This window comes from Phaseolus vulgaris, chromosome 5 (genome assembly GCF_000499845.2).
Source record: "Phaseolus vulgaris cultivar G19833 chromosome 5, P. vulgaris v2.0, whole genome shotgun sequence".
Taxonomy (NCBI): Eukaryota; Viridiplantae; Streptophyta; class Magnoliopsida; order Fabales; family Fabaceae; genus Phaseolus; species Phaseolus vulgaris.
Genome location: NC_023755.2, coordinates 16,590,111 through 16,662,199, shown reverse-complemented (window position 1 = coordinate 16,662,199; position 72,089 = coordinate 16,590,111). Strand labels below are relative to the sequence as shown.

Below are 72,089 nucleotides of genomic sequence, written 5' to 3'. Positions count from 1 at the left end.
TTGCCATACTGGAGTTCAAAAATATGATTCTGAACAACTTCTATCTGTTCATCCAAGGTCATAAACCGTGTATCTATGTTGTGGAATCTGTTGTCTATACTCTGGAAGTTGCTCACACACAAATCATGAAGATTCCTTTGATTCTCGGCAAAACCATCAAGCCTATTCACCATGTATCTTTCAAAAGAAGACATGGATGGAATTTTATCTCCTTTATTTCCTGCACTGGTTCCAGCACCTAGATTGGTTTCAGGCTGTTCTTCATGGTGAAAATCCATGTCAGCAGCTTGATCTTCTTCATCAAAATCAACAGCTCCAACACTTGATGAAGCACCATGATCACCTTCTTTGCTCACCCATTTTCCATTTATTTTGGTGAATCCCATCTTGCTAAGAGAGCCATTGTTCATCTCTTGTGTTGACTTAACCAGCTCAGATGACTCATCTTCAAGATTCACTTCAAAATAGAGCAAGAATTTAGAGATTAAAACAACATAGGGATAGTGGTAATCACTTAACCTCATGGCTTTTTGCATGTGTTCTTTAATGATGTGGATCCAGTTGATCTTGATCTTCTTCATGATGCAGTAGATGTATACAAGGTCTTCTTTTGTTAAGACAGAATGGTTGCTCCCCCTTGGAGTAAGAATCCAAGTTACAATAAGAGTAAGCACCCTTTCATCTAGCTTTAAGCCTCCAACAGAACAAGTTCTCACTTGGGCATTTTGATTCTTCAAGCAACTCTTGTAGTATTGGACTTTGTTAAAATCCTCCACTACACCAAGATTTCCCTTGTTGATTCTTAGACCAGCATATTTCAGGCCAGCTACAACAGTCCACACATCATGAGTGATCTCCATGTCAACTCCCTTCACATGAGAAACAAGATTGTTTCCCTCAAACTTGAGATTGATGTAGAATACTCGAATCAAATCAGGGTATATGTTTCCCTTCATCTCCAAGAACCTTCTCAGCAGCTGGTCCTTGAGTAGCTTCCTCACATTGTCTAGCTTTTGGCTTTTCAGCCAATCAAAGGAAATAACTTTGGAGTTGTTGATCACCTTTGTGCTAGTTTCAAAACGATACTTTTCAATGAGTTCATTGTCTCCAGAAAACCAGCCCTCTAGTCTCCCTTCAGACCTCACAGCTCTGGTTTTGACCCTCTTTGATGTAGGAGGAGTTGATTCCATGATAGCAGAAAAAGAGGCAAAAAAGACTCACACAAAGAGAGCAAGAGATGTTGCAAGAGATGGCTCAATTGATTGTTATAGTGAGAGAGAACAGCTGCACCAAAATTTAAAGAGAAACAGAAACAAACTGCATTCAATTGACGTAGGTGGGTTTCAGTCTCCAAAGAGAAAAGACTTGACCAAGACCTGCACATAAAATGTCTTAAAAAGCAGAAAATCACATGGTCATCACATGTGATCTTTGACTAGTCATAAAGACTCTTAAATTTTCAAGATTTTGGAATATATTCCTTTATGACATGTTGTAACTTCCTCCAGAACAAGATCAAGCTTTCAACACAGCTTTATTGACTCAGGATTCTTTCATAATTGAGATCTGCAACAGACACATTTTAAAAAAGAATTAAATCCATTCTTTCACAATGCTGTCAGAGAGAAAAGAATCGGTTGTTTTTCTGCAGCAGTAAAAACAGATTTTGATTTATTAAGAATGAGCAGATAGGACTCAATGTAGATGAAATTGAACATTTAACAAGAGATATTTAAGCATGTATTTGAATTTAAAAAAGAAATAAGGATAGAGATAAGGAAGGTCTTATCCTTTATGAAGTTCCTTCAATGAGTCATTGGTTTGTGATCAAGAAGCCTCTTTTGACTATTTGAGAACCTTGGACTGATACATAACATTGATTCAGCTTCAATGTTAATCTTTTCCTTCCAAGAACCTGATCAGATGACTCAGTGCCTCATGTTCTTCTAGATTTCCTGCATAAACATGAATTCAAGCAACAAGGTTTTGTCTCCTTACAAATGTGGGTCCATTTGGTTTATATTTATGATTTGAAACCTCACAACCTTTGGGAATCCATTTCATAAAGCCTCTGGGAACAGAAAATTTCCTTATTTTGTAGAATCTAACATAATGACCTTTCTTCATGCAATAAAAGCATGTAACAATCGGTTGTTTCGACTTAACAATCGGTTGTTTTACTGGCTGTTTTGAAAAATTATTTGAAAACTTATCTTGCTTGTTTTGTGGATTAAAACCTAATACAGCTCTTCCAAAAACACAGTTTTGAGATGTCAAGACATTCTCAAAGTTGGATTTTCCTTTTGAAAGCTTATCCACAGTACTAACAAGATAATGCACTTTCTTTTTAAGATTTTCACAATTTTCACAAATGAGAGTATCACACTTGCAAGAAGAGTTTTTGCAATGAGTTTTCAGATTTTCAAAATCACTTTTTGATTTTTCCAGCTCTTCTTCAAGTGCCTTAACTCTCTTTTCAAGCCAGTTGTTAAGCTCTTTTAATCGGTTGTTTGAAAGAATCAATCGATTAGCTTCATCATGTGTTTCTTGAAAGGCTTCAAGCAATTCACTATAATTTTCAACATTTAGAGAAGCACATGAACTTACATCACTTGAGCTGCATGACTCATCATCTCCTTCTGCAATCAAGCATATGTTTGCCTTTTCTTCTTCACTTGATGATGAGCTTGATGAGGAGACTTCATTCTCGTCCCAAGCTATGTAGGCCCTTTTTGACTTTCCCTTCTTTTCTTTGTAGCTTGACTTCTTCTCCTTGCTTTCTTTATTTGGGCAATCTGCCTTTATGTGCCCTTGCTCACCACAACCAAAACAAGTATAGTTATTGGAATTAAAATCATTGGATTTTTTGTTTCCATACCTTTCTTTGTTGGTGTCTTTGTTGCGGTTCCTTTTCAAAAATTTGCTAAAACTTTCTAGATAGCAAACTAAGGTTCTCTTCATCACTTTCGTCACTGGATTCTTATTTGCTTTTGTGCTTGACAGCTTTTAAGGCAATACTCCTTACATGTTTGTCTTCACTTTCTTGAACATTGAGTCTATTCATCTCCAACTCATGTTCCCTAAGCTTGCCAAACAAAGAAGCCATACTCAATGATTTTAGATCTTTTGATTCAGATATAGCAGTTACCTTAGGTTGCCAAGATCTATCAAGACATTTGAGGATCTTGATGTTTAGCTATTCTTTTTCAAAGGTTTTCTCAAGGCTCATGAGGTGGTTGATGATGTGAGTGAACCTCTTCTGAACTTCAACAATAGTCTCACCCTTGAGCATTCTGAACATTTCATACTCTTGGATTAGAGTATGCTTTCTGGCTCCTTTCACCTCATTGGTACCTTCATGAGTTACCTCTAAGGTGTTCCACATGTCCTTTGCTGATTTGCATTGAGAGACCTTGAAAAATTCATCTGAATTCAAGGCAGAAGTTATTATGTTTTTAGCAATGCAATCAAATTTGGCCTTCTTGCTTTCAGAATCAGTCCATTGAGACCAAGGTTTTTCAATGGAAGATCCATCTTTTTCAAATTTTGGAACAAAGGGGCCATTTTCAATTGCATCCCAAATTCCTTTGTCAAGGGATTCAACAAAGATTTTCATTCTGACTTTCCAAAATTGGTAGTTCAAACCACAAAACAGAGGTGATCTGTTGATTGAAGCACCCTCCCCAAAGGGTAATCTATCAGCCATGTAAAAATAGTTTTAGGGATCACACTTAAATAAATTTCAAGAACCAAGCTCTTGATGCAAATTGTTAGAATGTATGGCTTTAAACTAGAGAGGGGGGGAGGGGGGGGGTGAATGGTTTAAAGAGGGTTTTCGCAAACTTTTTAGTCTAGAATGAAATTCCTTTCAAAAAACTTGATTCAAAATTCAGTTTGCCAAAAACACAAAACAATATAGCACATCACCAGAAAAACAATCGGTTGTTTATACCAGTTAACAAATATAAACTGAAATTAAAGAGTTCAAGGGATAGAGAGATTGCACACACAATTTATACTGGTTCACTCTTAAACCAAGAGCTACATCCAGTCTTCCCAGAAACCACTAGGGGAATCCACTAAGCAATCAAACCTAGATTACTTACACACACCACCAAAGAAGTGACCTTGATCCCGTCAAGACACACACTTCCTTTGGCTCAGCACATACACCACCAAGAATGCTGATCTTGACAACCTCAACAGCACACAACACTTCTCGACCTCGCACAACAAAGTTTACACAAAGTACAGAAGGATTACACTTGTTACAGAATGATCTGAAATCAATACAAGATGAAAATCCTATTCCACTATCTCTTGATCAAAGCAATCTCGAAGCAATCTTTTTCACTTCAAAAGTAAAATCAGTGAAAAACTCAAATCTGTTTTTCTATGATTAAATCTCAGTTCTTGTTTGTTACATAATCTGAACAAACTCTTTATTTCTTTCAAAGACTGGTCAAAGCATTTAAAACTAGAGCGCATTCAGTTATAAAATCATTTAAAGCTCAGTCAAAGCACAAAACATTTTTTTGTTATGGTCCCAAAACAAACAATCGGTTGAATGCTCAAATCAATCGGTTGTTTTGGTTTGACAGCAAGTCAACCATCAAAAACAGTTTTCAACCTTTCTCAAAACACCTAAGTATAAAACAATCGGTTGTTTCGACAAAACAACAGGTTGTTTTTCACTTAGTTTGAAAAACACTTTCAATTAAAAAGGTTTGAGAATGCTTAAGCTTTCGATTCAATCAAGAGTGGATTAGCACAGATAATCTATCTCAGATCCTATTCTAAAACACCTAAGCAACAGCAAGCACATCCAGCCTTCCATCAAACTCAAAGGATTTGGATTCTTCAAAGCTTGAATACACTTGATTCAACATGATCAACAATACAACCAAACTAAATTGAAATGCAACCTTAAAATACAACTTAAACATCATTCAATTACGCCGAGTCATCATATTAAACAACTTTGTCATTCTTTGTTGGGCAGGTAATCCGAATAGTTGTTTGACCTTAGCTAGGTTTGCACACAAGAAGTCGTAGCATTGGTCCAGGAGATTTTCATCACTAATGTTCATGTCAACCAACAAAGACCAGATATCAAACTTGGAGTACTGGTAGGATGCTATGCGGCGTTGATGGTGTACATGCTCACCATAATAGTCGGTGCGTCATTTGATGTCGGCAGCTACATCTTGTGTTATGGTCGCTTGTATACGAGCAATCTCAACCAAATCAGTGGCCACTTCATTACCATGCTTCATATAGGACCCAAAAATCGCAAGGTTATTGTTTAACATGGAAAATTGATTTTAAATGACATCCACCATGGGTGCTTTTCTCTTTGATCCCTTTCATGAGGAGGTCTCACTCGTTGCCTGAGAGGGCGTCGATTGAGTATTGCTTGGAATATTAGTTGATTCGACATGTGGTCTAGGTGAGCGGGGAGGATCCTCATCAGGAGCATCAGGAGCATCAAACTCCAGCGGTTCTGGTATGTAATTCATATTATTATCACTTAGATTGACATGTATATTTTCCGTTGGGCCATGTCTGGTTGCCTGTCAAGGTGTCCTCCCCCCATTTCCGGTGGCTCTGTCATTTGACCACATCTCCTCCATAAGGTCATAATTGCGGATGGAATTGACACGCCATTTACCAGTAGAAGGCTTTGCCTGTAACCAATAAAATGTCAATAAAAATATTAGTAATAATCCATTGTTTAAGGTTTAAAGAAATGTTGTCAACATTATTAATTATGGTACCTGGATCAAGCTATCCCAGACTTCGTCCTCTACCTCAAATTTTTTACTACTCTGGTTCCATGCAAAACCACTAAGACTAGAAAATAAATCGTGCACCTCCCTCCACCTGTCATTCAAACTTTTTTGACATGATTTTTTGTTATGGTATGCACTCCAACCTCGTGTAATGCCATAACGTCCAACTACCATAAACTCTTGAACCTCGTTGTGCCTCTTCCACCATTGCACTTAAAAGTGCTAAGTCCATATCTGCGGTCCACTTAGTAAACTCTCTCAAATTGTCTGATGAAACTGCAACAACATTTTTACCACGATCCATCTAAAAATTGTAATCAAAGTTAGGGCCAAATAGAGTAAGAAAAATTCAAAATACAATTTATTGCATAAAATTAATTGTTTACATAATGTTGCCACATTTCATTTGCTATATTGTCTCTAATATGTGAACCTATCCTATAATCATCCTCATGAGGTTGAGCAGCTGAAACTTGTAAATCTTGTTCTAGCAATTCACGATCAACTTCTTCAATGAAAGAATCATCATTGTCCACCATGCAAAGAAAGTTATGGATAATACAACAAGCACAAACTATATTTGTCATAATGTCCAAAGAGTAATGTGGCTCGGTCCCACTAGCTATAATTGGGAAACGCTTCTTCAAAACACTGAAAGTTCTTTCAATTACATTTCGCAGCGACGAATGCCGATGATTAAACAACTCTCGAGCATTTTGTGGACCTCTCCGAGAGTACTCTTTCAAATGGTATCTAACCCCCCGATAAGGTGTTAATATTTGTCCTTTTAACATAATACCTGCATTTCCAAGATAGTATTTCCCTACAAACATTGTGCAAACCATAATTAGTCCTGAAACGTCTTCAATAAAAATTGTCATGCAGACCCAAATACCTTCACTGACCTTCCAGAAAAATAAGAGGATCCTTTCGTATCAATGCATCCTTTAGTATTCTCTAATCCGAGGTTGTTCCTTCCCACCCGGCCAAAACTTATGTGAAATTCATGTCAAAATCACACGCTGCGAAAACATTTTGAGTTGGCCAATCTTTTCTTCCTCGAAAACGCAGTGCATCACCACATGGGACCTTCACGCGTACATGAGTGTCATCTATGGCATATTTAAGAAAAAAATTACGATAAATATAAATGAAATTTGTCGTAAATGAACCTTAAAATACAGATAGAATCGGTTGTTGTGTAAGATCTGGGGTTGCACAACACTACCATATGGTTGATTTAAGAATTCTCTCTCCAAGACCAAAATCGCATTCATTATGTTATGAAAGTGACGGGAAACTGTTTCTCCGAACCGATGAAAGAAGAATGAAACACTTTGATTCTTGACTTTATGTCCAATAATGTGGAGAAATTTAGCAAGTTGTTCTTCCACGATTGATCGATATGCATCCTTAACAAGTCCGGTTTGCCTAATTCGTTGACATGATTGAATGAATGCTTGTGGTCCCATGTGAATAATGTTATGAGAACGTTTAGTGTGCACCAAGTACTCCATCAGCTCTTGTCTGCGTCGCTCTTTTCGTGGTCCAAACTCGGTAATAGAGTCTGTTGTATTACTTAACATACGCAACAAATGTAATCCAAAAGCAACGATGCAAAGGATCATAACTGATGCAACTTTTGTGTTCTTTTGTATTTGTTCTTATAGTTGTGAAATTAATTTCATGTTTGCACTCGCAATATCGTTATAAATTACAATTTTTTCATCAAAAATTTCATTCTCGTCGTCCTCAAAATGTGGCAGCGAATTGTTGTTGTTATCCATCCCAATAATGTTGACCTCCATAATACACAACCATGTAAGAAAAATTTATTCAAATGATTGTATGTAAGATTACAAATCTTACACATTAGTCATTATTGAGTTACCATACTAGTCACAATTTTAGAGTTAGGGTTAGGCTTCTTGATGGCATTCCTATGAGCTCTTCTTGGATTTTTGTTGATGATGGTGGGAAAGCTTAATGGATGAGAGTGGAACAAGGTCCTTCTAAGAGGTGTGGTGACCTTGAAGGTGCATGAGAGGTAGTGAAGGTTGGAGTGGTTCGGCCATCTCCATTTGGGGGTGAAGTTTGAAGACTAAAAACCTAATTCTAGAGAGAATTTGGCAAGGGAGTAATTTGAATGGCACTTGGGCAGCATTTCATTACTCAAAATAGTCTTTCAAATACATGAGCCAAGCCCTCTTATTTATAGTGTTTAGAGGGCTGGAAATTCAAAAGAAAGTGGAGGCAAATTCAAATGAGAAGCATTTGAATTTGGAGCCAATTCCTAGTCACAAGGAAAGTGTGACTTGGTTTCTTTTTTTTGGCACCTCCTAAATCTACACCTACACCTTTTTATGTCACATGGAAGGTGTGGCTTAGCTTTATACATTTGCACCTCTTATATTTATATCTACACCTCCCTTTATGTTCTACTAAAAATACTCAAAAGTAATTACAAAAGAAAGACATCCAATGATGCTTAGTTGGCCCATATCTTCTATTTGTTGGGCTTGAGCTGAAGCTTGAACTTGTATTTGGGCTTGGGCTTGGGCTTTTTCTATCATGGGCTTGGGCCTCTTCCATCATCCCTTCCCTCTTGAAAAGGATTTATCCTCAAATCCAATGCTTCTTCTTCATCATCATTATGTGGATGTATGTGGCTGGATGGTTTCCATCATCCCCTCCCTCTTGAAAAGGATTTGTCCTCAAATCCAATGCTTTTCTTCAACTAGGGGGATGGATGTGGCTGGATGGTGTCCATCATCTCCTCCTTCTTGAGAAGATCTATCCTCAGATCTACAGACTTGATCTCGAATAACAGCCTCTTGCTTCGTCAAGGTTTGTCCTCCCGGATCAAATGTCCATCTATGGGAATCCTGAAACAAAGCAAAGGAGTTACTGTGAGCAATTGGAGAAAACTTAATTGTATGAAGTTGCCATTTTGTTTTTTCTTTTGTTTTTGTCAACTTTTCACAATATTTCCCTTTTGATGGTTGTACGTGTCCTCTAATCCTCTTATGTTTTATAAAATTTCCAATAGTAGTTACTTTTCCCTTAGGCATAATTCCTTTAGGAGGTGGTAACAACTTTAAAAGGGAAAGAGGACTACGTTCACATACAACTTCAAATGTAGAAATATGAGTAATCTTGTGGACTACTCCATTGTATGCATGCTCAATAGGAAAAGGATACTCATCCCAAGAATTGTGGTTGTCTCTCATGATTTCTCGAAGCATAGTAGAAAGAGCTATGTTTTCAATTTTATTTTGACCATTCTTTTGAGGATGATAAAAATTTGAAGAGAACAATTTAGTTGCAAGTTTTCCCAAGAGAATCCTCAAATCATGGTTTGCGAAATTTGGAGCTCTATCCAACACTATGCTTGAGGATAAACCATGAAGATGTATCACTTCTCTAGAGAAGAGTTTATCCATATCCATGAAAATGGAATCAAAACCTTTTGTTGTCCTAGGAAGCTCTAATATGAAATTTAGGCTTGTGTCTTCCCAAGGATCATTTGCAAAAGGTGAAGGAGTATAGAGTTCATGAGATATTGCCTTAGGTGTAGTTTTAAAACAAGAAATGTATCTAGGGTAATGTCTTTGAACCTCCTTTCTCATGGGTGACAAAAGTTTTCCTTTTAAAAGCTCTAGAGTTTTATCAACTCTAATTTGGCCCATGAGTTCTCCTTCATGAAGAATTTTTCTCTTATGTGTAAAGATAGTCTCGTTGTTACAACCATTGTTTATGAGAATTTGTACACTTTGCAATGGTTGTCTCAATAAGACATGACAAGTTTCTTTAGGCACTAGCTCACATAAAAATTTGTCTTCGTAGATGCCTATAGATAACTTGTCCTTCACTTAATGATATCTTAGCACATATGAGAAATAATCTACTTCATCTTTATCTATGCAAGCCTCTTTGAAGGATTCTTCTTTTTTGACTAGGCTTGCAAGTGTTCCTTTACAAAAGGTAAGGCTAGGTTGTTCAACAAGAAGCATATTTTCAAAGGTATTTTCAACTTTTACTTCTTGTTGAATGACCTTGTGGGAAGGAACACTCTTTTCCCACGCCTTTTGTTCTTCAAGGGTTTTCTCTTGATTTTCTATTTTTAATATGCTTGTAAGGGGTGTTATAAGATATTCCTCATTCTTTCTAGATTCACACCACCCCTCACTTGGTTTTTCTTTTTCTTTTTCTTTAGCTTCCCTTTCGTCTTCCTCTCATTTCTTTTGTATCTTTCTTTCCTTCTTTTCTTTATGGGAAGAAAACAATTTTTCTACCTTCATTTCCCAATCTAAGCAAGTTTCTACATTTTCTTTTCCATGGAAATGGGATAGGAATACCCTAGCCTCTCTCGGGCTTTCTTGTTCTCTTCTATCTCTTCTATATCTTCTAGGGGGTGCTTGATAATAATCTTTTATTCTAAGGCTTCCCTCCCCAAAAGAATCATGATCTTTAGAGATAGATGCATGAGAAGGTAATTTTTTTGAAATATGAGACTTCTCATCCTTTACTTTAGTCAATTCATTAGTTTTGGTCTCATTCTCCAATTGTTTAGATGAAATTGATTGAATATCCTTGGAAAGTTGTTTTAAAAGAGATTTCAAGGATTTCACATCACTTTTAAGAGATTTAGAGGAGTGAAAAGACATGACTAAAACTTTGTGTTTAGAAATGTTTTACGTTAAGAAATATGAGGGAAGTTAATGAAGGTAGTTTTCCAGGTAAGAGAGGTGAGTCACAATGGACTACTTAAATACTAAGTCTTTGCCTTAGCCAAAAACTATCCCTCAAGATCTTCACACAAATCTTTCTTTAGGTAAATCACTTAAAACACAATGAGGATGTAGAAATCAAATTTTTAATGCAAGAAACAATGCAAGCTATCTAGCAAATTATCAAAGCTTTAAACAAGGCTAAACAAAAGCAATTAAGCGAAACTAAACAAAAGCAAAGCAAATAAGCGTAGCTAACTAAAGGCAATTGATGTAATTAAAGCAATTAACAAATGCTAAGCTAGATAGTTTTAAGCTAGTCGGCCCTAGGTGAGGCTTCTTGGACACTTGGAGCCCTTGAAGACACACTCACCGTCTAATTGCGTAATTAACAAGTAATTAACAACAGTTAAATTGCAAAGAAATTAAATGACACTCCCTTTTGTTGTTTCTTCTTTGTTGGGCCTTCCAAGGTATATGGTGTATTTAGTATGTGTTTGTTTCTGCCCCTTGCCTTTGATCCTCTTGGGATTAGGTAATTAATTCTTCAATCCAGCACCTATTAAGCAAACTAGACTCCTCTCAAGTCAATTCCCACTCAACAAGTACCAATTGATAATTAATCCACCACCAAGCTTAGAGGTCAAAGATATAAAGCAAGAAACAAATTAATTTGAAAAATAGTACCACACAAATGGAATTAAATGTGACAATTAGAAAGAGTTCCAATGAAATTAGACAAGCAAATAAAAAGGTACTCAAGGAAAGGATGGCACACAAAAAGGAACCTATGGAATAGCACTAGATTTGATTTAAAAACCAAAAACGGCACCACTGAAACAAATTGTTGTGGTCCAGAATGCGTGATTTTCACAGATTTATGCTGAGTTGGCCTTTTAATATTTGCTTCTGAAAATTTATATTCAAACAAATCAAGATCTAAACAAAATTTTTGCGTTGGTTTCACTCCAAACGCATGCACCATTTTTTTTTAATAAATTTTCTAAAATCAATGCTCAGAACCGCCAGTTGTAGCGTCAGGATTGCACACTGTTTTTGTAATATTTTTTTTTCTATTTCTTTTTTTCAACTGATTCTTTTTTTGTCCTCTTGCTAACACCAAAATCTAGTGAAATCCAGAGGCTCAGAATTTTCTTATGTTGTATTTAATTTTCATAAGCAAAATCAGCCAAAACAAAATGGTGGAAAACAGAGGATTCTGCAAATCTGGAAATAAAAAACAGAATGATAAACGAACAAAAACACAATGGAATTAGTGTGGATCTAACACACAAATGTGAACTCAAACTAAAAAATAAATAGCACCAAAGGATCAAAATACGGCAGATTTTAGATCAAGCATTCAAACCAAAAAACAAGAAACAAAATTGATCCTGCCTGTTGACCAGAACGTTGGAACCTGCCTCGTCAAAGGATCGACGTGTGCACCGCTTCAAACCTCCGTCCTTCTTCAAGATCCACCTCAAGAACCTGCAAAAGAACAGAGCGGCGCCGCTGCGACCGATCGCACTCCAACGCCCAAGTCAGTGACCGAACCACCAAATACTAAGAGCAAGAACACTCAAGAAATCTCAAGGAACTGTGCAATGTTCTCTCTCACAGTAAGCTCTAGAACTCGCAAGCGTAAAGAGTATAATCTGAACGTGCGTACCTCAGAAAGTTCGTTGAGAACTCTTATATACCTGGTCACTTTCTCTCTCCTGGCAGTTACAGACCTGGACACGTGGCTCGCATCCAGTCGTACACGTGCCATCATCTGGAGCCTCCTTGACTTGGGCGCTGCTTCTGACTCTCTTTTTGGCTAAGTTACTTATGCATGGTACTGCCCAGTGCATAGCTAACTTGGGAGCGCGATCTCTACTGGAATTGGCGAGTTAGGGTGCTCTCGTACACCTTCCCTGTGGTCTCGCCGGCCGCCTTCATAATCTGCACCACCTTCATCTTCGGCGATGTGCTTGCTCTGGCGATCTCCAATCGCTTGGTCGCCTGAGTTTACATCTGGCGACTTCACCTTCAACTGGGCGATCGCCGGTCCTGGTATGCTGAAGATCGGAACACGCCAACTTAATAACTGGCGACTACACGAACCCCCCCGACTTCCTTCACTTCTGCGAATCTGGCGCCTTGTCAACACGCCTACACTGTAGCTTGGTGCCACGTCATCACTTTCGACTACCAGGACGGTACAAAAATAAACCAAGAAAAGTAGTACTAGGATTTGATGACAAATATGGAAACACAAGACTTGACAAAACTTATAGATTCAGAAAATAAAATGACTCAAACATATTAATATGAACCGAATAAAATTTCAATCAAGACTCAAGCAACCTAAAAAATCAAAAACAGCAACACAATGTATCAAGAATCCTACACAAAATTGAAATAAGATGCTCAAGCACAATTTGAACAAAAACTACCGATTAAAATGAATAGAGAAGCATTCAAATCATATTAAAAACAGAAAAACAGCAAGACAACTTGGAATCAAGATGAACAACTAGGAAATAAGAAGAACTCAAAAAGAAAATTGCAAAGAGATACTCATCTTTGAAGAACCATAGCTCATGATACCAAATGATGGCATTCCTATGAGCTCTTCTTGGATTTTTGTTGATGATGGTGCGGAAGCTTAATGGATGAGAGTGGAACAAGGTCCTCCTAAGAGGTGTTGTGACCTTGAAGGTGCATGACAGGTAGTGAAGGTTGGAGTGGTTCGGCCATCTCCATTTGGGGGTGAAGTTTGAAGACTAAAAACCTAATTCTAGAGAGAATTTGGCAAGGGAGTAATTTGAATGGCACTTGGGCAGCATTTCATTACTCAAAATAGTCTTTCAAATACATGAGCCAAGCCCTCTTATTTATAGTGTTTAGAGGGCTAGAAATTCAAAAGAAAGTGGAGGCAAATTCAAATGAGAAGCATTTGAATTTGGAGCCAATTCCTAGTCACAAGGAAAGTGTGACTTGGTTTCTTTTTTTTGGCACCTCCTAAATCTACACCTACACCTTCTTTTTATGTCACACGGAAGGTGTAACTTAGCTTTATACATTTGTACCTCTTATATTTATATCTACACCTCCCTTTATGTTCTACTAAAAATACTCAAAATTAATTCCAAAAGAAAGACATCCAATGATGCTTAGTTGGCCCATATCTTCTATTTGTTGGGCTTGAGTTGAAGCTTGAACTTGTATTTGGGCTTGGGCTTTTTCTATCATGGGCTTGGGCCTCTTCCATCATCTACTATTAGGTTAAGGGATAATGTTATAGTATTATGGTTAGCGATACTATTTATGTAAGATATTACACAATAAATATAAAAAATGTAACTTAATTTTTTTTTACTAATTACAACAAAATTGTATTTTCTACAACAAAAAAATAAATATAATGTAATTAATTATTTTTCTCGTAATAAATACCATAAAATTGTTTTAATTATTTTTCAAAATAGACCATAAACAAAAATAGCATACAGTACATTATTTAAATTAAAATTTTATTAAAACCATTTAAAAATATCTTGTGTAGAATTTTTACACAAATAAAGAAAATATATAATTGTTTAATTTTTATATATTAAAATACATTTATTGTTGATTTATTTAGTATATCAAATTCATATAAACATGATTTACATAGATATTTCAAGTGGATAGAGATTTTTTCCCTTTGTTTTTGTTAATTAAGAGTATCACCTTTTGGAAGAGGTAACTAATTTCTTGAAAAAATTCTGGTTCCTTTAAAAGAATGACAGTTCTTATAAACACATTCTTAAAGATAAAAATATCTCTCCATTTTTAAATTATAATTTTTTAAACATTTTCCATTATTTGATTATTTTTATTGTTACTATATAAAAGTGTAAGATTTAGAATATTCTCATATAAATTATATCAACTGAATATTAATTGAAATAAGAAATAATTAAACACATAGTCTTTGTTAATGTATAATAAAATTTTATATAAATAAATAATTTATTTATTATTTTTATAATGGACCCAATACTGGACAATTTGTTTTAGACCACAACTAATTTTTTATTAAAACTAATTTTTTAAGGAGGTAATTTTTTAAGTACATATAATTTATTTAAAATAAATAACTTACACTACAAAAGTTTCAAGTTTTACACATTTTATTTTTTATTTTGATCAGATCAACTTTAAACCTAACAAAGTCATTTAAGGCACCATTAAGAAATAAAATCTTAGAAAAGGGAAAAATACGGATGGAACAAAAATGGCTGATTTTATGGAAATTTAGATTTTAAAGTTGCAAAAAAAACTGAAAAAATCAATTCAAATAAACAATACATTTATTAAAAAAAAATCATACCACAAATTATTTAAATACACAATCAGGACTAACACAAAACTGAATAAAACATTAAAGAGATATATTAACTAACAAATAGCTGGATATAAACATAAACAGATCCTTAATATTAAAATTAAATTAAACATTTGATATTTTACATCCATATATGTTAAACAACACAAATTTAACTTTTATTTGTACATGCTTAAATAAATCCAACAAACTTGAAAGCTAAAAAAAATTAAGGACTAACCTGAAAGAAGAAGATTAGGAAGCCTCTAATATTATGAGAGATTATAATTTGATTCTCTGCACCCAACAAGAGTCCCTAAACCCCACCTGTTATTAATAACATTGCAATAATAAAACACACAACTTAGAAAGAAAACACCAATACATATTAAAACCACCAATGCACAAGCACAACATGCATTTTTTTAATGAATTTAATAGAAGAAAAAAAACGAAGCAAAACAACTCCAGTGCCAAAACAACATAACATTAAATTGCTGATTTTATGGAAATTTAGATTTTAAAGTTGCAAAAAACTGAAAAAATCAATTCAAATAAACAATACATTTATTAAAAAAAAATCATACCACAAATTATTTAAATACACAATCAGGACTAACACAAAACTGAATAAAACATTAAAGAGATATATTAACTAACAAATAGTTGGATATAACATAAACATAAACAGATCCTTAATATTAAAATTAAATTAAACATTTGATATTTTACATCCATATATGTTAAACAACACAAATTTAACTTTTATTTGTACATGCTTAAATAAATCCAACAAACTTGAAAGCTAAAAAAAATTAAGGACTAACCTGAAAGAAGAAGATTAGGAAGCCTCTAATATTATGAGAGGTTATAATTTGATTCTCTGCACCCAACAAGAGTCCCTAAACCCCCACCTGTTATTAATAACATTGCAATAATAAAACACACAACTTAGAAAGAAAACACCAATACATATTAAAACCACCAATGCACAAGCACAACATGCATTTTTTTAATGAATTTAATAGAAAAAAAAACGAAGCAAAACAACTCCAGTGCCAAAACAACATAACATTAAATTGCTGATTTTATGGAAATTTAGATTTTAAAGTTGCAAAAAACTAAAAAAATCAATTCAAATAAACAATACATTTATTCAAAAAAAATCATACCACAAATTATTTAAATACACAATCAGGACTAACACAAAACTGAATAAAACATTAAAGAGATATATTAACTAACAAATAGCTGGATATAACATAAACATAAACAGATCCTTAATATTAAAATTAAATTAAACATTTGATATTTTACATCCATATATGTTAAACAACACAAATTTAACTTTTATTTGTACATGCTTAAATAAATCCAACAAACTTGAAAGCTAAAAAAAATTAAGGACTAACTTGAAAGAAGAAGATTAGGAAGCCTCTAATATTATGAGAGGTTATAATTTGATTCTCTGCACCCAACAAGAGTCCCTAAACCCCATTTGTTATTAATAACATTGCAATAATAAAACACACAACTTAGAAAGAAAACACCAATACATATTAAAACCACCATTGCACAAGCACAACATGCATTTTTTTAATGAATTTAATAGGAAAAAAAAACGAAGCAAAACAACTCCAGTGCCAAAACAACATAAAACACAAAGTATATATGAACTAGAATGGAAGGGGATTTTACCGGTAGTCGCTGCAGCTGAACAGAGAGAAGCATCAATTCATCAAAATGGGTAAGGTTCACGGATGTCTCGCGCGTGTAGACAAAGTGAAAGGACAAACTCCTAAGGTGGCCAAGCAAGACAAGAAGAAGAAGCCACAAGGACGTTCTCACAAGCGAATGCAATACAACAGCCGACCGTGGTGGGATTCAGTAAGAAGCGTGGACCAAACTCGTCAGAGAAGTGAGGGGCGTGTGGATGACGAGTTTTTGTAGTTTGCAAAATGTATCACTTGTTTTTATTTTTATTTGATTGATGACTGAAAGTTTGATAGTTAAATAAAAACTAGGATAGAGGCACAAGAAGCTGGACTTGAGAAGGAAGAATTTTGTTCAGAAGAATGCTTATAAACAAACTTCACATGCAAGAGTTCACATAAAAATATTCAATCTTTTTTTTTTATATAAATATGGCACATATGACAGCTGTGATATTCACCCCGTGCCGTGTAAATCACCATGGACCAAGCTTGATGGCATTCCTATGAGCTCTTCTTTGCTTTTTGGTGATGAAACTTGCGGAAGCTTAGTGGAGGAGATGAGCAAGGCCTTCCTAAGAAGTATGGGTGCCTTGAAGGTGCATGAGAGTGGGGAATTGGGGAGGTTCGGCCAACCCCTTTGAAGGTGATGAAGTGAAGATTAAAACCTAGATGCTAGGCAAAGAGTAGTGTATGGCACAAATTTGGCAACATAACAATACTCTATTAAATCTTGAAAATACATGATGTTGGCTCCCCCTTTTATAGGCTAAGGAGGACCATAAAGGTTAACCTAATGATAAGCAAATGCCATCTAAATGAAATGTAAATGACATCACAAGGAAACCATGGCACATGGCCGACCCTAGTGAAGGAATCCTTCTAGAAACGTAGCAAATCTAGGTCAAATCCTCATGGAATCAAGTTTGTGCTATTTACACTACAACTAATACTAAGCTACTCTTGATGGGCCTTCATGTAGCATATACAAATAGCTCTCTCTTCCATCCGTAGCTTGGTCCAAGTCTTCATGGATTCGCTTGGCCATGGACCTAGTAATTGGTCCTAGACGCTCTTCCCTTTGCACTAGACGCTCTCCCTTTTGCACTAGACGCTCTTCATTTGGCTCTAGACGCTCTTGGCTTGGCTCTTTGTCTTTCATGGGAGGTTGAGCTTGGCCCTCTTCCATCATCCCCTCCCCCATGGAAAGGATTTGTCCTCAAATCCACGTCGTCCTTGTCTTCATTGGTACCTACAAATGGAGATAGATCAATTACATTAAAAGTATCATGCACTCCATATTCAAGAGGTAGGTCCAATTTGTAAGCATTGTTGTTGACTCTCTTGAGGACTTGAAAGGGTCCATCACCTCGGGGACTTAGTTTGGACTTCCTTTGAGTGGGAAATCGGTCTTTTCGAAGGTGAAGCCAAACTAAGTCTCCTTCCTCAAAAATTATTTCTCTCTTCCCTTTATTGTTGTATTTTGCATACTTTTCATTTTGTTGTTGTATTTGGATTTTAACCTTCTCATGCATTTTCTTCACAAAATCGGCTTTGGTTACTCCTTCCTTATGCACAAATTCTTGTGGGTTAGGAAGAGGTAACAAATCCATAGGTGTGAGAGGATTGAATCCATATACAACTTGAAAAGGAGAAGCATTAGTAGTCTTGTGGACTACTCTATTGTAAGCAAACTCAATGTGGGGAAGGTACTCATCCCAAGATTTGTGGTTTCCTTTCATGATAGTCCTAAGCATAGTTCCAAGAGATCTATTGACTACTTCGGTTTGGCCATCCGTTTGAGGATGACAAGAAGTTGAAAATTGTAGTCTTGTTCCAAGTTTACCCCAAAGAGTTTTCCAAAAGTGGCTTATGAACTTGGGATCTCTATCGAATACTATACTTCTAGGTATACCATGGAGTCTCACCACTTCTCAGAAGAAGAGTCTAGAAATATTTTGAGCATCGTCTACCTTGTGGCAAGGAATAAAATGGGACATTTTGCTAAAACGGTCCACTACCACAAAGATAGAGTCATGGCCTCTTGCAGTCCTAGGGAGTCCTAAAATGAAGTCCATGCTAATGTCTTCCCAAGGAGCATTTGCAATCGGCAAGGGGGTGTAGAGTCCATGAGGCATTGTTCTAGACTTTGCTTTTAAACATGATATGCATCTAGAGCAATGTCTTTGGACATTCTTTCTCATGTGTGGCCAATAAAATTTTTCTTTTAAAAGATCTAGAGTCTTGTCAACTCCAAAATGGCCCATGAGACCCCCTTCATGTAATTCCTTGACAAGGAGCTTCCTATGTGTGCCTTGGGGAATACAAAGTTTTCCTTCCTTAAAAAGATATCCCTCGGCGACATAGTAACCTCCTTGTGCTCTATGTTGACATTGGGCATAGATGGATGAAATTTCTTGATCTTCTTGATAAAGTTCTCTTATGTGATCAAATCCAAGAATTTGGGCACCTAGTTTTGAAAAGAGCACATGCCTCCTTGAGAGAGCATCCGCCACTATGTTTGTGCTTCCTTTCTTGTATTTGATTACATAAGGAAATTGCTCAAGAAACTCCATCCATTTAGCATGTCTCTTATTGAGCTTGTGCTGGCCCTTTAAATACTTTAAAGACTCGTGATCACTATGGATTACAAATTCTTTGGACATAAGGTAGTGTTCCCAAGTCTTTAGGGCTCGCACAAGAGCATAGAGCTCTTTGTCATAGGTGGGGTAGTTGAGGGTGGCACCATGGATTTTTTCGTTAAAATATGCAATGGGGTGTCCACCTTGCAACAATACCGCACCTATGCTTACTCCCGATGCATCACATTCTATCTCAAAGGTTTTAGAAAAAGTTGGGAGAGCTAGAATTGGTGCATTGGTGAGTTGAGCCTTTAGCCTTTGAAAGGATTGCTTATGCTTATCACTCCAACAAAATGCAACATCTTTTTTGACAAGTTCATTGAGAGGGGAAGCTAAGCTTGAAAATTAGGTACAAAACGTCTATAAAAGCTAGCTAGCCCATGGAAACTTCTTACATTGTTTACACTTTGCGGAGTTGGCCACTCTCGGATGGCTTTGATTTTCTCGGGGTCAACATGCACCCCCCTTTTGTTAACTATGAAACCTAGGAAAACTATGTTATCTACACAAAAGGTGCATTTATCACTATTGGCAAATAAACTATTTTTCCTAAGCACTAGAAGAACTTCCCTAAGGTGACTTAGATGGTCTTCTAGGGTTTTGCTATACACTAAGATATCATCAAAGTAAACTACTACGTATTTACCTATACAATCCCTCAAGGTATGATTCATGAGCCTCATGAATGTACTAGGGGCATTAATGAGGCCAAATGGCATCACCAACCACTCATATAATCTAAACTTGGTCTTAAAAGCAGTTTTCCATTCATCACCCTCTTTGATTCGAATTTGGTGATACCCACTTTTAAGGTCAATTTTGGAAAATATAGTTGACCCATGTAGCTCATCAAGCATGTCATCAAGCCTTGGGATTGTATGCCTATACTTGATGGTGATGTTGTTGATTTCTCTACAATCACAACACATACGCCATTTTCCATCTTTTTTTGGCACCAACAAGACAGGTACAGCACAAGGGCTTAGGCTCTTTTGAACCCAACCCTTCTCCAACAAGTCTTGAACTTGTGACTCTGTCTCCTTGGTTTCCTCGGGGTTAGTTCTATAAGCGAGCCTATTTGGTAGGCTTGCCCCCGGAATGAAGTCAATTTGATGTTCTATACCTCTAATGGGAAGGAGTCCATTGGGTCCCTCATTAGAGAATATATCTTCAAATTCACTCAAAAGATTTTCCACTTGAGGAGGTAGACTCATGGGTTCATTACTTGTGGCAGTGCATGCAAGTGTTCCCTTACAAAAGATCAGGCTAGGTTGTTCAACAAGAAGCAAATTTTCCAAGATGTTTTCAAAAGGCTTTTCTTGTTGAGCAACCTTGTGGAAAGGAACACTCTTCTCCCACGCCATTCTATCCCTAAGGATTTTCTCTTTTTCTAGCGGTCTTTTTTTGTTTGTTTTCCTCATCCCTCTTATGTTTCATTTGTATTTGGTCTTTTACCACTTGAGAATGTGGTAAAGGACTAAGTACAAACTTCCTAAGCTTATGGGTGAAGGAAATCTCGTTAGTGATACCATCATACAAGGTTTTCTTATCAAATTGCCATGGTCTCCCTAATAAGATATGGCAAGCTTCCATAGGTACTACATCACATAAAACCTTGTCTTTGTAGTTTCCTATGGAAAACTTGATTTCCACTTTCTTATCTACACTTAGTTCCCCATTTTCATTGATCCATTGTAGTTTGTAAGGTCTGGGATGAGGAACTACTTGTAGATTGAGCTTATCAACCATCCTAGCACTACAACAATTGCAAATAGATCCATTATCCACAATGAGGGAACATATATTTTCTAAAACATTACATCTTGTATGAAAGATGTTCTCCCTTTGTGTTTCCATGGATGTGCTAGGTTGATTGTTGAGGGTTCTCCTAATCATTAACAATTCTCCCTCTAATGGAGCTACCCTCTCATCCTCTCCCCCTTCCTCTCTCTCACTTGGCTCATCCTCACCACTAGTGTACTCGTCTACACCTTTTAAGAACAAAGATCTTTGGTTCGGGCATTGTGCTTGCACATGCCCTCTCCCAAAGCACTTAAAGCACTTGACGTCCCTAGTTTGGATGGGTGGGGTGTAGGCATCTTTGGCTAAGGGCTTGGTAGTTTCCTTTGGTTTTTCTCTAGATGTGCTACCTTCCCTTTTATAGTCTTTCTTGGGATAAAAGTTGGAGTATGAACCCACCCTTTGACTTGAAGTTTTGCGCAAATTTTGTTGTTGAACTTTAATGCAAAGTTGAACCAAGTCATTCAAGTCTTGGTAGGGAAGAAGTTCAACCCTATCTCTTATCTCAAGAGAGAGGCCACTAAGGAATCTTGCTATGGTGGTGTCCTCTTCTTCTCTAATGGATGCTCTCATCATGTAGAGCTCCATTTTCTGCCTATACTCCTCTACACTCACACTCTTTTGTTGGAGTCTTTGGAGCTTGTCCATTAACTCCCTATGGTAGTAGGAGGGTATATGTCGACGTCTTAGGGCTCCCCTAAGGTCATTCCAATATTCAATGGGAGGTTCCCTATGAAGACGTCTTTCTCTCTCTAGAAAGGTCCACCAATACATGGCATTTCCTTGGGAACTAAGGGTGGCTAAGGGCACCTTTCTTTCTTCACTCACCCTATGGCAAGCAAAGAGTTGCTTTACTTTCATTTCCCAATCTAGGTAAATTTCTACGTTTTTCTTACCATGGAAATGAGGTAGGTCTACCCTAACCTCCCTTGGATTCTCTTGCTCCCTTTGCCTATTTCTTCTAGGGGGTGGTTGGTAGTAATCATTGATTCTAAGGCTTTCCTCCCCTAGAGACTCATTATCTTTGGAATGGGATGCATGAGTGTGTGTTTTTTTGGAATTTTGAGATTTCTCTTCCTTTGCTCTAGTTAGTTCATTGAATTTTGACTCATTCTCCAATTGTCTATTGGAAATTAATTGAATATCCTTGGCAAGTTGTTTCAAAAGGAATTTGATGGATTTCACATCACTTTCCATAGACTTTGAAGAATGAGAAGACATGACTAGAACTTTGTGTATAGAAATGTTTTACTTTGAGAAAAATGAGGGAAGTTAATGAAGATAGTTTTCCAGGTAAGAGAGGTGAGTCACAATGGACTACTTAAATACCAAGTCTTGCCTTAGCCAAAAACTATCCCTCAAGATCTTCACACAAATCTTTCTCTTGGTAAATCAATTAAAACACAATGAGGATGTACAAATCAATTTTTTTTTTTTTGCACAAAAACAATGCAAGCTACCTAGCAAATTATCAAAGCTTTAAACAAGACAAACAAAATCAATTAAGCGTAGCAAACTAAAGGCAATTGATATAATTAAAGCAATTAACAAATGCTAAGCTAGATAGTTTTAAGCTAGTCGGCCCTAGGTGAGGCTTCTTGGACACTTGGAGCCCTTGAAGACACACTCACCGTCTAATTGCGAGATTAAAAAGTAATTAAGAAGAGTTAAATTGCAAAGAAATTAAATGACACTCCCTTTTTTGTTTTTCCAAATGCACTCCCTTTGTTGTTTCTTCTTTGTTGGGTCTTCCAATGTGTGTGGTGTATTTAGAATGTGTTTGTTGCTGCTCCTTGCCTTTGATCCTCTTGGGATTAGGTAATTAAATTCTTTAATCCAGCACCTATTAAGTAAAACTAGACTCCCCTCAAGTCAATTCCCACTCAATCAAGTACCAATTGATAATTAATCCACCACCAAGCTTAGAGGTCAAAGAAATAAAGCAAGAAACAAATTAATTTGAAAAACAGTACCACACAAATAGAATTAAATGTGACACAACTTAGAAAGAGTTCAAATGAAATTAGACAAGCAAATAAAAAGGCACTCAAAGAAAGGATGGCACACAAAAAGAACCTATGGAATAGCACTAGATTTGATTTAAAACCAAAAAACAACACCACTGAAACAAAATGTTGTGGTCTAGAATGCGTGACTTTCATAGATTTATGCTGAGCTGGCTCTTTAATATTTGCTTCTGAAAATTGATACTCAAACAAATCAAGATCTTAACAAATTTTTGGCGTTGGTTTCACTCCAAACGCATGTACCAATTAATTTTTAATAATTCTTTTAAAATCAGTACTCAGAACCGCCAGATGTAGCGTCAGGATTGCACACTTTTTTTGTAATATTTATCTTTTTTTTCTATTTCTTTTTTTCAACTGATTCTTTTTTTGTTCTTTTGCTAACACCTTAATCTAGTGAAATCCAGAGGCTCGGAATTTTCTTATGTTGTATTTAATTTTCATAATCAAAATCAGCCAAAACAGAATGGTGGAAAATAGAGGATTCTGAAAATCTGGAAACAAAAACAGAATGATATACCAACAAAAACACAATGGAAATGGTGTAATGGAATTTGTGTGGATCTAACACATAAATATGAACTCAAACTAAAATTAAAAAGCACCAAAGGATCAAAAGAAAGCAGATTTCAGATAAAGCATTCAAACAAAAACAAGAAACAAATAAACCAAGAAAAGTAGTACTAGGATTTGTTGACAAATATGGAAACACATGACTTAGACAAAACTTATGGATTCTTATGAAAAGACTCAAGAACATCATATGACCCAAATGAAATTTCAAGCAAGACTCAAATACCTAAAAATAAAAACAGCAACACAAAGATATCAAGAATCCTACACAAAATTGAAAATAGATGTTCAAGCACAATTTTGAACAAAACCCACAGATTGAAATGAATAAACAAGCATTCAAATCATATTAAAACACAAAAACAGCAAGACAACTTGGAATAAAGATGAACAACTTGGATAAAGAAGAACTCAAAAAGAAAATTGCAAAGAGATACTCCTCTTTGAAGAACCATAGCTCATGATACCAAATGATGGCATTCCTATGAGCTCTTCTTTGCTTTTTTGGTGATGAAACTTGCGGAAGCTTAGTGGAGGAGAAGAGCAAGGCCTTCCTAAGAAGTATGGGTGCCTTGAAGGTGCAAGAGAGTGGGAAATTGGGGAGGTTCGACCAGCCCCTTTGAAGGTGATGAAGTGAAGATTAAAACCTAGATACTAGGCAAAGAGTAGTGTATGGCACAAATTTGGCAGCATAATAATACTCTATTCAATCTTGAAAATACATGATGTTGGCTCCCCCTTTTATAGGCTAAGGAGGACCATAAAGGTTAACCTAATGATAAGCAAATGCCATCTAAATGAAATCTAAATGACATCACAAGGAAACCATGGCACATGGCCGACCCTAGTGAAGGAATCCTTCTAGAAACGTAGCAAATCTATCAAATCTAGGTCAAATCCTCATGGAATCAAGTTTGTGCTATTTACACTACAACTAATACTAAGCTACTCTTGATGGGCCTTCATGTAGCATATACAAATAGCTCTCTCTTCCATCCGTAGCTTGGTCCAAGTCTTCATGGATTCGCTTGGCCATGGACCTAGTAATTGGTCCTAGGCGCTCTCCCCTTTGCACTAGACGCTCTCCCTTTGCACTAGACGCTCTTCACTTGGCTCTAGACGCTCTTGGCTTGGCTCTTGTCTTTCATGGGAGGTTGAGCTTGGCCCTCTTCCATCAAAGCTCTTGGTCAAGAAAATCTTCACAGACCTTGCATGGGTTATATAAAAAGCTCTGCGTACATGGGTTATATAAAAAGCACTCTGCCCCTAAAACTGAAACCAAATGAATTATAACTTGATACATAAAAATCAATATTTTAACACCATGGGTATGCCTTTTCAGAGAATATGCTTCTGCATGCATGGGTCATCTAAAAAGTATTGTGCTCATTAAACCAAATAAAACATAACATAATACATATATTTTCAGTTTCTAATGAATAATTTAAGTTATAATAAAATTACTTTAAGTGATGGATTGTTTTTAGGAATTTTTTGTATTAAATAAATTAAATATTTAGTATAAAATAAAATGAAAAAAAATTTAGTATAACTTTTTGGTGATGACCATGATCAAACCCAGGTAATATTTTTCAGTTTTAATTAGATATAGTATATTCTTTTCTTTAAAAAAAACTAAATCCAACCACATTTAATAAAATATCTGATTAGAACTTGAAAAATAGGTATCACCTGATTTACTCTAATAACTAATATATAAATGGAAGATTTTATTTAACTATATTTTTTTTAAACTGGTTTATCATTATTTACATAATTTATATTTTATAAAATAATAAACAAACTTAAAACTTCATTAAAATTTATGATGATTTGTTTCTTCATTTTAAATATTTTATATATATATATATATATATATATATATATATTTTAAACATTGTACAATAAATTTTTTAAATACTAATACATTTATATAAAGCATTGTGATACATTCAAATGAGGGTAAATTTGGAAATAAGGGATGCTGACATGACTTTTCCTCTACATCTCTTCATTTTGAAGGGAGAGGATATTTACTGTTCACAGGTATATCCTCTCCTTCACTTCTCCAAACAGCCCTAGATTCAAATAGCTGATATCTCTTCACTTCTTTGTTTGTGAACAGTACATTCATGAAAACAAAGGGGGTAAAGGATGGATACCCCATGATTTTGTGTTAAAGATCATGTCAATGCTTTATAAGAGTCAGAGAAGCCTTTCATTTTAAACATCATGATACATATAGATCTCCTTATCATATGCGAGGTATTGTATTATACATAATTTATTAGAAAAATTAAAAAAACAATTTGTTTCATCTGTCATCTATATAGTATGAGGTTGAAATTTGATTTTGATACTAAGAGGACATTTTCTAGACTTAGACCCATTGGCTTCCATTACTCATTCTCCATCTCATAACCCCACCAAACATCCTCGTATTATTCTTTGCTGACAAAGATTCTTCAATTTTTTATCATATTGTTAGAATCGCTCAACATCCCAATTAAACTCTGTCACTAATTTTTTGTTAGACCAACTAACTCATATTTGTCAATTTCATTATCATTGTTGCTCAAAGTAACCATTTGGGTTGAATTAGCATGACTCGTACCCCTTTGTCATGTTGAAGTCCCATGTCGTATTTTTTTTATCACTAGTTCCATATTATTTGAAGAAAAAGAAAATTTTATCCACATGTTTTCCTATAGTGATAACACACCATTATCAATTAGTGTCGGTGTATAAACACTCTTATACACCACTCTCATATGGTTATTTTTTTTAAAGAGAAATAATACTTTGAAAATGCTAAGAATTGTATAAATTTTTCCTTAAACAAGAGTGCATATTTCTGTCATAGTTCCCACTGTCTTCGACATCTTCCTTAAGGAGGCTCTAGGCTTATCGCCATCACGAGACTCAACAGGTACAGCGGTAGTGTGGGTAGAACAGAGAAGAAAAAGACACAATGAATATAATAACTATAATACCAATGATGACATGGTGTAGCATGGGGGATATTGTAGTCTTTTCATTGTTACATAGAGATGCATGTAATCATCATGACTCTGTACAAAGTAAAAGTCTTTTCCTTTTCCACTTCTAAACTTACTTCATTCCACACATCTGGCTTATGATAGACAATTTCTCCTTTCAAACTCTTTTTGTTCTTTTAGGAAACAAAGAATGTAATTAGTAAAAAAATCTCATGGAAATATATAAAATTAACTTTTCTAAATTTTAAATAAAAATTTATTAAAACATATCATGTTTTCATAAATTATCTAATGTGAATGAATTTAAATTTTTGATAAAAAATTAATATGAAAAATTTACTATTTTAATACGATTTCGTCACTAAATTATTATAATAAACAAATTAAAAATATATTATGAAAATGGATAACTCATGAGTTTATTTTTTTATTGTATTGAAGTGGTGTTTTCTATATATAATTCTTTCTATTTTTCTTACTTTTATGTTAAATTCGTATTTTAATAGATTGTATTTATTATTTTTTCATTCTTAAACTTGATTTTTTTATTATAATAATTTATAAAAATTATGTATGGAAATTGTACTGGATAAAGTGCTCGGTGTTTAGTAGTTGGAGTTCGGTACATGGGGTGAGTATGTCAACTTAACTATTGGGCCTAGGGTACGAGTCATGAGTTTGACCCAAGTTGTTGGTAAGCCCGTTGTGGCATAATTAAAGTGGTACAGGTCAACTGACGAGGAGGTCAACCGGAAAGAACATTTGGCACCAACCGTGGGGCTTGATAAAACTTGATCCCATCCACAATTAAGTGTAAGTTTTCCAGCAGTATGAGGAACACTAGGCAAGCACCACTAGGATCACTAGGATCCGAAGGAAGAGATGCCCCCACCCTACAACAACTTATGGATACCGTGAAAGCTCTCCAAGAGGCCAACAAGCAGTACATGCGAGAGTATGGTGTGGGTCCAACAACAAACTAGAGCCGAGAAGAAAAGGCTGTTGGTCGAAGCCAAAGCCGAGCAAGAGAGGTTGATGGCAGAGGCAGTGGCTGAAGCGATGGCATAGGTTAAAGCTGCACAGGAAAAGCTTATTGCGGAAGCTCGAGCTGAGCTGTTGTTCATGCAAGATCAACTAATGGTGGAGATAGATGCTTTGCGAGCAAACAATGAGGAATTGCGCAAGAATCTACAACAACTTGATCAACGTTCTACAACGGAGCAAGGTCCGAGCATACAACCAAGAGCTCGTCCCAAGTCATTCTCGTAGGTGATCATGGATACTCTCATACCAGCGAACCACATAACACCTAAGATTGTTTTCACAGGAGTAGAAGACCCTGAAAACCATTTTACGGCGTTCAACACCCATATGATAATATCTAGAGGAACAGACGTTGTCCATTGCAAAATGTTCATGGTTACATTCACGGGTATAACCCTACAATGGTTTAATGGCCTTCCTAATGGCCATATCACCTCTTTCGACCAGTTTTTCGAGTTGTTCAGGGAACAATTCATTGTCAACCAGGCTCAACCACTAGTCTCATTTCATCTCTTCAACGTGAAGCAGAGGCAAGGTGAGTCTCTGAAAAATTATTTGAACAGGTTCTGGGCATTCACAGGTTCTGGGCATTCACAGTGTAGGGACTCATGGAAGGACCATTTAGTGACTCGCTGATCAGGAACCCAACAATGACCTTTGCTGAGATACGACATCGGGTTGTCACTCACATCAACACGAAGAAAGCAGTTTCTGTGAAGCATAGAAACACATATCTAAGACAGTTCAAGCCCAAGGAGAGTAGTCGAGCCCGACCTCTGAGGGTCAATGAAGCCATGAATAAGAAGAGGACAGACGCGAGGCGAGCACCCTACTCAGCTAGGAAAACCGCGTCCAAGGAAAAAGCACGGGAAGATTTGGCATTTCGATCCAAGTTCCGAATGACCTATATGGAGTTGCTGAGTATACCTGGGGTCGTGGAAAATTGAAATTTCCCTAGAAGTTTGATAAGAATTTAGGGCAACGAAAAGATACCTGGTGTGAATTCCACAAAGGATTTGGGCACGACGTGGAGCGATGTATAGCTCTGGGCTATCAAATGGCAGGTTTAGTAAAGGACAAATTCTTGAAAGAATATCAGGAAGAGAACTGGAAGGGACAAAGCAAGAGGTTGCTCATGGGGAGCAAGTGCATGAGGTACCAGTCCATGTTGAGCTGAACACCATCTCAAGAGGATTCTCGGGAGGGGGGTGCACTACCTCCAAGCGTAAGAAATACACGAAGGATATGATGGCAGTAGAGGGAAGGAGACTTGGCCAACCAGCAGAGCCCGCCCTCTGCTTTACGAGCTCTGATTTGGAAGGCGTGGTCCCACATGAAGATGATCCGGTGGTGATATCCATCATCACCGTTGGAAGGAGGGTACACTGAGTTCTCATCGACCAAGGGAGCTCAGCTGATGTGATGTTTTGGCTAACATTCAATAATTTGCAGTTGTCACCTGACTAGTTAAGGCTGTATGATGGTTGCTTGTTTGGCTTTGCGGGAGATTAGGTGTTGGTACGTGGACATGTTGAGTTGAGGACGACTTTTACATATGGCACCTCAGCTCGCACGATCAACATAAGGTATATAGTAGTTAATGTTGTCTCGACCTATAATTTTCTTATGGGAAAACCCTCTTTGAACATGCTAGGTGCGATGGCCTCAACGAGGCACATGAAGATGAAGTTGTCCTCCCTTGATGGAGGGGTGATCACCATCAAGTCTAATCAGAAAAGTGACGAGGAAGTGCTATGAGAGCAGCCTAAAGAGCAGAAGAGGACTGTACTCAGTCACTGTTCTGGCAAGAGAGTCAGAGGAGATCATGCAAGCTGAAGTCGCGAGCGAGAGGCGACCTAGACCTGCTGGTGATATTCAGGAAAGAGAAATAGGAGGCAAGAATTTCAAGCTTGGCACGTCGCTATGTCAAGAGTTGCAAGACAAGATACGCAAGGTAGTAACGAAGCACATGATTCGCTTGGTCATCCACAGACATGCTTGGGATAGACCCCGATTTCTTTTGTCATAGGCTCACTATGGATGAGAAGGTTAGACCAGTAGTGCAAAGAAGGAGGAAGTTTAATGAGGAGAGACGCCTAATCATCATAGAAGAAACACAAAAGCTTATGAAGAAACGAGGAGATTCAGTACCTTGAGTGGTTGGCAAACATAGTGTTGGTGCAAAAGGCTAATGGGAAGTGGAGGATGTGCGTCGACTTCACTAACCTGAACAAGATTTGTCCCAAGGACTCTTATCCACTACCCAACATAGACTCCTTGGTGGATAGTGCCTTAGGTTGTCGATTGTTGAGTTTCCTATACGTGTTCTTGGGTACGATCAGATCTGTATGCACCCCCAACATGAGAGCAAGATCGCCTTCATGACCGAACTCTCCAGCTATTGTTACAAGGTCATGCCCTTTGGCCTCAAGAATGTGGACGCCACCTATCAAAGGTTGATGGATAGAATCCTCGACCCAATGATTGGGTGGAATGTATAGGCGTATGTGGACGACATGGTCGTCACTTCAGAAGAAAAGGATCAATACATTGCTGATTTGGAAGAGCTGTTTAACACGATAGCCAAGTACAATTTGAAGTTGAACCCAAAAAAATATGTGTTTGGGGTGGAAGCAGGGAAGTTCCTTGGGTTTTTTCTCACTGAATGGGGCATAGAAGCGAACCCGGAGAAGTGTGCAGCAATCATAGAGATGAGAACCCTGCTAGTGTAAAGGAGGTACAACAACTAACTGGGTGCATGACTGCCTTGTCTAGATTCTTATCAGCTAGTAGAGATAATGGGTACCCTTATTTTCAATGCTTGAAGAAGAATAACCGTTTTGTATGGACTCGCGAGTGTGAAGAAGCCTTTGCCAGATTGAAGGAGTACCTAGCCAGCTCGCTTGTCCTTTGTAAGCCGCTGCCAGGTACTCCCCTTCGTCTTTACTTTACAGTCATTGATCGAGAAATCAGCTCGGTCATTGTGCAAGAGCAGGATAGGGTCCAAAATCCTGTCTACTTCGTGAGCAAGGTGTTGAAAGGGCCAAAAAACACGGTATCAAGCTATAAAAAAAGCTGCCTTGGCAGTGGTATTCACAGCTCAACAAATTTTCCACTACTTCCAGAGTTTTACTGTAATAGTGATGACCGATTTGCCCATCCGCAAGGTCCTTCAGAAGCCCGACATAGCAGGTCGGATGGTTCATTGGGTAGTTGAGTTGTTAGAGTTTGACGTGCAGTACGAACCCCAAGGGCCCATCAAGGGTCAGGTGTATGCTGATTTCGTGGCAGAACTATCATCTGAGGGTACCCAGCCAGATGGTGATCACTTCCAGTGGGTCCTTTCAGTGGATGGGTCTTTTAACCAACAAGGGAGCGGTGTTGGGGTCATACTAGAAGGACTGAGTGGATTGTTAATCGAATAGGCCCTAAGGTTAGCCTTCAAGGTCAGCAACAATCAAGCTGAATACGAAGCCTTGATAGCTGGGATGTTGTTAGCTAAAGAGTTGGGTGCTCGATGCTTGTTGGCGAAGAGTGACTTGTTGTCGGTTACTGGGCAGGTCACAGGTGAGTACCAGGCAAAAGACCCACAGTTAGCCTTGTACTTCAGGTATGTAGTGTTTCTGAAAGCAACTTTCTCCATGTTTGAGCTGGTACATGTCCCAAGAGAACAAAATTCCCGAGCAGACTTTTTGTCCAAGTTGGCAAGCTTAGGAAAGGGAGGTTGACAGAGGTCAGTCATTCAGGAGACCTTGAAGTTGCCTAGGACCACTGTAGAGGGGACAACAGAGGTCAACAACGTAAAGATTGTGGCAGTGAGCTAGGGACAAGAGAGGATACATCGGTCGTTGACACAGGAGACCTTGAAGGTGCCCAAACTAACCACCTATGGCATGACAAGAGAAGAGTCTTTGGAGATCCTGTTGGTCAATGCTGTGGAGACTTGGATGACATTGTATTAACGCTACCTTGCTAATGGTTTTCTCCCGACAAAGCCTATAGAGGCATAGGCAATTAAGAGGAATGCAGGGAAGTACACCCCTGTGGATGGAAACTTATTTTGTCATGGTTAAACCCATCCCATCCTCACTTGTGTAAGTGGGGATTAGTGTACCCGCATCATGGTAGAACTCCATGAGGGCATTTGTAGGAGTCATGTGGGAGGAAGAGCTCTCTCGTTAAAGACCGTTTGAGTTGGGTATTATTGGCTAACTATGAAGGAGGATAGTTTGAGACATGCACAGCGATGCGAATAGTGTCGGAAGCATGCTGATTGGCATCATGCACCACCTGAGGAGTTGCGGTCAATATATAGCCCATGGCCTTTCCATACTTAGGGAATAGACATCTTGGGTCCTTTCCCTTTGGCAATTCGTCAGATGAAGTACCTCGTGGTAGCCATAGAGTATTTCACAAAGTGGATAGAGACTGAGCCAGTTGCACAAATAACTGCCCACAAGGTGCAACACTTTGTGTGGAAAAGCATTGTTTGCCGTTTTGGGATCCCTAGACACTTGGTATCCCTAGACACTTGGTATCTGATAATGGTACCTAGTTTGTAAGTCATCAATTATGCAAGCTATGCACAGAGCTCGGCATCAAACAGGTATTTGCCTTTGTGGAGCACCCTTAGATGAACGACTAGGTTGAGTCTACCAACAGAGTCTTGCTCAGAGGTTTGAAGAGGATATTGGATAAGGCTAAGGGGACCTAGTCAGAGGAGGTTCCTCGAATTTTGTAGGCTTATCACACTACTCCTCAGTCAACAACCAAGGTGACGCCCTTTAGTTTGGTATATGGGTCAGACGCCATGATACTAGTAGAGATCCAATAAAGCTCGCCTCGGTTCCAGAACTTTGTTATAGAGGAGTCTAATGAAGGAAGGAAGATGAACCTAGATCTGCTAGACAAAGTGTGCGAACAAGCTCGCATGAATTCTGAAGCTTTAAAGAGAATGGTGAAGTTGAAGCAAAATACCAAACTAAGGCCTCATTAGTTCCGAGTTTCTGACTTGGTGATGCAAAAGGCTCACCCCTATCAGTTGGAGAATAAGTTGTCTCCAAAATGGACTGACCCATTCTGCATGGTGGAAGTGCTCGGGAAATGAGCCTACAGGCTCGAAACCCTTGAGTGGGGAGCTATACCTCGAACATGGAATAGGGCGAACCTTCAATTTTATTTCAGTTAAGATATTTTGTTAATGCTTTCTTTGTGAACGATGTAGTAATTAAGGGGACACTCATTTTTCCTTACGAGGGTTTTTTAACGTGGTCACCCAATGGAAAATTGTTCTTATGCATTAAAAATTTTTGTTTGTTAGCACACGATAATACGACTTACCGGTGAGATTATTCGAGTAAGCCCCATGTGTGTGTAACTGATTTATGTAGTGCCTGGCGAGGCAACCTTTTCTTTGTAAGATTCCAAGTCTAGGTGTTTTGAAGTTCATTGCGATTCATATGGGGCGACCTTTGCTCAGTAAGATTCTGAGTTCAGGTGCTCTGAATCTTTATTAGTTGTAACTAAGATTTTTTTGCTAGAAGGAGATAAGACGACCTCTCTCGGTTAGAATACCTGAGTAGGCGCTCGGTGAGAAAATTGGTCATCTATAAGCATGTAATACGACCTACCTCGGCGTTGGTAAGACCACCCGAGCTCAGGCGCTCTACAGATGAATGTTGAGACTAAGACTGTCTAAGAAGTTGGGGTAGTCTTTCGAGAGGGTGATCACCGTGTTCGAGTTCTTGTAAGGTAGTATGATGTGAGTTGATTTTAGATGTTTCCATTTATGGTGACACTTTTACTTAAGATTAGGATTTTAACAATTAATGGTGAGGACCAAAGGAAGATTCCCACTGGACACGAACTTAACCAAGTGGTTAAGTAACTGTGAAGGTTCACTTCACAAAGGCAAAAATGAAAAACAAGATTTGGTGAGGATGAGATGCAATTGCGGAATTGAAAATGGGCACAAGGTTAACATCAATGGTGGTCATGGCCTCCTAAATGATGCACCATACTCATGATTATGAGCGAAACCGTATAGCAACAAAGAATAGAAACTAAGAGACAAACACGTGAAATGGAATGGAGAAATGGATGGAAAATGGAATGAGAAAACTTATGATGGTGGGTGAGAAATGTCACACCACTTGGAGTGTGATATGCTCCAAGATTAGTGTGTTGGTTGCCACTTGAGATCTTCCCAAATCACTCAAGATAAGACCTCAAACCTAAGAGGACATAAGCCTCACTAAGAGCTCACACAATTTGTGCAAAGTTTTTTTACTTCATTCAAATTCAACTTGTAAAATACAATGAGGTAAACCTCCTATTTATAGGTGAATGAGCCTTGGAGAGCAAGCATGAAGGGTAGGATGGGAAACACTAAAAAAAGGGGCATCCTCAGGGTTAGACTAAGTCAAACCCGCACCCTAGGCTTGTCCTTCTAGAAACTAGGTCAAATTGCCTTCATAAAGGGTTAGAAACAAGCTAAAGTGATAACTACACCCCTATTATGCTAAAGACACCTTATTCTAGCCTATCTTTGCTATTTTGACCCCTAAATTGAGCCCAAATTATTTACAAGCATATTCTATTTTTTAAGAATATCAAAAGGAAGAAATTTTAATATTCAGGTTTATAGCTTCTTCTTCTTTTGTTGATTCTTTCTTGAGGCTTAGTGGGGTCTGACTTTGTATCTTGAGATGACTGACCCTTTTGGGAAGTGCTTGTTGTGTCCTTAGTTATCTTTCGGTTTGTATCATACTAATATGCCACATAAGTGATTGTTTAAGAGTTGACTTGGTGTGTAAGCCAACACCCGAGCTAGATGCACTAAACAAAGGTAATTGTTTAAGAGTTGACTTGGTGTGTAAGCCAACACCCGAGTTAGATGCTCTAAACAAAGGTAATTGTTTGAGAGTTGACTTGGTGTGTAAGCCAACACCCGAGTTAGATGCTCTAAACAAAGGTAATTGTTTAAGAGTTGACTTGGTGTGTAAGACAACACCCAAGATAGATGCTCTAAGCAAAGGTAATTTTTTAAGAGTTGACTTGGTGTGTAAGCCAATACCCAAGTTAGATGCTCTAAGCCAAGGTAATTTTTTAAGAGTTGACTTGGTGGGTAAGCCAACACCCGAGTTAAGCGCTCTGAGATTACAAATGAATCATTCTTAATGTAGAGGGAAAAGACCAAGCTTTGAGAGGGGACGATCCTCTAAGTACAGGAGGACTTATTTAGCAAGGTCAAATTATATGATCCCTACTTAAGTAGTTAAAGAGAACTCAGGCAAGTCAAAAGCCTCTTTGCGGCCAGAGGGTATGATTCATCCAGAGGTTAACTTTTCAAGAGTGTTGTGATTTTTCATACTTGATTAATGCATTAAGCTTACTATTGTTTTAGTGGTTTTAGCTTAAGTAGGCTACCATAAGTGTTAAATTGGTATGCTATCATTAGATGTTAAGTTTATTCTAATCGCGTTTCACTAAGATAAGCAACGAGACATGCATTTGATGCGCTAGTAGAAATCTGTTAAGTAAAAAAGCTAGCATAGAAAGTTGTGGTAAATATGCATAAATAGAAAGTGCATACAAGTTAAAAAATGCATATGATGTCCAAAGTATTCTAAATGGTGGTAAATTACAAAGTAAAGTGGAGAGTAAGGTTACTCCTCCACAAGTTGGCCATTGACCACGGTTTTTGCCAAGCCAAGTTCAGAAAAGTCTATGGTTGAATGAAGACCTGAATCTTGTTCTACAGTTGCCTCAAACCCCATTAGGAAGGATTGAGCAACATCTTGCTTGCAAGCTTCAACTTTCTTAGTGAACTTTTCATTCTAGCTGGACAACTCCTCCTTAAGCTTTGCAACTTCGGCCAAGAACTTCTCTTTCTCTGCTACAGCCGTCTTTGTTGTGGCAGCTAAGTGTTTCTTCGTTTCTTTTTTAGAAGTCTTGGAGAGTTGGAGCTCCTTTTGCAGCCTTTCTACCTCTTTGTGAAGCTTGGAGGTCTCTCGAACTCGTATGTCCTCTGCTACCACCCTGTCTTTTAGCTTGGAAATAGCTAAGCAGCTGGTTGCAAGGGCTTGACCAAACAGCCTCATGGCCTCACGAAATAAGTGGCTTTCATCATGGGCCATGAGCTTCTCCTTCTCTTTGATGGGCAGTAAATTCTCTTCAAGGTAGGAGGAGGTATCCAGGTTGGGGTCCCATAGGTTTGGCTTCTTCGAGCTCTCTGCTTCGCACTCCTGGACATCTACCACCTCCAAAGGGGTAACCTGGACTTCAGATGGAGCAACATGATGAGAAGGAACCCGCCCAACTGAATATGAGTGCTCGGTGGGAGTTGCCAAGATCTTCCTTTTCCTCATGAAAACCATCCCTGAGGTTATTTCTTCTTTGTTAGTAGGGGTTGGAGTAGTGAAGAGAGCTTTCATTTTTTATTCCTTAGGCGCATTGGAAGTCGCCTTCATCCTTTTGGCCATCTCTACTAGCTCTTTCTTGTTAAATTGTGATAGCATGCTCTCTACAAAGAAACAAAGGTGAACGGTTAGCTCAGGTATGAAAGCTTGTCTCATCGGGGCCAGGGAATGGGAAGTACCGGTAGAGTTTGGGTGAAACTTCTTTGCTTATGAGGCGAACGGTATCGAAGACCACCTTCAGGTTGGAGAAGAACTTGCAGATCTCCTGGTCAGGAGTCGGCAGATCTTCTAAGCCCCGAGCACCTTGGAAGCGTGGTTTCTCAGTCCAGTACAAGGAAAACCCATCCAGAAAGGTTTGATTCCACTTGTTGCCACAAAGTTTCAAGAATTTTTCTTTGAAGATTTTGTATGAGGATTGAAAAAGGAAAAGCAAACCAGATACACCGTTGAAAGAAACCCACGGTTAGCGGCTTAGGCGTTTGGCCTTAAAAAAGTATAAAAAGACTTCCACAGATGGCGAAAGGCTGAACTAGGAGCAAAGGATGGACAAGGCACGAATGAGTGCCCAACTATTTGGGTGTAGCTGGGCAGGTGCCACGTTCAACTCGGTTAAAAGTTCTTTTTCAAAAATGGTCAAGGGAAGTCGCAAAAGGAAGTTTTTGAAAACAGTGGCATAGAAGAAGCAAAAGGGACCATTTGGGTCCGAGGATTCATCGCAACAAACTGGCTCATCCTCCCCACAAGGAACTATTCGCACTCTATCATTATCTTTACCAAGTCGGCATTTCTTTTTCCTAAGGGCTACAATACTCTTAGAGGAGGTGTAATCAGAGACTTCTCCTAAAAGGTTTTGGGGTGCCCAAGGATACAAAGTTTTATAATCCATTTGAAGAAGTAGCAGAACAAAATCTAAAACACAAGTGTAAACAGAATATAAGAACGAGTCCAAGCCAGGCAGAGCAAACAAGTTACAGGCAAAATGTGTGTGTATGTTTTAGGTTGTACCATGCAAACAATAGATAATCAAGCATCATCAATAGAGAAGATGAAAAAAAAAATGAAATCCCAGCTCAGGCAGTACAATAATGGATGCTCAGATGGATGATCAGGTAGGATAATGGATGAGATGAATGCGCAACGATAGGGATGTGTAAAGAAAAATACCTGTTGTGGTCGAAAAGAGGAAGCTTTGAAGGTGAGAAGACTGAGAATGCGAAAGTTTGATACGCACGTAGAAGAGAAAGTGATACAACTCAAGTAGCTACAAAGATGACCAAGGAAGCAAAAGACAAAGCACATGGTGAACTATTATCTCAACGACCAATTCATAAACCTACCAAGGATCACATGGACCTCACCAGAGGAGTTGAGCATAAACCATCACACCAACTATTCTTCCTTTTGGTCTTCTTATAAGATACGAATATGTTGTAAATAATTGGGCTCACGTTAGGGGTCCAAATAGAAAATATAGGCTAGAATAAGGTACCTTTAGCATAATAGGGGGTGTGGGTAGCATTTTAGCTTGTTCCTAGCCCTTTTGGAAGGCATTTTGACATAGTTTCTAGAAGAACAAGCCTAGGATGCGGGTTTGACTTAGTCAAACCCTAAGGCTGCCCATTTTTTCCCTTTTCCCATCCTACCCCTTTAGCTTATTCTCCAAGGCTCCTTCACCTATAAATAGGAGGCCTACCTAGTGTATTTTTCAAGTTGAAATTAATAGAAGAAGAGTTACTCTGCACAAATTGTGTGAGGTGTTAGTGAGGTTTGAATTCTTCTTAGCATTTAGGTCTTATCTTGTGAGTATTGAGAGCTCTCAAGTGACGGCTATCATCACTTATCTTAGAAGCCAATCACACTCCAAGTGGCATGTTCCACTTCTCAAATTCATCACATAAGCTTTCTCCTTCCTTCATCTATTCTTCCATTGTCATTCCATTTTTACTCTTTGTATCATGTTCTTGTTTGGTTTTCCTTGTTTCCATTCTGCAATTCTATTTGGTTTCCTTTCCTTTTTCTTTAATTTCGCACTATCTAACATCATTTTCACCTTATAATTGTCTTTTCCTTTTGCTCTTGTGAAGTGAATTTTCACACTTACATAACTACTTGGTTAAGTTTGTGTCCAGTGGGGATCTTCTTAGAGTTCTCACCATATTCTTGCTTAAAATCTCAATCTAAGTAAAATGTCACACCAAAAATGAACAATCTTAAAATCAATTCACATTAGAAAGGTTTTTGAGTTCACGTAGAAATGAAACAAAGAGGGTGGAACGAACGTGTATGCGAAGATGGAATTTGAAACGGTAGGGTTATCTCGCCGTTGATATTGTGCCACGTGTATGCTTGAGATTGAGCATGGCAAAACGTCACCTCAGAAACGCTTTGTGCGTCGTGCCACACCTACCCACTGAGAAACCGTCACATCAGCTACCACCGCACTCGGAAGTCTCATCGCTTAGCCAAGCTCAGCTCAAGACCGGGGGGCTTGTGTACTGGCCAAAATGCTCAGTAGTTGGAGCTCGCTACGTGAGGTGAGTAGGTTAGCTCGACTATTGGACCCAGGGTACGGGTCATGAGTTTGACCCAAGTTGTTGGTAAACCCGTTGTGGCATAATTAAAGTAATCTTTTTATACGACAGTATAAGACGACTTGTAAAGGGTTTTTTTTAACCTAGGGGTACACTTGGTATATGTGGTGCCTAGGTCAAGTAAATGTTTCTCTTAACTTAAGTACATGTGTTCTAGGGCACATATTGGTTAAGTTGCATGCATGATAAAAGATAACGTTGCACCATGAGTAGTATGCCCACGTGAGCAAAATATCCCCCTGATTTTGGCGCATAAGTTGTTGTTCTGCCGGTAGGTGGTTGTTATGTTATTATTTAATGCTCTCCTTAGAGATAAGATTCTTTTCTGTTGCAGTACCTTGAGAGAAGGAGCCTATAAACATAATGTTTTCCTATTCAGTATGCTTTCAGTTGAGATTAGATTCACATGAAAGAAAGTTGATACAAGAGATAAGCTATAAAAGGGGTTGGAGACCTCAGGTAAAGATACGTTGTTTTTGAGACTGGAATTGAATACTTCTTACTTTCTAGTAAGCCCTTACTGACTTGATCATCGAAGTACAATCAAGAGGTAGGACCCCTCTGTTTCAACAGAGTCGCGTTCCAGTTCAACCAGACGTAGAACATATTCCAAAAGAGACAAATCGGGGCTAGACCTTATCGCCAAGGTCAACCGACGAGTAGGTCAACCGGTAAGAACAGAAAGTACAATATCTTTTCTTAATTTTTTATTTTTAATATTTTATTATCTTATTAAAAGAAAAAAAAATTGTCAATAATTTATGGAAGGAAACACAACTTTCTCTTAATTTTTTAATATTTTATTTGCTTTATTACGTTATTCAGTACGATTTTTTAAAAATAATTTATTAAAGTTGTATCTGAAAAATACGATTTTTTGAAATATTTTATTATATTATTAATATTTATTTAATTGAAACAGCGAAATCATAGCTTATGGTTGATTGAAACTGAGACCGCAGGATTAACGAAACTGGCACGATCAAGAGAAAGAGAAAAAGACAAAAAAGGATGGATGATGAAAGAGCAACCCATAATAAAATATTAAAATATTTTATTAAAAAATAAAATTTACTTCTATGAATTATTAACAAAAATCATACTTTCTAATAACATAATAAAGCAAATAAAAAATTAAAAAAAATGCAGTATTATGCACAACTTCCATAAATTAATAACAAATTTATTTTCTGCTTTTTTATAATAAAGTATATAAAATATTAAAAAAAATAAGTGAAATTCTGTAAATTATTAAAAAGTTGAGTGCTTAGAAATAAAAAAGAAATAATATTTTTTAAATAGAACTTTAATAAAAAATAATTTTTTTTATAAAACTATCATGTTAGATGTTATTATAAATTTAAAATTTCAATTAAACTGATATTTCAAAATTCAATAATTATTTGTTATCACGTAAACTATAGCATAAAAAAACACAAGAAATAAAATTATTTAGGAATCTACCAAACTCATACAGAGAAACTTAAAAATAGACAATTCCAAATATGAGAAATTGAAACCTATTATGAAAAAAAAATCTAGATTAATAAATAGTATAAATTATAGAATTTGAAATCTAACTTATTCTTAATCTTAAAATTTGTAAGCTCATATCCTCACAAGTTTTCATGTATTTTCTTAGTTTTCATGTATTTTCTTAGGGTGATGGAGGTTGAGGGTGAGGGTAAATGGGTGTCACCCTTGTTTGTTTTTATGAGAAGGAGAGGTGAGAGTGAGTGGAAAGTTGATGGTATTTAGAATCTTCTCGTAATTGAAGAGAAATGAGAGTGGAATGAGGTGAAAAGACCATGATAACCTTACTTTTTCATACAATAATATTAATAATAGAAATTATTATTAATAATAATTATATATATATATATATAACATAACATAATTTAAAGAATCATACGTAATATTAAAGTTATCTAAATAAATTAATTTAAGTAACAAAATTAATTTAAATTAATAAAATGAAAAATAATAAAATTATAATTACATTTAAAATTATATTTAATTATTTCTTTGAATTTTTAATTTTTTTTTTTATTTATAAATGAAACTTTAAATTATTTTAATTAACTAAAATATGTACAAAATTAATAATATTTTTTATATATAGGGGTAAATTTGTCTCTTGAATCAAATTCTCATGCAAAGATCATTATTTCTTTCGAAAAACTCGATCCCCTGCCAAATCGTACTCTCCACAACCACCGTTAGATCTCGCAGATCCTTTGTCTTAGTTTTCATGTATTTTCTTAGTTTTCATGTATTTTCTTAGGGTGATGGAGGTTGAGGGTGAGGGTAAATGGGTGTCACCCTTGTTTGTTTTTATGAGAAGGAGAGGTGAGAGTGAGTGGAAAGTTGATGGTATTTAGAATCTTCTCGTAATTGAAGAGAAATGAGAGTGGAATGAGGTGAAAAGACCATGATAACCTTACTTTTTCATACAATAATATTAATAATAGAAATTATTATTAATAATAATTATATATATATATATAACATAACATAATTTAAAGAATCATACGTAATATTAAAGTTATCTAAATAAATTAATTTAAGTAACAAAATTAATTTAAATTAATAAAATGAAAAATAATAAAATTATAATTACATTTAAAATTATATTTAATTATTTCTTTGAATTTTTAATTTTTTTTTTATTTATAAATGAAACTTTAAATTATTTTAATTAACTAAAATATGTACAAAATTAATAATATTTTTTATATATAGGGGTAAATTTGTCTCTTGAATCAAATTCTCATGCAAAGATCATTATTTCTTTCGAAAAACTCGATCCCCTGCCAAATCGTACTCTCCACAACCACCGTTAGATCTCGCAGATCCTTTGGTTGATATCGAATCCAACTGTCACAAGCAATCGCGTCCGAATTCACCCCGAAGAGGAGAAGAGAGCGAAGGTTAGGGTTGTTGTCCAGGAGGATTCCTCCACCGCAGCGGTCGACGAGGACTAGCTTCGCTACTCTCTTCGGTGGTGCAAAAAACAACATTTGCGAGAGAAGACGTTGTTGAGGTTCATCTCGGAGATTGACGACGAGTGCATGTCGATCACCGCGCCCAACGAGGATAGGGTATTTCAGAATCTCCACGTTAATATAAATAATAAAAACTATTTATTATTTATATTAATTATAAAATCTTATATTTTTAAGACACAAATAAATAAGATAATAGTAAAAAAAAATTAAATGTTCAAAATAACATATTATTAATAATTATACAAAAACTCTTATAAAATAAAGTTTGTATGCGGGGTTAAAAATAAAGTTTGTATGCGGGGTTAAGACAGTTAGGAGTAATGTTATACAGTTAAGAGTAATGTTATATAATAAACGGGAAATCATGTTGTTTCATCTAAAATCTAAAGAAGAAAATATGGTAGTAGTGTTATACAGTAATGTTATATAATGAACGGAAATCATGTACTAAAAAAATGCATGACTTCTTCTGGAGAATTGACAGGTTACTTTCTTTTAATTGATTGGAGATTTCACATTTTTTTTACTATGAATCATCGCCCTTTCTTTTCTTGTATCATAAATCCTTGCCTTTTATTTTTCTTTACTAGGAGTCCTATCCCTTTCTCATAATTAATTAATTTGGTAAGCTTGCTAAATTTGTCAAAAGATTGAAATCCTAGAAGGTCTGAAGATAGTTGTATGAGATCAGATACAAAAATTATGGACTAAGCTTATTAAAAAAAGTATATTTTAATATTTTTTTAAGTAAAATATATTAGAGATTTTCAATCAATTACTATATACAATTAATTTTAATTTATGAACAGAGTAATTTTAATTTTTTTTTAAATTTTAATAAAAAAATATGATTTTTTTTTTATATTTATCATTTATATATATTATATTTAATATTAAAATTTAATTAAATAAATATGAGTAAGACACATAAATTATCTAAGTGATATATTTTAAAAAACATAACCTAGCAGTTATATATAGTAAATTGTCATGTAATTTATAAATGTCATGCAATGTGGTAAATTTACAAATGTCATGCAATATGGTAAATTTACAAATGTCATGCAATATGATAAATTTATAAATGTCATACAATTTACATAGTCAACATAATAGTCAACATTGAATTTGGTATCTTAAAAAATTTAATAATAAATAAATTTGATATATATATATATATAATTAAAAAGTTATCAACACCACTCTTTAAGTATATTATTGATTTTTAATTTATTCAGACAAATTTGTTAGTATAAAAAATACTATATAGTATATTTATTATTAAAAATTAGTATAAAGATATTATATCTATATTAAAATTTAATAAATACTAAACACAAAATATCTATATTAATGGATGTTATATATGTCTCTAGTTTTATACTAAAATTGTAACCATTTTATTCACACTTACCGATGAAAGTGAAAAATTACAACATTATAAATATATATATATATATAATATAATTTAAAAATCATAAATAATATTAAAATTATTTAAATAAATTATTTTAAGTAACAAAATTAATTTAAATTAATAAAATGGAAAATAATCAAATTATATTTAAATTTAAAATTTTATTTATTTCTTTCTTTGAATTTTACATTATTTTTTCAATTTATTTATAATTGAAACTTTAAGTTATTTTAATTAATTAAAATATGCACAAAATTAATATTTATTTATTTATTTTTTATCTACAAGGATAAATTTGTAATCTTATAATTTACACCATTAAAAATAATTTAAAATACTCTTACAACCACCCGATAACTCGCATATTTCAATAAACTTTTCTGACATATCCACTCTAATATATCACAATCTAAACACTCTCAATTTTCTTTATACTTTCTTCTCATATCCTTACATTCTTACATTTCTACTCCCCTACACTCTCAACTTTCCACTCCACAATCCAAACAAAACATAAAAGATTAGGGGACAATCAAAAAATAAAAAAAAAACTTCACACAACAAAACAAAATTACACTCAAATCAAACACGGTTATATCCAACAATCCAATAGTTTTGAATAGCCATAATACTCAAAATTTTGAAGAAAAAAATCAGAAAATAATTTTTTTTAATGAATCGCTTAGCATCGTGATAACGTCCTTAGTAAAGTGATAATTATTTAATGTTATCCTCAGCTTGTTACAAGTCTTGTCTTGATCACGCTTGAGTGTGTTTTCCGTTTTTTTGTTTTCCTATTTTCTGATATATATATATATATATATATATATTATAGTTTTCCTTCACTTCTATATATCGTTCCTCATAACAATAATATGCATGTTTCATCTTTAATTGCTTTTATTCTCTTATTTCTTTCCTTTTATATGAATAACAAATTTTTGAATACATGATAATGTTTTTCACAAATAATTCTTGGATATGTTCGATTTTTTCTAAGATGACATCAGAGCTCTTCATTACGCATCTCTGATTTTTCTTTTCTTTTTCTTCTTTGTTCTTGTTTTTTTTCTTGGTTTTCTTTTCAACATGAGTGGAGAATCCATTCATTCCTTTCCTTTACAAAGTCATCTTTATCTTCATTCCATTTCTCTTGCTTCTCTAGTTCTTGATTCTAATAATGATTATTCTTGGAGTAAATCGGCCATCATCGCTTTAAGCGCTAAAAGCAAGCTCGAGTTCATGATGATATCACTACAAGGAAATCTTAATTTAGCTGCAAACAAATATTGAAGGCCATAAATGGACACTAAATAGTGTCCATTAAACCTTCATTAAACCTTCATTATTAAAATAAATTAAATAAGGTGTGAGGAAAACGTGAGTTATTCTCACGTAAACTTAAAAAAAATAAAAAAATAATGGTTGCGTTGCTGAAATGACAGCTACTAAAATTATAAAAATAATTAAAATTTAAATATTTGAAGGTTAAGCCCACGCTAAAAGTTTTAAAAATAAATTTAAATAATATGAAGATTAAGCCCACGCAAATTACACACAAATAATTAATTTTTATTTTTGCTTTACTTTAATCCCTTCTTTTTTTTTCTTCTTTTTTTTTCTTTTCTTTTTCTTCTTTAATTTTTCAATTCTGAAGAATTCTCTCCACGCAATACTCACTTCACTCCACTTTTCCTCAGCATCAGCAACATTCTCACATCTTCCCTCCATTCGAATCTCTCTCTCTGTGTTGAGCATTCAAGCATTGCGACCGGAGTACGACCGTGTTCTTGATTGTGCCCTAACACCGTAAGTTTCGCATTTCCTTTCGTTTTCAATCCATCTCGACCTCTACAGTAGCTAATTCGTGTTTCACTATCAGTGAAAGAAGGAGGCTCAAGGCTCTTTGTGGCGGATTGGGATTGTGGAGGAACAAGCCTCGCGGCCACGCTTTCGGCGTTGGCGAACCCTCGTTTTTGCTGCCGCAACAGAGTTGTGCCTCTTGCTACCTTGCGAGGAAACGCCGTTCCAATCTCGCGAAGTTTGTGCCTAGAGCTTTTCTCGACAAGTCTTGTTTTCGCCTGTCTAACAGTAAACTCCATTTTTACTGTGAGTTTTCTCGCTTTGTTTCTATTTGATAATCTTGATTTTTTTCTTTTAGTTTTTTTCCTTTTTTTTTTGTGGTGTTGGTTGGTAATATAAGAACTGAGTCATATAAAATTTATATCTCTGGCCTTTAAGATTTTTAAAACTCTACTTATTATCTGAATAAAAATTAGACTAGATGAGCCACATGCAGCAAGTTTATGTTTGTGTTGATGGATTTTTTTCTGTCAAGCAGGTCTAGATGAGCCACATGCAGCAAGTACAACCTGACCCGATGGTATTGCTGAGAAACAAGATTCAAGTGTATAAGATAATGAACTAGAGCGGATAGAGGGGTTTCTGAGTTCTGAACTTCCATCTCACCCTAAGTTGCATCGTGGTCAACTGAAGAATGGATTACGTTATCTGATTTTGCCAAATAAAGTTCCAGCAAAAAGGCACGTTTAATCATTTTTATGAATTCCTTTTAAAACATTGATATAGTTTTTTAATATAACCAATATAGTCAAATATGATATAGTTTTATGTATTCTCTGTTAAACATTGTTTTTTTTGCACTTGTTGTCAACTGCTTAGTATCAATTTATTCAATTTTAGGTGATACAACAAAAATTTCATCCAGGTGATAGCTTACATAAAGAAAAGAGTAGTATTAGAATTCATGTGGTATGTGAGTGATTTTTTGGTTCAGGATGTACTAGATGCTGGCTTACCCCCACAAATAGAATTTCCCCTTAAATCAGGTACCTCTTTTATATCCCTTGCATTTTATAACCCAATAAAGCACACCCGTGACATTTATGGGATTTTTGCCCAGACCTTGGCTACTGATGGTAGATTATGATTTCCCATTTGAGGACGGGAGAATATTTGGTCAATTGGCATCCCGCTTTCTTGCATAAAGTGATGTTTCTGTTATCTGTTTAGTATTTGGTCAGAAGGATTTGTGTTGTTTGAAAATTTTATTATTCATAGTCTGCAATCATAAATTGTCTTCTGTTTCCCTTTTCTTATCATAGTCTCTTTCTATTTGATTGCATAAGATTTTAGTTGTATTTGCTGAAGTTAACGGAACTAGTTTCTTATCTTTTTTAAATGGTAAAACTTTGTAAGTTACCCAATTCAAATATGCTGCTTGTTCTATGCTTCTCCTGCTTGTCTTAATGCAAAGATAATGAGCAACATACTTGCCATTTTATCCTTTTAACTTTACATCTTTGATCATCCATACTTCAATATTTGTTATTAAAATTTCAAATTTTAGTGAAATTATTGTCTTGAATTTTCTTTTATTTGGATTTACAGGGGAAGACAAATATGTCCTTCTTGTGTCAGGTTTAAGGGTTGGGAGCAGCACCTCTAATTCTCTTTGGTTTCAGCTTCTCATTGATCATATCACAACGCATTTAGGAGATGAGAAGGTTTGTCCGGTTTTTCTCTCAACTTCTCAAGTTGATAATTATGCACCATTACATTTTAACTAATAAAAAGTGACAAATTACACATGAGCAAAGTATTGCGTCAAAAATTATTCGAGTTGTCTTTGCTGGGAATTTAGTTGAGATACCTCAGAACGGACAGGTATTTATGTTCTTGTATAGGGAGAGAGAGATAGGAAAACAAAAAGATTTTAGAGAGAAATCGTTTTTTCTGCATATGCCATTTACTACTTACGTGAGCTTTACTGCGTGAGGAGAGATCTGATTTATTACAGGAAAAGAATAGTATACTACGAGACAATGCGAGGTTATACAAAAGTAACATAATAGAGTAATATGCACCACTAGTATCTTAACAGTTTCACTGACGAGTTTCTTTAATGATTATGCATTTTTTTTTTCTACTATTTGGTTTCCTATGCCAATATCTCTTTACTTAACAAGTTTAAACAATGCATTCAATATAATTCAATAGTTTTACCTTTTTCTTCTTCTAATAAAGTAAACACCTTCGTTTCATGGACCAAAATATGATTACCCACTCTTCTCTTGTAATTTGTATTGTATAATCACCAATTAATTTTCTTTGGTATCCGAATTCCTTGATTGCACTTGCTCTCTCTTATTTGATTTAGTTGCCATAGTAATTCACTTTTGTGGAGGAATATTACAGAATCATCTGATTTGTATTAATGAATAATTAGATGAGAAGAACTAAGTTATCCCGCCACTTCTTAACATCTTAGAGTTGCATTTTAGATTCACGCACTTTGGTTGATTATATAAAGTCTTGATTGACATCCGGTTGCTAGACAACACCCATTGCTTGCAAAACAACTAATTGAGCTGATTACAGTAAATAATAAAACCAGTTGCCTGGCATTTAATCTGTAATTTCTAATGTGATTTTTGGCCTTTTCATCAATATTTGTAAAATTTGGCTTCAAAGGATTTTGCAAAAGTGTCTGAGACAATAAGGAAGCTAGACATTCTGTTGAGTCAGGTTTGTTTCATTACATTCATTCTTATATTGTACTCCTTGTTTTTCTCAATAATTTGCCTAACTTTTACTTGCTTTTCAGATAGCTACTGGCTTGCCTTTGGATATCATGCCAGGACACAGTGACCCTGCTAATTTCTCATTGCACAACAGGTTCTTATATTTCTCTTTCAAGGGTTGAGTGCAGATTCTCTGTTGGGTTTTTAGTGTTGTTCCTCTATTGTGCCTTCAAAATACATTGATTTTGATATATTAAAAAAGTTTTAATATATTTTAAAATATCAAAATCAGTGTATTTCGAAGACACGGTAGAGCGGCAACACCAAAACCCAGCAGAGAATCCAAATTCTTCAAAGGGTTACATATAGGTCATATTAACATGTGCTGTTTTTCTTTGTTACTAAAATCATCACTTGCAGTCATTGCATGGATGCCTTTTCCCTGGGTCTTCTACATATAATACTTTTAGCTCTTGTACAAATCCTCATTGTTTTGAGCTTGATAATGTCAGGTAAATAGTCTATTCTCAATATTATTGTCTTTGTTGCTAAATGCTTATACATATGAACATGATCCGGCACTGCTTCCAGGTTTCTTGGGACATCGGGTCAAAATGTAGATGATCTTGAGAATTATTCGGATGCAAAAGATAAACTTGAATTCATGGAAAGGACATTAAGGTGGAGGCATTTAGCACCCACTGCACCTAATACTCTTGGTATGCTCATTATGTATACCTCGATGCTTTTACACCTTTATTATCAGTAATCTATTTTTTTTTCTGCTTAGCTCAGAGGTTGAACATTTGTTATATTACCTGCTATTTCTGAAAAGAAACATAGTTGTTCTTCCAAAAAATAAAAATGATTTATTCTGACTTATGTTACTAACTGTTGCCTTCTAGGGTGCTTTCCTTATACTGAGAGGGATCCTTTCTTCATTGAGAGCTGTCCTCACGTTTACTTTGTTGGAAATCAAGATAAATTTGAAACTCGGATCATAAAGGGTATTTTTGTTCTAAAATCAATATTGCAGTTGCAGAAATAAAAGTTACTTTGTTGCTGTTGTACGATCCCCAATTTTAGATAAGCAATATATTCATGAAATCCAGAGAAGATGATCATGGAAGCTAGAGAACCAGCCTATCAAACTACTCATTCACAACTGTGGTCATCCAACTAAATTACTAACTAAAGCATAACTTAAGCTAGAGAACCAGCCGTTGGGTGCATAACTTTCTATAATAAAAATATTTATTATAGAACAAAGTTTCTTAAATGTATTAAAATGATAGTTTTTTCATTGCATATGTTTCGATAAAACATAACTAGTAAGCAACGCAAATGGAAGGCATTTCAACAAAGCCTAAACCTAAGAAGAAGAATAACGAAATCACTAAGATAACCAAGCTAACTAATTAATGCTCTTCTTCCGGTGCTTAAACACTTTTTATTCATCAATATAATAATTTATTCATTACTTTTGTTTTTTAGTTTTTAACTTATCAATTCATTGATGTTTTTTTCTTTTTAATGCTATTGCAAAAAAAAAAGCAAATTAAAAAATATTAATATTTAATATTTAAAATCCGAACTTTTATTTAAAAGTGAAGTTCAATAGCTTCCAAAAATAGTGCATACAAAAAAAAATTATATGTCCACATATCCAAGTTAAGCCCATTCTAATTTCATTGTCACTTTACCAAGGTGAAGCCCTCGCTTTATTCTAATTTTATTGTCCCACTATCCAAGGCTAAACCCACGCTTTATTTTTAATTTTATTGTCCCCTTATCCAAGGCTAAGCCCACGCTAATTTTATTGTCCCCCTAGCTAAGCCTAAGCCCTCACTTTCTGTCCAAGGCTAAGCCCCCGCTTAAGTTAACATTTGTAATTTTTTGTGTTGGCAACTTGTAGGCAAAGCCCACGCAAGCCAACTTATTGCGACGCCACGCACCCGACAATTTTTTTTGTGATAAGGATATTAGCTTCAAAGTTGTGTGAAGGCAAAACCCACGTTAATTGCATCTTTGCGTGGGCTTTTTGTGATTAGTGTCCGCCTTTGACCCTTTCTAATAAAAGTTTTTTTTTTAGTGTATTGCAATTGAATCGGTTAAAGATGTTCTTCTATATCAACCATGGAAAAGATGCAATAATATGGTGGTTTCGTGGTTGGTTCATTCGATGTCTCCTTCTTCTATAAGGAAACATATATTATGGATGGAGAAAACTGAAGAGATCTGGGTGATTTTTAAAGTGCAGATTTTTTCAGGGAAATCTTCTAAAAATATGGAGGTTTCTCTCCAAGAAAAGGAGATTATGCTATAACTGATTTTTTTCACAAGATTTAGAATGATTTGGGATTATTTAGACAATTTCATACCCGAGTTGATCTATAGTTACCCCGTGAAGTGTTAGTGCATAATTGTTACTTTGATTTCATAAAGAAAGGAAAAAGATCATGCTATGAAATTCTCGAGATTGAATGACGAATATTACAATACTAAGTCACATATGCTCCTCATGGGTCCTATCTCTTAAATTTCTAAGATCTTTCCATATGTTATTCAGTAGGAAATGCAGGTAGCAGGAAAAGTAGGTAGCTGGAAATATTTCCTTTTCTGCACAGGCAAAAGCTAATGTTGTGACAACTATTTCTTACTTCTATTGTGGAAGAAATGGCCATACAAAATATGTATGCTTAAGGAAGCACACCTTTTCATAAAATCTTAAGAGTAAAGGCACTAGGGATACAACCAATAAAAGGATTAGCACATATTGTGGCAGGTTTGGATATACCATTGATGTCTACTACAATAAGCACATATATCCCCGAGGACATAGGTTTTAAAATGGTAAGAAAAATTCTATTAAAAACATTGATACTAAACAAGAAACAAAAATTGAGTCTTTGCAGAATTCAGGAGCAAAAGACATTTGTTTATCTCCACAATAGTATCAAGCCTTGATGACATGCAATCAGATACTGATAATAAAAAGGATACGCCTATGATCAATCAAGACAATTCTATTACTTTTTGCATCACACATCAAGGTATGTTTTTTTACCTCAGTTAATTCTTTCGAAAGATATTTTTTTAACACTTGGATCATTGATTTAGGTTCCACTTACCATATATCTTTATCTCTTTTGAATAATGTTAACTCGCTTAATGGTTCTTAAGTTGCAACTACTCGTACTGAAGTTCTTAAACTCAATGATGTTTTCTTAATTGAAAATGTTTTATATATTCCCATTGTTTCATATAATCCTTTTTCTCTTTCCAAACTTATTTTAGCCCTCAATTATGAAATAATCTCATTTAAGAAATCCCCTTAAGGGAAAAAAAGCATCACATTAAACATCAAATTGTTCAAAAAAGAAGCATTAAAACAAAACATCTTAACTGAAGTAAAATGGGCTAGTCCACTTCTAGCCTGTACGTTCCATTCCTGAGCACCTCGACTACGTGAAATGGGCTAGTCCACTTCGGAGACAACTTGTTTTCTAACTTGTCTTCATCAAATAGGGGGAGATTGTTGATCAAGAGTGATCAAGTGCTTTGAAGAATCCAAATCCTATGTGTTTGATGCAAGGATGATGTTGCTGCTGTGTTTTGGGAGGGATCTGGGTAGAATAGAAAGTGATCCACTCCTTTGTTGAATCTAAAATTGATGTGATTTAAAACCTTTTAGAAAATAAAGTGTTTTTCCAACTAAGTGAAAAACAACCTGTTGTTTTGTCGAATCAACCGGTTGTTTTAATCTTAGAAGTTTTTGAAAAGGTTGAAAACTGTTTTAGTTTGGTTGACTTAACTGCCAAACCAAACAATCGGTTGTTTCGTGGTTTCAACCGATTATTTCTTTGAAAATCCTAACAGAATTCTGTTTTGGTCGTTGAATGTGCTTTAAATGATTTTCAACTGAATACGATCCTTCATTAATTGCTTTGACCAATCTTTGGAAAATATAAATGGTTTGTTTATGTTTTCAAACAAGCAAGAGAAACAAATTTGAGTTTTTCTGTTGTGACAAAGTTGATCTTAAAGATTTGAACATTCACATCAATCTTTGGGTTTTCAAAGAGGGTGGAATAGGATTGCAATTGTATTGATTTCAGTTTGTACTGTAAACAAGTGTAATCCCTTCTCAACCTACTGTATTTCTGGTGTTGTGTTGACAATGAGTGTTTTGTGCTCTTGAGGTGGTCAAGATCAATACTCTTGGTGTGTTTTGCCAAAGGGAGTGTGTTTCTTGAAGGGTTCAAAGTCACTAATTTGGTGGTTTATGTGTTGCAATCTGGTTTGATTACTTAGTGGATTACCTAGTGGTTTTCTGGGGACTGGATGTAGCTCTTGGCTTAAGAGTGAACCAATATAAACTGTTGGAGTATTTCTCTCTTACCCTAAACTCATTTAAATTCTGTTTTAAGCTTTACTGGTATAAACAACCGATTGTTTTTCTTTTGCTTTGCTGTTTTATTGCTTATATTCTTGGCTAACTTGATTCATGTTCAGGATTCACATAAAGAATTTTGTTAAACTTTGAAAAGTTTTCAAAAACCTCTCTTAAACAATTCACCCCCTCTCGTTTAAGGCCAAATATTCTAACATTTCCTTCATCAAGCTAGCCAGTTGGTGGCCCAAAGCAATGCATCGCTCGACATTCTTCCAAAATGCTTTGTGGAACTTGTTAGAATTAAGGGCCTAAACAAAAGGGGGGTGAATTGTTTGACAAAATATTTTCGCAAAGATTGGCTAAGAATGAAGATTTATCAACAATCACAGAAAAAGCAATCAGGGAAGCCAAAAAATCAAAGCTGTTAAAACTGTTTGTAGAAAAAAAATCGGTTGAAATTTCGTTTTAACCGGTTGTTTATTGCAGCAGAAACAAATACCACATCAAACAGTTTGTAAAGAGTGTATGAGAGAGAGAGATCACACAACCAATTTATACTGGTTCACTCCTTACCAGAGCTACATTCAGTCCCAAGAAAACTACTGGGTTTTCCACTAACAATCAATCAACATATTACAAACACTCAACACCACAAAGAGGTGATCTTGACCACACAAGAACACTCACCCTCTTTGCCTTTCACACAACCACTGTCAGAACAATCCTCTGACCTCACAGTTTTACAAACTTACAAGTATACAGAAAGAAAACAACTACAAGAATTAAAAGGAACAGATTACACCTGGTATTCAGAAAATCACAGAGCTCCTAAAATAAGTTCTTGAACCATTGGACAGCCTTTAGGCAATCTTGCAAAACTTTGAATCAAATCTCTTCTAAAAAAAAATAATTTCAATCTCATTTTCTATGTGTCTTTGAATATGGAGGGTAACCAAATTTATAGCTCCTAAATCTAGCCGTTTCAGCCAGTTAATCACAAGGCAAAACTTATTCAAATCAACTGAAAACAGATTTAACAGGTTTTTGAAAAGCTGTTAAGAAATTTGACAATCAACCGGTTGAAATGTTGTTTTAACCGGTTGAATTGGTTTTGACCGTTAGTCAACCAAGTCAAAATTAGTTTTGAAAACCCTAAAAAATGTTGGGTGTAAAACAACCGACTAAACCGTGAAATTAACCAGTTGTTTTTCACCTGGTTTAGAAAAACATTTTTCTTTTTCAAAACAGATTGGTTCAACTGTGCATAGGATTAAGAATGAACTTCACAAAAATTCTTAACACCCTAGAACTAATCCCCAAACAAAGCAGCACAAACATCAAGCTCTCCTCACAAATTTGGTTTGATCAAAGCTTCATTTTCTACAATCTTCCCCTATTTGATGAAGACAAATCCCTGGGATGCTTTGGAATATTCAGCTTAGAATTTGGCACAACCTGCAATCACAAACAGATGCAAAAACACAAGATAACTATTCTAGGTAAATTAGGCACCACAAACTAGTTTCCACTAGGTGATTTCAAAAGAGGAACATAAGCCAAATCAATGTGAAAAACTAGTCACATATACATAGGTGCAACAACAGAAAAACAATCGATTATTTTGCAGGAATAACTGGTTAAAATTGATCAGAGTTATAACAACAACTTAAAACCAATTAGGGAAATGTTTAAGCAATCAAAATAGGTGCAGAAATAAGAACATTACAACCCAAAGCACTTCTCCCCCTATTTGTCTTCACAAATAGAGTGAAAGAAGGATAAAAAAAAAGCATAAGAAAAAGGAAATTGTTTAGAAAAATAAACCAGTAATTGTAAAGGAAAGCTTTAAAGTTGCTTCATTCATCCCTGCCATACTGCAGATCAAGGAGTTGATTCTTCACTTCTTCAATTTGCTCATCCAAGGTATGAAACCTTGAATCCATATGTTGGAACCTTGTCTCACATAGCTCATGAAGGCTCCTTTGATTTTCAGCAAAGCTATCCATCCTACTCACCATGAGTCTTTCAAAGGGAGAGGTCGAAGTTATCGTCTCACTCATGTGATCAGAACTTGGTCCAACTTCATATGCTCCACTAGCAGGTTCTTCTATGGTTGTTGCAGTTTCATTTTCTTCTTTAGCATGAGCACCACTTGGGCCAACTTGATCTCCATCTTTGCTCACCCACCTTCCACAAATTTTGGTAAACCCCATTTTGTTTAGGGAACCACTATTGATTTCACTGGGCTTCACAATCTTAGCCAGTTCTTCTTCTATATCCACTTCAAAATAGTGTAGAATTTTAGAAATCAAAATGGCATAGGGGTAATGGAAATTACTTAACCTTGTTGCTTTTTGCATTTTGATCCTTAAAGATGTGGATCTAATTCAGCTTAACCTTGTTCATGATGCAATAAGTCAAAAACAAATCCTCTTTTGAGAGAGTGGAATGGTTGCTACCCCTTGGTGTGACAATCCAAGAGATGATGAAGGCAATGAGCCTCTCATCCAGCTTTAACCCGCCAACAGAAAAATTTCTCACCTTTGAGAGAGGATTTTAAGGCAACTCTTGTAGAATTTCATTTTGTTAAACTCTTCCACCACTCCTAGGTTGCCTTTGTTGATTCTCAATCCAGTGTATTTCAAACCAGTTATGGAAGTCCACACCTCATGGGTAATCTCAATGTCCACCCCTTTCACATGAGAGCTGAGATTATCAGCATTGAATTAAGGTTTGTATAGAAGACCTTCACCAAATCTGGATATATATTTCCAGACATCTCAAGAAACCTCTTCAGCTTTTGCTCCTTCAATAGGTTCCTTACCATAGTGAGGTTCTGCTATTTCATCCATCTGAAGGAAACCAGTTTTGGAGTATTGATGACTTTCCTACTTCTCTCATGTAGGAATTTCTCAATCAATTCAGATTCTCCTGAAACCCAGCTTTCATGTTTTCCTCCACTTCTTACAACCTTTGTCTTCATCTTCTTAGATGATGTAGGAGTTGATTCCATGGTTCAGTGAGGGAAAAGGAATGTGGGAAAACTGCAGAACAAATTAGAGTAGAGAGAAAAATAATAGGTTGTTTCTTGTGAAGATTAGCAACAAGTAACCACACATTTATAACCAGAAAAGTCAGTCAAAGCTTTGGCATTTAGTGGGTTAACTTCAAACGGAAAAAGGAATCAAATCAGAAGCAATAAAGCAGTCTGTCAAAATCTGATATGAACCCAAGAACATGATATGAACATGTAATGAATTCAATATGAGTTGGAACATGAATAGGTACCTTTAGAATTGGATCAAGATTCTTTACCCATTCAAGAACTTAATCAAGAACACAAGAACCAAGTCAAACTCACTTAGAAACCCATCAAGAACAACAAACCCGTGGATAGAAACTCAAGAACACAACATATAACATTTATACCCATGGAGGCCGTGACCAAAATAGCAAGAACAACCAATTTGCACCGATTAAAATTGAATATAAGTGTTGCAAATGAAAGAGGACATCATAAGGAAGAGATTGAACCAATTGAAAGTGAAAACAACAAGTAGAACAAAAATGGGTAATTTGGAAAATGAAGGGAAAAATGGACTTATGTGGTTGAAGCTCTTGGAATTGTGCACGCCACTTGAAGGGGTGGATTGACTTCAAAATAAGTGTTGCCGTCACTTGAGAGCCCAAGATCTCCCAAGATAAAACTAGAAAAGGAGAAGACACAAGTCTCTCACACTCACTCACCAATTTGGTAGAGATTCTTTACTCTCAAAAATCAATTTCAACTTGTTATTTCAAAGACCCAAGCACCCATTTTATAATAGAGAGGTCTGGTCACAAATGTATAAAAGAGAAGGAGCTTGAAAGGTTACTTCTAGTTCCTTCTAAACTAGCGCCTAAGCCATAAAGGAATAAAAAGGGTCATTTCTTCTATCCTTTTCCTAAACTAGTGCCTAAGGTGCTATTCAAATGGAGGTGTCTTTTTGGTTTCCCTCTTAGCACATCCTAAAGCTATTTATATATTATTTACAAATTTATACAAAAGAAATTACAAAGAGAGATATTAATTGGAACCCATTCTTGAATGCTTGTAGTCTTCTTATTGATTTTGGGCTTAGTCCTCTCTTTATTTAATTCTTCTTTATTTTTTAGAAGACTAGAAGGAAGAACTTTAAATGCTTGGGTGGATGGCCTCTTCCTCCATTAGTGAAATCCTCTTCTACTTGATCTCCATCATGCTCCCCGAGTTGGAGAGAATTCGTCCACGAATTCAGAATCCCTGCATATAACAAAGTCAGTTTACTATCAAAATTAACAGTTGAATAAGAGAAAGGCAAACATGACTTAGAACTTGTAAGCAGTGGGAGTTCAGAAAAGGAGGTCCTATAGACAGACCAAGTTGGAAAACATTGTTTGGGAATGATGATATTTTTTGGAAAAAGTCCTCTTAAAAGGTGAAAACCATTAAGAGGTATGTAAAAATCATCCCTAACATTTTGTAACCAAGTTGGTATTGAAATAGGAACCTTGGGTAATGAAAAAGATAAAGAAGAAGAATACCTTTGAGGCTCAAGTTGAGGCATAGCACGAGTCAACATGATTGATTTAGTGGATAAAGTATTGTGACTCAGTTTATTACTTACTTCTTTTGCTTTCTCATTTTCTCTTTTAGTTTTCATTTTTATTTGGCCCTTATGAACCTCTTGGGGAGAGAGGGGTTTTAAGGTAACTTTGCGCCCTTGGAAGGAAAAAGACATTGTATTAGATAGGCCATCATGTAAAACATGTCTATCATATTGCCAAGGCCTTCCTAAAAGAACATGAGTTGCTTCCATGGGCACAACATCACATAAAACCTCATCTTTATACTTTCCTATTGCAAAGTTAATGAGGACTTGTTTGTTAACCATGATTTCACCTTCGGCACTAAGCCATTGCAATTTATAAGGCTTGGTATGAGAGATAGTGGGTAAGGCTAATTTCTCCACAATTCTTGTACTAGCCACATTAGTGCAACTACCCTCATCAATAATCAAGGAACATAACTTGTTGGTGATAAGACAACAGGTGTGGAAAATATTTTCTCTTTGGGTATCATCCAAAGGTTTTGGAATTGTTCCCAACATTCACCTTATCATCAATAAGTCACATTCACAAGGACTTTCGCTCTCAATCTCAGTTGGGGATCTAGAAGGTGAGGAATGTCTAGAGTTTGCGAAATCATGCTCCCTAACCACTACCCCATCATGTATAAACATATTTATTTTAGAAGGGCAATTAGGAGCTATGTGACCATATCCCAAACATTTGAAACACTTCTTACTAGGTGATTTGGTTGGTGATTTAGAAGTTGAAGGCTTAGAATCTCTAGTTTTGAAAGATGATTCTTGAGGAGGATACTTTGAAAAAGATTTGTTTTCATTCTTCCAAGAGTTGTTGTAGTAGTCATCATTATGAGTATTTTTGAAAGCATTTTTCTTTGAAAGTTGAGATTCAACCTTGATGGCAAGGTGAACCAAATTTTGTAAAGACGAATACTCATGAAGTTCCCCAACATTTTGAATATCCCTCCTAAGACCACTCACAAACCTAGCCATTTTAGCTTCCTCATTTTCATGCATATCTATCCTAATTAAAAGCGTGTCTAATTCCTTGAAATCTGCATCCACACTTAGCATGCCTTGGTGAAGCCTTTGGAGCTTCAACAATAGGTCTTTCCTAAAGTGTGGTGGAACAAATCTATCGCACATACACTCTTTTAAATTTTCCCAAGAAACCTCGGGAGGTCTCTTGTTTAGCCCAATGTCCATAAGAGTCTTATGCCACCATTGCATGGCCTAGTCTAAAAATTCTAAAGAGGCTAATCTAACCCTTTGGTCTTCTTGGACCTCATGTACATGAAAGACTTGTTCACATTTAGCCTCCCAACCTAAATACACATTAGGATCACTATCCCCACTAAAACTAGACAACTTTACAATTGGAAAATAGGGCTTTGCCACATTTTGGCGCCCATCTTCAAGATGATGCCTATCGCCATGATGGTGATGATGCCTCCTTCTTCTATGTTCTTCTCCATGGTTGTGAGCATTGGAAGAACTCCTTGAAGAATGTCTATGAGCATGGCGGCCTCCATGGGTATAAATGCTATATGTTGTGTTCTTGAGTTTCTATCCATGGATTTGTTGTTCTTGATGGGTTTCTAAGTGAGTTTGACTTGGTTTTTGTGTTCTTGATTAAGTTCTTGAATGGGTAAAGAATCTTGGTCCAATTCTAAAGGTGCCTATTCATGTTCCAACTCATTGAATTCATTACATGTTCATATCATGTTCTTGGGTTCATATCAGAACCTAACAGAAAGCATAGAGAAATCACATGCTGATTTGAGTAAGCTTAAAGTGTTAGAATGTATGGCCTTAAACAAGAGGGAAGGTGAATTGTTTAAGAGGGATTTTCGCAAACTTTGAAGGTATAATGAAAATCAATGTTGAATTACAGAGAAAAAAAATCTAGGAAAAATATACCCAAAACTGTTTTAAGATGATATCAGAAAAACAATCGGTTGTTTTGTCAAAACAATCGGTTGTTTTTATTAGCAGTTAATAAAAACAACTTAAAACAGATATATGTGAGATCAGGGAAAGAGAGAATCACAAAAAAAAAATTATACCGGTTCACTCTTACACCAAGAGCTACATCCAGTCCCCAGAAACCACTGGTAATCCACTATGCAATCAAAACCAGATTACAAACATCAAACACCAAAGTAGTGACCTTGAACCCCTCAAGAAACACACTACCTTTGGCAAACCACACCAAGAATGTTGATCTTGAACACCTCAATAACTCACAACACTCCTTTGCAACACAACTACAGAAATACAGTAATCAAGGAAGAAGGGAATAGAATACACCTGGGTATTACAAAGCTTAAAGTTTAGAATTACAACCCAATCCTATTCCACACACTTAAGAATGATCCAAAGCTCTTTCAAATCTTGGAAAAACTATTTTTATAAACTCTTTCTCTTACTCCAAGATTAGGAGCGTAAAACCACCTTTATATAGACCAACCAAGTATTCAAAAACATTTAATAAAGGAGCCAAGTTAGTTAGGATCATTTAAAACATATTAAAACCACTTAACAAAATTCTGTTAAGGTTTACAGGAAAACAATCGATTGTTTTGTCAAAACAATCGGTTGATATGACTTGACAGCATGGTCAAGCTTTTCAAAAACCTTTTAAAAAACTGCTGAGGTAAGACAACCTGTTGAAATTTCAACAACATTTTAGAAAACTCATCTTTTCAAAAGGTTAAAGATTCAAATGAACTTGGATCATCTTAAGGAGTGAATTAACAAGTTCCAAATACTAGACAACACACATACACCCAGCAACAAGGTCTTCAAGCTTTCCTTTTTGGATTTGGAGACATCAAAGCATCTTGTTCAACAATCTCCCCCTATTTGATGAAGACAAATCCCTGGTTTGTTTATGTTGTTGTTTTTGAACTTGAAAGGTCCTGCAAAAGAGGATTTGTGCATATACAAAGCAAGTATACCAGCAGGATACCAAGGCATACAAAACCAGTTTTCTGCATAAGCCTTTAAGCAGAAAAACCAGTCAAATAGCCATAAAAAGCAGTGCCAAAATGAGACTTGTGTGCAGCAGAACTATGGTGAATAAGAGCATGGCAACAACAGAATTTAAACCATGATAAAACCAGATAACACCATAGTGTAGTAGCAACACTACAACACATAAAACCACACCATTCGCCCCCTATTTGTCTTCTCAAATAGAATGAAAGAAGGGATAAAATCAGGATTAAGAAAAACCAGAATACCAGTATGTGTAGCAGCACCATTGCAACAACAAACCTGTGATACCATATAAAAAATTGCAGCAGAAATCTGAGGGTATCAGAGCTTATGACAGCAGCTGAGTTTACACAAAATTTAAAGCACCATAGAGTCCAGAAACCACAATTTCTCCCCCTTTCTTTTCTTCACCCAACATTTCTCTAAATGAAAGAAAAAAGTCACTTGCATAAGACAAAGAGATCCGAACTAGTGTAATCTTCACATAAGAAGGCTATACATTCAAAGTCAATGTTTTATTCAATCCTCTCACCCTTCAAGATAGCATTTAATATCTCAGCCCTTTCCCTTTGATCTGAAACATAAATTCCAAATGCTTGAGGGAGACATCAAAGTATTGCTTTCATCAAGTTTTGAAAGACGATTAGTAACAGTAAGGACCAAAATTTGATCATTCTGAGCAATAGTAAAACCATCTCACAAAGCTATGAATTCAGATTTAATGCTTCTCATCAATCCAGGAATCTTCTACCCTGTTGCAGAATTTCAATCGGTTGTTTCGCAGAAACAATCGGTTGTTTTTTCTGGACATGATTCCAGCTTTTAAAAAATGATATTCTACTCATCTTCTTCTGCATAATTCTCTGTAGAACTCTGATTTGTATGATTGATTTCATCGAACACCACATGAACAGACTCCTCACAGTCATGAGGGTCTTGTTGTAGACTCTATATGCATGGCTAGTTGAAGAATAGCCAATAAAGATGCCATTCATAGAAAACACTGAACTTTCATGAAAACAATAGACATATATCCTTATGACCAAATTCTTAAACATACATATTGCATATTTGATCAACAACTGACTTTGAAAAGCATAAACAAATTTAACCATTCATAAGCAATTATAGCAGCTTCATTCAGAGGTGTCAAAGGAAAACAACTGGTTGTTTTGTACTTTCAACTAGTTGTTTTCTGTGACAACAAAGAGAATATTTTCCAGAACCAAGTAATCACCTTTTAAAGCGATGAAAAGTGCAGTATGCAATCTGTTCATACTTTAGCAAAGAGAACCCCAAAAGATTCACTCTCTTTATTCTTGAAGATTCTCTTTTTGAGCAACCATTGTGCATGTGCCTAGGATGACTCTTGACTTTCAAAGACCTTTGTAAGACATATGCAAATGAAAAGTGTAGATACAAAGATTGACTATGCTCTTGATGTTCTTCCTTTTAGCAGACATTCTTCAAGCCCTTGTTTTGATCCTTTTTGATGTTGTGGGATCCATGAAGGCAAAGAGAAAAACTAGAAAATAGAATGAGACTTTTGGTAGATTTGAAAACCAGCAAGACAAGTCGCAATGGGTTGTTTTTGTGAAGAGAAACAACTGCATATGAGTTTATATATTCACAAAAAACAGTTCCAATCCTTGGAATTTAGTTGCTTTCAGTCTTCAAGAAAGAGAGTTTGGTCCTAGACTACGTAGTGGCACGTCACTCAGTGGCAGATTTCACATAAAAGCACATGAAGAATTTGACAAGTCATGAAGATGCAGAATTGACAGGAAAAGATGAATCAGAAGGATAAACTTCATATTCACATTACATAGATGAAAGATGAAGACATCAATCAATATTTTTCATACTACAGAATTAAAGAAAAATTCAAGAGAAGAACATAAAAACAAGGAAAGTCTTATCCTTTTGAAAATTTAGTTCTTTCAGTGAGTCGTTGTCCATAATCAAGAAACTTCTCTTGGTCTTCATGAAAACTAGGCTTTGTACACAACGGTAATTGGAAGTCTAGAAAGAATATTTTCCCTTTAGTAGTCATTCTTCAAGTCCAAAGATAATTCTTGGCTGCTAAAGATCCCTACAAGAAAAGATTAAGAAGCAAGATTTGGTCCCCTTATGAATTTGGGTCCTATGATGTTAGTAGGAGTCTTAGGAACCTTAGAAACCTTAGGAACCCATTTTAAAATACCTTTAGGAACAAAAAACCTTCTTACTTTGCATAATCTAATAGTGTGGCCCCTTTTCATGCAGTAATGACAAATTTCAACCGGTTGTTTCGATAAAACAACAGGTTGTTTTTCAAAGAAACTTGAAAAAGGTTTTGAAACAGATTTGTTCTTGCTGTTTGGATTAAACCCCAACCCATCCTTACCGAAACACATTTTTGAGAAGCAATAACAATTTCAAGATTGGATTGGCCTTTGAAAAACTTGTCCATGGTTTTTAAAAGGTAGTGGACTTTCTTTTCAAGTGATTCACAATTTTCACAAAAGCTAGAATCACACTTGCAAGAAGAGTTTTTGTAAATCATTTCCAAACTTTCAAAATCTGTTTTTGATGGTTCAACTCTTCTTCCAAAGTCTTGACTATATTTTCCAACGAGTTATTTAAAACTTTCAACCGTTTATTTAAAAGGGCCAACCTATTAGCTTCCTTATGAGTTTCATTAAAGGCTTGAAGAAGTTGACTATAATTTTCAGCATTTAAAGAAGTACAAGAACTTACACTACTTGCATCATCTTCTTCTTTGACCATCAAACACAAATTGACTTATTTTTTATTTTGCTTTCTTTTCATTCTTACTTGACTTGATCCAAATTCTTCTTTTGTCATAAGACAAACCTCCTTTCTGGATTCTGAAGAGAAAGATTCAGCAAAAGATTTTTCTTTGTCCATCAAGGCACTCCTTGGATTCTTGTTATACTCTTCAAGGGTATTCCACATTTCTTTGGCAGAACTACATTATGAAACCTTGAGCAATTCATTAGAATCAAGTGCAGATACAGTGATGTTCATAGCTACACAATCAAGATGTTCTCTTTCAGAAGAAACATTTTCAGATATAGGAATGAGATAGCTATTTGTTATAACATTCCAGATTTTTCTATCTATAGATTCAACAAAGAATTTCATTCTAACCTTCCATAATTGATAATTCAGTCCACAAAACAGAGGTGGTTTGTTAATTGAGGCACCCTCCCCAAAAGGTAGTTTTTCAGCCATAGAAAAAAGATTTAGGATCGAAAACTTGAATAACTTTCAAGAACTTAGCACTTGATGCCAATTGTTAGAATATATGTCCTTAAACGAGAGGGAGGTGTTGAAGATGGATGAAGCTTCTTCTCTACCTAGTCTTAGTGTGTTTGATGTAGAAAATAACTAGTTTGCTTTGAAGATTGTAATGTGTTTTAGATGATCTTGTATTTAGGATAGTGTGTGTTTAAGGTTGCCTTTTGCTACATGACCTATCATAGATACCTAATCAAGGTAGTAAGATCAAGCACATAAAGTGATCAAATGGTTTTCAAAAAGCTTTTTAGAGTTTTCTAAAAAATAAGGATACTGCACAAAAATAAATTTGTTTCTTTGTAAAAGAATAGGTTTATTTTTGGTTTGCTGAAAGGTTTTTCGAAAGTTGGTTAGGGCACCCAAAATGCAGTTCAGTTAGTTATTTCAGTTAAGCTGAGCTGGCGGTTTTCCTGAAAGACAATCTATTTGTTTTTAAATCAACTTGTTTTTATAACAACTTTTTAACTGGTTTTTGAAAAGTTGTTAGAAACTGTTTTTTATAAATTGAAAAGTCTTTCTCACATGAAAGAGTTGTTGAGCAATCACGATTTTGACAGAGCTTAAAAACTTTCTATGTGAGAAGAAGGATTGAATTGAGTTTTTGAAAGGTTTTCCAAAGGGAGCTTCAAGTGTGTTGTCTAGGAAAACCTTGATCTTGGTGAAGGTGCTGGTGCGGTTCTGCAACAATTGAACTACTGGTTTTGAGTTCTTGCATCTTCTTTTCAGGTGTTATCCTTCCTTTATTCTTGTTTGTAAAGGTGTAAGTGTTAGTCACTCTTGATAGGGTTTCTTGGAGTGCAAGGTGTGCTGAAATAGGGTTTTTTTTTCCAGCTTTGTTTGTATTGTTCTTGTAAGTTTCAATAACTATTGTGTTGTAATTGTTTGGAATTGATTTTTAGTGGATTTCACCTTGGAGTGAGGTGAAACTGGATGTAGCTATTTATGAGTGAACCAGTATAAACTGTGCTTGCATAAATCTTTTCAACCCTGCACTCGTTTATGGTTTTTGTTTAATCTGTCAAAAACGAAATCTGTTTACTTGAAAATAAACCTGTTAATTCCGGGCTTAATAAAAAATGTTCTTCGTGATCTAGAAAAGTTCTTCAATCATAAACAAAGCTTTTGAACATAAGTTTGTAATTGGTTAAAGGAAGAATAGTTTTCTTCATTAAATCCTTGTTAAGGATTCATTGTCTTTAAAGCCTTGTGTTGAATACTCTTGATTGTTCTTTTGGCATATTTTGTGTTCTTCAAAACTGTTAAAAGTGAACCAATATGCTTTTGCCATATTTCACTGTTTGATCTCAATTCTGATATGAATATGTTTTGTTTGTGTTAAAGTGTTGTGAAGAATCAATATGTTCATTCTAAAATCAATTTTTTCTTTTTCCTCTGATAAACTGAAAAAACCAGTTTGTGTTTGCGAAAATTTTATAACTTCAATTCACCCCTCCCCTCTTGAATTTAGACACTAATAGACCCATCAATTGGTATCAAGAGCTAGGGCTTGTATTTTGCTCAAGTGTATGAATTATGTTTGAGTTTAAAATGCCTTTTGTTGAAGGTGCTATTAATAGACCTCCTATGTTTGGTGGTGTGAATTATGCCTTCTGGAAAATTAGAATGAAGATCTTCATGGAATCTATTGACATGGGTATTAGGGATGCAGTGGTCAGTGGACCTTTTATACCTATGCAGGTTGTTAAAGATGAAATAGTGAAGAAGCCTTGGTCTGATTGGAGTGAAAGTGAAAGGAAAAAGGCTCAATATGACTCTCTAGCCAAGAACGTCATCACCTCTGCATTGAATATGGATGAATTCTTTAGAGTGTCCCAATGCAACTCAGTTAAGGAGATGTGGGAAGTGCTGGAAGTAACCCATGAGGGCACGGATGATGTGAAACGTTCAAGGAAGCATTCACTCATTCAAGAATATGAGCTGTTTAGGATGCAACCAGAAGAGAGCATTGCAGATGTGCAGAAACGGTTTACACATATTGTGAATCATGTCACTAGTCTTGGTAAGGTCTATAACAAGGAAGAGCTCAACATAAAGGTGCTGAAATGCCTTGATAGGAGCTGGCAGCCTAAGGTAACAACAATCTCTGAATCCAGAGATTTATCCAAGATGTCTACTGTTGCACTCTTTGGAACATTGATAGAACATGAGTTAGAACTCAAAAGATTGAAAGAACAAGAAACAATAGAGAAAAGAGCCAAAGGAATTGCCTTAAAGACTACCATGGAACATGATACAAGTGAGGAAGAGAAGAATTTTGAACATGATGAAACCTTGAGTCTGCTCACTAGAAAATTCAACAGGTTCCTTAAAAGGAAGAACCGAGACAAAACTCAACAAATGAAAAGGTACTCAAAATCCAATGACTCAAATTCTTCTAGTTATACTTGCTTTGGTTATGGCAAACTAGGTCATATAAAGGTTGATTGCCCAAACAATCAAAACAAAGAAAAAACAGCAAACAAGAAGAGTGAAAGAGGCAAAGGAATAAGAGCTTATATCTCGTGGGAAGAAAATGATGTATCCTCAACAAGTGATTCTTCAACTGGAAGTGAAAAAGCAAATCTGTGCTTCATGGTGAATGATGAAGGATCAGTATCTGATTCGGTAAGTGATTTTTCAACTGATTCTGAAAGTTATGATAAGCTATTAATTGCTTTTAAGGAAACACATGATGAAGCAAATAGATTGGTTGTTATATGTAACAAACTGAACAAAGTAAATAGGGTATTGGAACCTAATGTTAAGGCTCTTGAGGAAGAATTACACAGAGCTAAAACTGATTTGGTCAGTCTTAAATTAACATGTCTGCATGCATCCATAAAAACCTGTGAAAACTGTAAGAAACTGGAAAAACAGGTTGAATATCTACTAAAAACATTGTCAAATTTCACCAAGGGGAGAGAAAATCTTGAAACACTGTTGGGTTCACAAAATTCTGTTTTTAATAAGAATGGTTTAGGATACAATTCTGGAATGAAGAAAAATGTGAAAAAGCTGTCTAGTTTTTTTGTTCCTTCCAAAACAGGTTTCTCTTCTCTTAACAACTCAAATATTATGCATACTGCATCTTGATTTTATTGTATGAAAAATGGACATATCTCTAGAACATGTAAAGCTAGAAGGTACCTTGTTCCCAAAGGATTGGCCAAATGGCTTCCTAAGGAAGGGTATTAATCATGCTGGACCCTAAACTAGAAAGGGGTACCATATGAGTTAAATCTATTTTGTTTTGCATAAAAACAGTAGGAAAAATCAGTGGTACTTGGATAATGGGTGTTCAAAGCACATGACTGGTGATGTTGCTCAATTTACAAGTCTGAAACTTAAAGCTGAGGGACACGTCACATATGGAGATAATAATAGAGGAAGAATTCTTGGAAGAGGAAATGTTGGTACTGCAGAGTCAACAATAATTGAGAATGTCCTATATGTGGAGGGACTAAAGCATAGTCTCCTAAGCATTAGCCAAATGTGTGACAAGTGTTGAACCAAGTGGTGTTCAAGCTTTGAAGAATCCAAACCCTTTGAAGGATGTTGAAGGCTTGGCTGTGCTTGCTGTTGCTGTGCTGTCCTAGATAGGTTCTAGGGTAGTTTGAGTTTTGTAATCCACCTCTTGATTGAATCCAAAGCATAGGCATTCTCAATCTTTTTGAAAGAAAACTGTTTTTCAAACTAAGTTAAAAACAACCGATTGTTTTTTCGAAACAACCGATTGTTTATACTTAGATGTTTTTAGAAAAGATTGAAAATTGTTTTTCAAATGGTTGAGCTGTTAAAACTAAAACAACTGATTGATTTGAGGAAACAACCGATTGTTTGTTTTGGTACATAACAGAAAAATTGTTTTATCTTTGACTAAGCATTAAATGTTTTTAACTGATTACGCTCCAGTTTTAAATGCTTTGACCAATCCTTAAATGCAATTAAGAGTTTGTTAAGATTTGATAACAAACAACATCTTTGAATATATTCAAAAAAACAGATTTGAGAAATAAGTTTTTGAATAGAGATTTTGAGTTTTTCAAAGAGTTGAGATTGCTTAGAGTTTGTAATTGATCAAAGTGTGTGGAATAGGATTTTGGCTTGTATTGATTTCAGATTATCTTCTGTAACAAGTGTAATCCTTGTTCTCTGTTGAACAAGTTTCGTTTGTGTGTTTGCTGAGATTTGTTGTGTGTTCTTGAGGAGATCAAGATCAGCAATCTTAGTGTTGGTGTGTTGGCCAAGAGAAGTGTGTGTCCTGAGGGGATCAAGGTCACTTTCTTGGTTGTGGTGTAAGTGATCAAGGTGTGGTTGCTTAGTGGATTTCCTTAGTGGTTTCTGAGAAGACTGGATGTAGCTCTGAGTTTAGAGTGAACCAGTATAAACATCTGTGTGCAATCTCTTTATCATTAATCTCTTTAAATTCAGTTTTGATATTTGTTTGCTGGTATAAACAACCGATTGTTTTTTTGGTACTGCTGTTTTGGCAAACTGGATTCCTTATCAATTGTTTCTTGAGATAATTTCATTCTTGACTTAAAAGTTTGTGAAAACCCTCTTTAAACAATTCACCCCCCCTCTAGTTTAAAGTCATCCATTCTAACAATTGGCAGCAAGAGCTTGGTTCTTGAAAGTTATTCAAGTTGATCCTAAAACTGTTTTTAAAATGGCTGATAGACTACCTTTTGGGGAAGGTGCTTCAATCAACAGACCACCTTTGTTTTGTGGTTTGAAGTACCAGTTTTGGAAAGTAAGAATGAAAATATTTATGGAATCTCTTGACAAAGGAATTTGGGATGCAATTGAAAATGGTCCTTTTGTCCCAAAGTTTGAAAAAGATGGATCTGTCATTGAAAAGCCTTGGTCTCAATGGACTGATTCAGAAAGCAAGAAGGCCAAATTTGATTGCATTGCCAAAAATATAATAACCTCTGCTTTAAATTCTGATGAGTTTTTCAGGGTCTCTCAATGCAAATCATCAAAAGAAATGTGGGACACCTTGGAAGTCACTCATGAAGGTACAAATGAGGTAAAGAGAGCTAGGAAGCATACTCTAATCCAAGAGTATGAGATGTTCAGAATGCCTAAAGGTGAAACAATTGCTGAGGTGCAGAAAAGATTCACTCACATCATCAATCATCTCATGAGCCTTGACAAGACCTTTGAAAAGGAAGAGCTGAACATCAAGATCTTGAAATGTCTTGATAGAGCATGGCAACCAAAGGTAACTGCTATTTCCGAATCTAAAGATCTAACATGATTAAGTATGGCTTCTTTGTTTGGTAAGCTTAGGGAACATGAGTTAGAGATGAATAAACTCAATGTTCAAGAAAGCGAAGACAAGCACATAAGGAGCATAGCCTTAAAAGCTTCCAAGCACAAAGGAAAACAAGAATCCAATGATGATAGTGATGAGGAAAACCTTAGCTTGCTGTCAAGAAAGTTCAGCAAATTCTTGAAGAGAAACCGCAACAAGGACAACAACAAAGATAGGTATGGAAACAAGAAATCCAATGATTTTAATTCCAATAACTATACTTGTTTTGGTTGTGGTGAGCAAGGTCATATAAAGGCAGATTGTCCAAACAAGAGCAAGGAGAAAAAGCCTAGCTACAAGGAAAAGAAAGGCAATACAAAGAAAGCCTACATAGCTTGGGATGAATATGAGGTATCATCATCAAGCTCTTCATCAAGTGAAGATGAGAAAGCAAACATCTGCTTGATTGTTGAAGATGATGATGAATCTTGCAGCTCAAGTGAGGTTAGTTCATGTGCTTCTTTAAATGAACAAAATTATAGTGAATTGCTTGAAGCTTTTCAAGAAACTCATGATGAAGCTAATCGATTGGTTCTTTCAAACAACCGATTGAAAGAACTTAACAGTTGACTAGAAAAGAGAGTGAAATCATTTGAAGATGAGATTGAAAAATCTAAAAATGATTTCAAAAATATGGAAAATCATTTAAAAAATTCTTCTTGCAAGTGTGACACTCTCATTTGTGAAAATTGTGAAAATCTTGAGAAAAAGGTTCATTATCTTGTTGAAACTGTGGACAAGCTTTCAAAGGGGAAATCTAACTTTGAGAATGTCTTGGCATCTCAAAGCTGTGTTTTTGGAAAGGCTGGTTTAGGTTTCAATCCACAAAATCAACAAGATAAGTTTTCAATTTTTTTTTCAAGAAAGCCAGTAAAACAACCGATTGTTAAATCGAAACAACCGGTTGTTACATGCTATTATTGCATGAAAAAGGGCCATTCGGTTAGATTCTACAAAATAAGAAAATTCTCTGTTCCTAGAGGCTACATGAAATGGATTCCTAAAGGGTGTGAGGTTCCAAATGAGAAAAAGAAATCTATTGGACCCACATTTGTGAAGGGACCAAATCTTGTTGCTTGAACTCATGCTTGTGCAGGAATTCTAAAGAATTGTGAAGGACTAAGTTATGTGATCAAGTTCTTGGAAGAAAAAGACCATCATTGAAGCTGAATCAATGCTCTGCATCTGTCCAAAGGCCCTCAACAGTGAAAAGAAGCTTCTTGATCATAAAGCACATGGCTCATTGAAGAAATAACATAAGGATAAGACTTTCCTTTCTTTGTTCTTAATTTCTGTTTTAAAGTTCTTTCTCATGGTTAAAAATCTTCTTTAAAATGCTTAATGTCATTTGCTTTGAACTCTTTCTGCTCATGGTTAAGTTTCAAAATCAATTTTAACTGCTGCAGAAAAATAACCGATTGTTTCTTCGAAACAACTGATTGTTTTAAGCCTGACAACATTGTAAAGAAATCAATTTAATTTTTATTTTGAATTTCTATCCGTTGCAGATCAATTTAGAGAATCCTTGGTCAAAGAACCTGTGTTTGAAATTTGATCACGTTCAGAGAGAAGTTACAACAGTTATAAAGGAATATATTCCAAAATCTTGGAAATTCAAGAGCTTTAATGACTAGTCAAAGATCACATGTGAAGACCATGTGACTTTCAGCTTTTTTTGTGCAGGGCAGGGTCAAGTCCTCTCTCTCTGAAAATCTGGTACCCACTCATATCATGGAATGCTATTTGATTCTTTTACTGCTATAAAATCTGTTGCAGTTGATTTCTTCCTCAAGAACAACCAATTGCAACATCTCTTGCAAAATCTGTGAAGTTGCTCGGTTGGAGGTCTAAAGCTTGATGAAAGGTTGCTAGCCCTCATTGTGACTTGGATTCTAACTCCAAGGGGGAGCAATCATTTAGTGCTTACTGAGGAAGATCTGGTGTATATCTTCTGCATCATGAAGAAGATCAAAATCAATTGGATCCACATCATCAAAGAGCACATGCAAAAGGCTTTGAGGTTAAGTGACTATCACTATCCATATGCTGTTTTGGTATCTAAATTTCTACTCTATTTTGAAGTGAACCTTGAAGATGAAACATCTGAGTTGGTCAAGTCAACTCAAGAGTTGAACAATGGATCACTCAGCAAAATGGGTTTTACCAAAGTAGGTGGCAAATGGATTAGCAAAGATGGTGACCTTGGTGCCTCATCTAGTGTTGCTGTTGATCTTGAACAAGATGAACCTGCTGATATGGATGTTCAACATGAAGATCCACCTGAAGATTATCAAGATGCTAGACCTAGTGCTGGTACTGGAAATCAAGAAGAAAGGATGCAAACCATGTCTCCTTTTGAGAGACTCATGGTAAATAGGCTTGATAGCTTTGCAGAGAATCAAAGAAATCTCCATGATCTCTGTGTCAGTAATTTCCAGAGGATTGACAACAGGTTTGACAGCATGGATGCACGCTTCATGACTCTAGATGAAAAAATTGAAGCTGTCCAAAACCAAATCTTTGATCTTCAGTTTGCTAATGATGATGAATGAAGAAAAACAATCGGTTGATGTATCGAAAGAACCGATTGTTTTTTGTGGTTATATCAGTTTTTCAATTTTCTTTCTTTCTGTTCTTGTTGTTTTAATTCTGATGTAATCAAAACAATTATCTTGTTTTATCTCTTCTTTTTGTCTATTTGTGAAGACAAATAAGGGGAGATTTATGTTGTTTGTGTGTTTGATTTCAGTTTTTATGTTTTTCTACAAAACAGTTTGCTATATTTTGAATGTTGTTTATCCTGATATTATGCTCTGAATTTCTGTATTTGTTTCTGTGCTAACCAAATATTAGAAGTTCTATGCTTTGCTTAAAACTGTATCTTGCAGGAACTGCTTCAGATTCAATCAGGTACAACACAAGCATCAGGGATTTGTCTTTATCAAATAGGGGGAGATTGTTGAACCAAGTGGTGTTCAAGCTTTGAAGAATCCAAACCCTTTGAAGGATGTTGAAGGCTTGGCTGTGCTTGGTGTTGTTGTGCTGTCCTAGATAGGTTCTGGGGTAGTTCGAGTTTTGTAATCCACCTCTTGATTGAATCCAAAGCATAGGCATTCTCAATCTTTTTGAAAGAAAAATGTTTTTCAAACTAAGTTAAAAACAACCTATTGTTTTGTCGAATCAACCGATTATTTATAGTTAGATGTTTTTAGAAAAGATTGAAAACTGTTTTTCAAATGGTTGAGCTGTTAAAACCAAAACAATCGATTGATTCGAGGAAACAACCGATTGTTTGTTTTGGTACCATAACAAAAAAACTGTTTTATCTTTGACTAAGCATTAAATGTTTTTAATTGATTACGCTCCTGTTTTAAATGCTTTGACCAATCCTTAAATACAATTAAGAGTTTGTTAAGATTTGATAACAAACAACATCTTTGAATATATTCAGAAAAACATATTTGAGAAATAAGTTTTTTAATAGAGATTTTGAGTTTTTCAAAGAGTTGAGATTGCTTAGAGTTTGTGATTGATCAAAGTGTGTGGAATAGGATTTTGGCTTGTATTGATTTCATATTATCTTCTGTAACAAGTGTAATCCTTGTTCTCTGTTGAACAAGTTTCGTTTGTGTGTTTGTTGAGATTTGCTGTGTGTTCTTGAGGGGATCAAGATCAGCAGCAATCTTAGTGTTGGTGTGTTGGCCAAGAGAAGTGTGTGTCTTGAGGGGATCAAGGTCACTTTCTTGGTTTTGGTGTAAGTGATCAAGGTGTGGTTGCTTAGTGGATTTCCTTAGTGGTTTCTGAGAA

General features: G+C 35.7%; 2 protein-coding genes and 1 pseudogene across 4 annotated transcripts; all 3 read left to right on the top strand.

Annotated features, from left to right (window-relative positions):
* Nucleotides 1–16,603: 16,603 nt before the first annotated feature.
* LOC137834441 (small ribosomal subunit protein eS30z/eS30y/eS30x-like) lies at nucleotides 16,604–16,887 on the top strand (annotated as a pseudogene).
* Nucleotides 16,888–44,718: 27,831 nt separating this feature from the next.
* On the top strand, nucleotides 44,719–48,726 carry LOC137835220 (DNA polymerase delta small subunit-like). 3 transcript variants are annotated; one of them, XR_011085045.1, is made up of 10 exons: nucleotides 44,762–44,921; nucleotides 44,995–45,221; nucleotides 45,454–45,655; nucleotides 45,816–45,961; nucleotides 46,524–46,639; nucleotides 47,607–47,660; nucleotides 47,740–47,810; nucleotides 48,077–48,168; nucleotides 48,248–48,375; nucleotides 48,562–48,726. XR_011085045.1 is itself a non-coding variant. In XM_068643619.1 (9 exons), the coding sequence occupies exons 4-9, from the start codon at nucleotides 45,880–45,882 to the stop codon at nucleotides 48,274–48,276; spliced, it is 444 nt and encodes a 147-aa protein (XP_068499720.1). In that variant the 5' UTR covers nucleotides 44,719–44,921; nucleotides 44,995–45,221; nucleotides 45,454–45,655; nucleotides 45,816–45,879; the 3' UTR covers nucleotides 48,277–48,543. The 3 variants fall into 3 exon arrangements, 1 of the variants encoding a protein (XP_068499720.1); XR_011085046.1 differs by having other exon boundaries at nucleotides 44,763–44,921; nucleotides 45,004–45,221; XM_068643619.1 differs by lacking the exon at nucleotides 48,562–48,726 and having other exon boundaries at nucleotides 44,719–44,921; nucleotides 48,248–48,543.
* A 15,784-nt stretch (nucleotides 48,727–64,510) lies between these two features.
* LOC137834037 (MAR-binding filament-like protein 1) lies at nucleotides 64,511–66,055 on the top strand. The gene has a single exon (XM_068642103.1). The coding sequence runs from the start codon at nucleotides 64,511–64,513 to the stop codon at nucleotides 66,053–66,055; it is 1,545 nt and encodes a 514-aa protein (XP_068498204.1).
* Nucleotides 66,056–72,089: the final 6,034 nt, after the last annotated feature.

Excerpts from the sequence above, each read along its gene's own strand:
- LOC137835220 (XM_068643619.1), top strand. The coding sequence starts at position 45,880 with ATGTGGTATGTGAGTGATTTTTTGGTTCAGGATGTACTAGATGCTGGC. Across the intron at positions 45,962-46,523 it reads AGAATTTCCCCTTAAATCAG|GGGAAGACAAATATGTCCTT; the intron begins GTACCTCTTTTA and ends TTGGATTTACAG. Across the intron at positions 47,811-48,076 it reads AATTTCTCATTGCACAACAG|TCATTGCATGGATGCCTTTT; the intron begins GTTCTTATATTT and ends CATCACTTGCAG.
- LOC137834037 (XM_068642103.1), top strand. The coding sequence starts at position 64,511 with ATGCCTTTTGTTGAAGGTGCTATTAATAGACCTCCTATGTTTGGTGGT.